Raw genomic sequence first — 72,089 nt, forward strand, 5'->3', positions numbered from 1 at the left:
TCATCTTCGATACTGCGAAACAAATCTCTTCCACTGAAAGCTCTTTGCTGTCCGTATTTTCGGAGGAGGTTGTATATATCAAAATTAGAAAAAATTGTCAACTAAACGTGTGCTCAAAAATGCTTGTCTTAAGGGCTACGAGCACTTGTTCTGTAGAATGGATGTTTCATCGTGGTGAAGATGCCCAAGTGATCACAGCTCTTGAAGTATGCATTTTAGACCCAATGTTTTCTGGATATTTTTCTCCTTTTTTGTTCAATACTATCACCTCAGAAAATATGGAAAGCAAATTGCTTGCACTAGAAGAGATTTGTTACACAGAATCGAAGACGAAAAAATGCTCATAGCTCTTAAGTTACGCATTTTAGAGCCCATGTTTATTAGACTTTTTTTGCTGAAAATAATCGTTCGTCATATGCCTGTGTATTGACCATTCCTCATGGATTCCCTGTATAATAATTAAGAAGTGGAACACGGACTATCTCAGTGCAAGGGGTCTCTCAAAATCACTTACTTTAAAGTGTGACTTCATAAGAGATTATGATCCCGATTTTTATGCCGTGGATCGTTACTCTTTTACATAAAATCCAGACCTTACGTGAATAAACGCAACTGACTCACTTTGTTTTAAGTTTCGCAGTGACAAGAAACTTCATTTAACAAAACTATAATCGCTGCTTAATGTACGTTATTTCCTCAGGTTATAAATGCATTTAACACGAATGTAGTCCGTTCCGAGAACATAGTGAATGGATGAAGGCCGGTGAAGATATGGAATACATGGAAGTTTAACGTCAACATAGACGCAGGGATGATGAAAAGAAGCTCGTGAAGATTTCAAATTTTGCTCGCGCGTAATGTTATGTAGGATAGGTAAAGGTAGGTAAAACACTGAGTTATAACCCTAGATGGGTTGCTCGTGCGCGACGTACCGCCATGTTATCCTCTGCCAATGGCGTCATCGGATGCGGTATGAAGCGGCACGTGGTCAGTACACCGCTCTCCCGGTCACTGTCGGGTTTCTTGGTGTTGGAATCGCCACTAATCGGTCACGCAGCTCCTCGGCTGGCCCCACGAGGCTGAGTGCACCGTGTACGAGTCCTCCCACCAAGGAAAGATCCCTGGCAGTGCCGGGAATCGACCACGAGTCCTCCGCGTGACAGCTACGGAGGCGGACAATACAAGATATCGTATTTCATATATAAATCCAACAGACCATGTGCTTTTGGGCTATGTTCCGGATATAACAGACAAAAGAAAATCACCACGTATTGTCATAATTATCCAGACTACTATTCGATGAGTGGAAGAGCGACGAGATAAGATAGACGAAACACTGGATGACTGAAGTAAAGACCTTACATTTCTCACGTTAAACTCTACTGTAAAACGTATCGCGGAGAGAAAACTAATGCAGTATATTCTGGAAAACCACGTACGTATAAGCACGTCATTATAGTTCAGGAGTGCGAGCCAACAACAATCTCACCATAATCCCATCAAGTGGAGCTCAAGAGTGAGTCCTTGTATAGGGGCCTCGTGAACCGATTCTGCCACCAAACTTCTCTGTTGTTTCAGTCCCGTCAGAGCTCGCCCGACTTGGTAAGATATAACTTATAGTTTCCACCCGGAGATGTGTTGCCAAGCAGACGGATAAGTGGCTGCACATCTTTGAGACAGACGAGAGCCTATCGACCTGCACGCAAGTACGCGGCATGGAAGGCCTCTCAGTGTAGTGACTTTTTAGCTGCAGTAGACGTCAGAGTCATTGAGCTTTTTGTAGCCCTGGTCTTACCCTTCTATTTTTTCTTAGTTCCTCCAGCGTCCGCTAGACTGAAAGGCAATGGTTTTCTGACGATGAAGAGCTCCTTCAGCTGTGGAACCATAATGTGCCTTGTCGCCAGCACGCAAATGGAAAAAAATAGTCGTTCTCGGCACTTGATTTCTAAACACTAAGTCATGTATCAGGTGATACGGGAATTAATTTGAAAACGTTAGACCTTATGCTGCACAACGACCTTAGTACTCCCTGAACGTACGTAAAAGTTAAGGTAATTGCACATACGTCTAAATAATGCTAAACTCTGAAATAAATAAAAACAAAACTGTAGGGACAAGGGTCAAACTGATGAAAAGAGATCAGACTAAGCAATGGAAACAGGGCGCAACCGAGAAGATAGTTTTTAGCGACTTGAGATAGCTAAACAATGTTCTTGTGTTGTCGTGACTTTCGTAATACTATGCAGTACGCTCTGCAGTGCACTTCCAAAGATTGGGTGCATAGATGAGATGTCCTCAACGTACAGGAATTGACGAATACCGAAAACAGCTGTTGGAAAGAAACTGTCGATTTACAGAAAATGTTGTTACTGCAGGGATCAGTGAACGCTTTGTATAACTTGTTCTGTAAAATCAGTCCTACAAGAATTTCCTACGTTCGCTACTGAGGTTGGAACTTCATGTTCAAACCTGGTGAATATTTGTGACACTTTAAGATGGAGTACCACACCGGGGCTGGAGTTGGAAAACTTGGGCTATAGCAGCACCTGCCTATAGTCTTCCAGTTGAGTCATCCGTGCAGTCTTCACCGATAAAGCCATGGAGGTCATGACTTCCGCTTGGCATTAGCACTTCTCAACTCTTTGTTAGTGGTTGCAGGCAAATGTGTGTGCCCGATAAATAAATAATTTGACTCTATGAGACATTTCTCATTGTTTTCGGCGACTGAGAGATCACTCGTAGAGTCTCCTTCAAATCTCTGAAAATGTCTCAGTGGTCTTTTGAGTGCTAATACACTGGTATTCTATAGGGTTGTTTACTACTGTAAATTGATAACTGTCTGGAAAGCATCAGGGCAAACAAAAATGCTGAATCCACTAACATCGAATCAAAGATCCCTTACTCCAAAACTCACCTACAGTATACAGCGCAGAGTATTCTACGCTTACATCATTTGTCCTCTTCTTCGATTCATTCAGGGAACCTACGCAGGAAACACAAGTGCAGCAAATTTTTGTATTCTCTAAACGTCCGTAATTTGACAATTTTACTTTAACTAGAAATGTATGTAGAGGGGGACTAATATACCTTTAGAAAGTTTTGTGAAGACGTGTTTTCATAATTTACTGAACAGCTGTAATTCACAAGGCCTTTATTACAAATGTCTGCTAAATGTTGCACTTGCCCCGACGGAAGACACAGTCTTATTAAATATATCAACTTAGTACCTCAGACAGATCACTAAATGTGTTGCATAAGTTTCTTGAATACGCTACGGGTATTCGACAAAATAGAGTGAATAGCACTGAAATTGTTGGCTACGTTCCCTTTTACGTTTACATTAAGTGTTCTGGTAAACCAATGTATCTGTGATAATATTCTAAGCATCCCATGGTTCCATAATTTTATACGCAGTAGGAACATTATACTGTCAATAATTATATATAATCAAGACACTTTCGATCATGGCATTTTCCCTGTCACCTTAATAAGCTGAAGGTAAAGGATACCAGTTTTTGTGATTGTGACAGTAATTCATTGGAAGATTTAAATCACAGGTTATTCTTTCGTTTTAAGAATAAATATCATACAAAAAAATAATTTGCGAACCTCAAATAGTTGAATGTATCTTTCGCCACCAAGGAGATATATGTTCTAGTAGACTCCACAAGTGAAATGTATAGATCTCTCTCCACACAATCTAACGAGTTTAATCTTCATACTGTGTTATCCGCAAAATTGGTGGCACCACAATGCACCTAATATGAAAAATGTATGTTTTTGGGGGTGTCCGGATACTTTTGATCACATAGTGTATAAACTACCTTAAGTAACTACTATCACTCACCGATCCTACTCGTAGACTACCCTTTTAATAATTATGATTATGTCCATATTTACACGGCTAACTGGTTTTTGCGAACATTGAGGTGAAACGAGTCATGTCCGTTAGTATCCATAATTGAGGGATCTGGCTGTTGTCGAACCTTTTGTCAGTTGTTAACTTCCTCTTGAGTGCCTCGAAGAACTGTAACAGCTACTTTGCGAGGATTTTCTAACATTTCAGTAGTCACAATTTGAAATTTATATGTAAATATCCTCAAAAGGAATGAAGCTGTTCGCAGTTAAGAATCCCAGTCTTTGACGATGTCAGTTTCTGACTATAAAATGCTGGTAAAATACTGAGGAGAGAAATACAAAGAAAGACCTGCACCGGAACCTGAAACGGAATGTAGCCTCTCCCAGCTGGGGACCAGTAAGCCGGTCAACAGCCACCCACCGAGTCCTCTTTGTCTGTTTTGGACGACGAAAAAAAGGGGGCAGGGGTGATTGTGTATTAAACTGGCGAGGGTGTCCGGTTGTGTGCGTGGGCCGCGGGGTGCGGCGAGCTCGGTCAAGGGCGAAGGGTTTCCCTGTGACGGCAGGGCGGCAGCGGCAGCCGCGGCCACAGCCAGAGGAAAGCTGCCGCCGCCCCCCTCTGCGGCGCGCCTCATATAAAGGCGGCCGCACGTCTCCGGCAGCCACAGCGCCTCACAGGTCCTCCGCACACACAGCCACCAGGCGTCTCAGCAGCAGCTTCCTAACAGGTACGCACCGGCTCCGTCCTAGCAGCTAGTCCTTCCATTACGGTTGCGACTTTCCGCGTAGTTTTTCCTTCACCGTTAAACCTAGTATCTTTCCTCTTTCAATTCTCTCTCCATGTACGTGTTCGCTACGATAAGCAGTATCTATACCAAAGTGCCACACAACTACAACAATTTTTGTTGTGCGCTTGAAGTACAAGCATCAACTGGTTGTTTTGTGTGTGTGTGTGTGTGTGTGTGTGTGTGTGTGTGTGTGTGTTTCTGTTTGAGGGGTATGCTAGGAAGAATTTTTTAATTTGGTTTTTCCAGTTTACAAGTCATTTGGAACATAGAAGACCTTAGTACAGTCTTAGTATGATGATGTTTTTCAGCTGATACAATTCTAACACCTGTTAAGCTGAGAGAACAAAATGGGTCTTTGTTTTTTGTAATCCTGTGAGTCCTAATCAATAGACAAAAAGAAAAATTTTTATGTCTCGAGAAACGTTTACAAATAAATTTTTAAACAAGGCATCAAAGTGAGCTGAATGTAATGCCATAAGTTAAGAGTTCTTGGGAGGTTCTCAAGCCGAAGGTTTAAGCTATCCCTTGTAGAGCAATTCAAGGACTTTGCCGCAGTGGTAACACCAGTTCCGTCAGATCACCGAAGCTAAGCGTTTCGGGCTTGGTTAGCGCTTGGTTGTGTAGCGTCCAGATCTGTCGAGCGCCGTTGGCAACTGGAGTGGGCTCAGCCCTTGTGCGGTCCATTGAGCTGCTTGATTGAGAAGTAGCGGCTCTGGACACGAAAACAGCCAACGGCTGGGAGGACGGTGTGCTGACCACATGCCCTTCGATATCCGCATCCAGTGACGTCTCTCGGCTGAGGATGGCACGGCGGTCGGTCGGCACCATTGGGCCTTCCGAGGCCAGTGTGGAGGGAGAGAGTTTTGGAGGGCAGCCTATAGTTTAAGATGGACTTCGAAAGTCTATATAACTTAAATTTTTCATATAGAAAAATCGTACCCAGAAGGGTAATACGTTTAATAGGGAACTGAGGTTTGGGCCAACGTTTTTGTTTGCAATTTCGTTTCTTTAAACAGATACACAGGAAAAATGTGTGATATATCTGTTGAAAGTTAATCTCATAACCATTGGTGTTATTTCGAAAGATTTCGATTCCATTTGCCTCGTAGAATGAAACATATATTTCTTTCTTCTTATTTTTTAAACATTATATAAAACTGACATTTTCTTGCCCCTCGTTAATTTGGCATCTCACGGAAGTGAGATTTACATTGTTGAAATTCAATGCATTGTCGTTGGTTATTGGGTTATAGTGACAACAACGTCAAACGACTATGCATAGTGTTCTTCACGTTTACAACTGTAAATATGCGTGCACACCTTTCTATGTTTCACCTGGTCAAAATCACTCTATTCATTGCGCTCGCAGTAGGAAAAAAATGACGATGCGTTGCCAGGCCAAAGGTTGTCCAATTCCAGCACCACAGCAATGTCTGTTGCTCTTATTTGTCTCTCGCCTATCTTAGACAGCTCCACCAATCATTTAGTCACGCACTTCCTGCTGTCCTAACTTGGCAGTATGGCGTAGTGGTTGAAAAAACTCCTCCATGCCAACAAGCATGGGTTTCGAAAATATAGATCATGTGAAACCCGAATCGCACTTTTCTCACATGACATCCTGAAAGCCGTGGATCAAGGCAGTCAGGTGGACAGAGTATTTCCTGATCTCTGAAAAGCATTTCACTCAGTATCACATATACTCTTTTTATCAATAGTACGATCGTATAGGGTATCAGACAGAATTCGTGACTGGATTGAGAATTTATTGGTAGGGAGAGCGCAGCATGTTACCTTCGATGGAGAGTCATCTACAGGTGTAGAAGTACCTCCGGGTGTACCCCAGGGTAATGTGTTGGGTCCCTTGCTGTTCATGTTGTATATTAACGATCTTGCGGACAACATTAATAGAATAACCTCAGACGTTTTTGCAGATGATGCAATGCAGTTATTTACAAGGAAGTATAGTCTGAAGGAAGCTGAACAAATGTTCAGTCAGACCTTGATAGGATTTCAAAGTGGTGCAAAGATTATCAATTTACTTTAAATTTCAGAAATGAAAAATAGTGCTCTTCTCAAAACGAAGAAACGTAGTATCCTGCGAATATAATATCGAGTGAGTCACAGGTGAAATCTATAAACTAATACAAATACCTTGGTGTAACACTTATATAGGCTGAATCCTACATAAAGCACGTGACAGACTTTGGTTTACTCATAGAATACTGGATTAATGCGATCGATCTACAAAGGAGATTGTAATCACGTAGGTATTCTTGGCTTGTTATATGATTATGTTCTTCACGGTATGATGCCGGATATAATCGTCTTCAATACACGATATTTCGGCGATCCATCTGACTGCCATCTTCAGGTGCGATCGATGAGGCACAATCACCTGAAGATGGCGGCCAGATGGATCGAGGAAATATCGTGTGTTGAAGACGATTATATCCGGCAGCATACCCGTGAAGAACATAATCAATACAAAGAAGATTGCTTAAAAATCACTCGTTCGACCTATCCTAGAATACTGCTCACGTGTTTGGGACTCGTACCAAATAGGACTGGGAGGGGATACTGAACGTAGGCAGAGACGGGAAGCCGAATTAATGGTCATAGGTTTGTTTGACCGGCAGGAGAGTGTCACGGAGATGATGAAAGAACTGAGCTGACAGGCTCTTGAAGATATGCAAACTATTCCAAGAAAGTTTAATAACAAAGTTTCAAGAACCGGCTTCAAATTACATACTAGGAAGATACTACTGCCCCCTTCATATCGCTCCCTTGGGGATCGTGAGGACAAGATTAGATTAATTACAGCACTCACATAAAGGTTTTAAATAATCATTCTTCTGGTGCTCCATACGTGAATGGAACGAGAAAAATCCCTAATAACTGGTATATTAGGATGTACCCTATGCCAAATACTTTGCAGTGGTTTGCAGAGCGTAGTCGTAGCTGTAGATATAGCTATAGTGGATAACGCAGAAGACACTCAAATCCCCTTTCTCCAATCCATGTTCAGGTGTATTGTGATTTCTATGAATCAATTAAGGTGAATGTTTGGATGTTCCCTGTGAAGAGGACAATATTTCCTTCCCCATCCTTGTCTAGTCTGAGCCTGTGTTCCGTCTCTAATGACCTTATCGTCGACGAGATGCTAGATCCTAATCTTTGTTTTCCTCCGGACCCAGCTCTGCACGGAACTGGCGCGTATTATTGAACAGGCGGCGAGCAGCGGTTACGGGCGCACAGGTTTTGGCCGGCCACTACCAAAAGCAGGCGGCGCCAGCAGAAGCCGCCGTGGGTGTACGGCAGCTGACGGCGCCGTGGGCGAGGACGCGCTACGCTTTCAGGCGGCCAGTGAAAGTCCTTGCTTTCTTTGGATCGGCTTTCTCCTCTCTCTCCGTGCCTTACGGCTGACCTCCCGTTGCAATCGCTCGCCCAGGGGGAACGCCCTCTCCTGCCCCGGTGTCTCCGTAAAAAGCAGGTAGCGAGAAGGTGGGCGCTTCTCGCTGTTAACACTGGCTACACGCCGACGACAGCAGAGAATAGAACTGTGAAAATAATGACATAATGAACGTTATAACTGAAATGAACTATTTTCTGTATAATCGGATTATTCACCTACATCGAAACACAACCGCTATTTCAAAGACTTGATTCAGAAAGTCACTATGCAATTTTTTCTTTGCACTTTATTAACAAAGTTGTTTCCAACGCTTAATAGTTTTGAATACTGTCTCCTTTTCTAGCTAGCGAGCAAGATGATGTGGTGGTTAAGGCCCTTGATCAGCATTCTGGAGGACTTAGATCGCATTACCGTCCAACTATCCAGATATTGGTTTTCCGTGTTTTCCTACATCGATACTGTCAGGAGAGTTCCTTTGAAGAAGATACAGTGGATTCCTTGTCCATTCTTGTCCTAGCGGAGCTGCTGCCCTCCTTCTCTAATGACTCTGTCGTCGACGTACCATTTCTTCCTTCCGCACTCTGAATTCTGGAGTGCCTCTGCACTACTGAACAACTGTCATGACTTGCTCAGGTTACGGTGCGTTTTAATAGTCCAAAAATCATTACGTTTTCCATTGTAGGTGAAGGACAGAAGACTGTTTTCAGAGTCCCTCAGACACAACGAGTACCTGCTTAGGTCAAACGAAGCCGACGAAATAGGTAAGCTTCGGCTTCAGAGTAATATCATTTCGGCAACGACTCGCATAAATTGTGGGGAAACTAAAGTGATCGCAATGTGAGAGTAGTTCACCCTGGGAATAACCCTCAAACACTTTGAATAAAACCTTCGTTATCTTCCGTGAAACACCTGTAATTTTATTAACAAATAGTACTTTAATAAGTGGACAGCGAAAAAGACCGAACCATCTAACAAGAGCGAAAAATTATTTAAGCCTATGCATGATTTGATTTTTCAGAGGTCTCGTGACCATCCGGAGTCAATGAAATTTGAATGCTCTCTCCTTTGATAGCTAACGAGCGAGGTGATGTGGTGGTTAAGGCCCTGGATCCGTAGGTGCTAGGTATGTTATTGCTTCCTATTGCTAAATTACTGTTTAAGATAATATTATTATTATTCGATTTCCAGGTCAATAAAGCTGGAGCGTTCTTTTAGTTTAGAGCAGAGCAGAGCTGTTGTCTACAATACGTTGAAGCTACGAAACAACACTTGCATAAATTCATTGTGTTAACTACGAGAAATGACTTCTGCGTAACCTAGTCACCGTGACTCAAGCCACGAATATTTTAATGGCTGAGCCACTTCATTTGTTTATGACAACTCACGACAAGCGCATCAGAGCTTTACGGCTCTGACAGGACACCACATTCGTGTGTATGGAACCCTCAGTCCGACAGCTTACTAGAGAGTTTAATGTGTTCAGTGACTCATATTCACTTAATCCGATGATGCAAGCTATAACGTGAAATAAATAAATTACTAACCCTTAGAGTGCATTAGCGTTATATTTCTCCCAAGCTTTCAGGAAAATCTGTGTTATTAATTGCTCTTCCGGTCGTTACAGTACTATCTTGAACTAATTCTTTATTACTTTACGGTCTATTCGGGGTTCTCTGCATTTCCGCGTAATTCAGAAATATATGTTCTTCGTCCTTATTCTAATGTCCCCATCCAAGTTGAGAGTTCAGTACGACTGCATCAGAGAAATAATTATAAGTAGCAGCAAAACAAGGATGCTGACGGAAATTTACGAACTCAGTGCATTAGGTGTACTTTTGGTATGCGTTTGAAACAATCTGGAATACCACTGGCAACATAAACTGGAATTTCAATCTGTTTCCGAAGAAGAATCCAGTGTTCTTCTGTTGCAACGGTTAAAAGGAACGGAGTGGCCCGATTTGTAAATGAATCAACTGTACACGGAACAAACGTATGCTACTTCTTGACAGATTGAATAAGTACGGTGACGAAAGTGAAAAGGCCGGTCTAATGCTGAATGTGAAGAAAACGAAAATTATGGCAACTACACCTACCAATTCGTGGGATATAGCAGGAGAAACCATGGAGGTAGTGACCACATTCAGTTATCTCGGTTCCCAGATCTCTGCTGACGGCGACTGCAGCCATGAAATCCGGAGACGCCTGTTGCTCGGCAGACAGGCGATGTCAAACCTTGACAAGGTTATAAGGTCCAGAGATATAACACTAGCAACAAAGATCCGTATTGTGAGGGCTATGGTCTTTCCAGTTGTGATGTATGGATGTGAGACCTGGACCATTAGAAAGGCCGAACGGCGAAGAATTGACTCCTTCGAATTGTGGTGTTGGAGGAAACTTCTTAGAGTTCCATGGACTGAAAAGAGAACCAACAGATCAATATTGGAGCAAATTAAACCAGATTTCTCCCTGACCTACTTTGGACACACAATGCGAAGGCATGCCTCGCTGGAAAAAACATTAATGCTGGGGAAGATTGAAGGAACTAGAAGAAGAGGACGTCAGAGGATGAGATGGATCGATGGCATCACAGAAGCAATGTGTTCCAACCTGGAAGGTCTACGGGAGAAAGTGCAAGACAGGAAAAAGTGGCGTGATTTGGTTCATGGGGTCACGAAGAGTCGGAACCGACTAAGCAAAGAGAGAGAGAGAGAGAGATTTCTTGACAATCAGGGAACGCCCCTTTCATGTGTAAAACAGTGACAAAGAGTGAGAACGTAATACTTACTATTGTCGCAATCACCACGGCATAGTTTCCGCTACAGGCCTTCACAGCGCTGTTGTTTGTAATCGAGTGCAAAAAAGATTCGAAACAGAAAGGATCGAAGATTAGGGTTGAACGTTCCTTCGACAGAGAGCTCATTAGTGACGGAACACAAACTCAGATTCATTAAGGAAGGGGAAGAAATCAGCCGTGCCCTTTCAGAGGAACCACCGCGGAATTTGCGTTTTGAGGAAATCACGGGAAACGAAAATGTGAATAATCAGGCGCGGATTCGAACCGACATCCTCCCGAATGCGAGTCCAATGTGGTAAAAAATGCGCCACCTCACTCGTTGTAAAGGTTCCAGGCTGGTACTCAAGACAAGCGGCATCCAGATACTGACCTCGTCATTATGATTTCAGTTGTCCTACAGGTCACTTAAAAACTACTTCAAGCGAGTGTCACGGACGTTTCACCGACAAAGTCTCGGTTTCGAACGGCGTCGTTGTCGTTAGGCCATTCTGGTCAAGCTCTTCTCCTCCTCAACAATTTTAGACATAGCGGCTATGAAATTACATATACTGATTCTTAAAAACAAGTCGTGAAACAGCCCAAATCGCTTTTTATTTATTTTAAGGTGACCGTTTCAGTTAATCCAATGCCTTCAGAGGAAAATTTGTTTGGACAATGCGTTTTGGTCTGATGACCCGGTACCAGAATTAAGAAGTTACTTGAACTATTTCAAGATAGTGTTTTCAGCCTGCTGAACACTGAACTGGACTTGTATAAACCAGTGTACCTGAACTCGAGAAACGTTAGCACTTATTAGAGGCTGCAGGACTGCAGTAAGGGTGCGGCTGCTTTCTGCGTTCACGGTTAATAGAAAGAGAGAGAAACAGAGAGAGAACCACGCCGGGTCGCCTGTCAGCAGAGGAAAGCGTGCCCCCAACTGTTGTGGACAGCTCCTCCGCCTCCGTGTAAAGACCAAACCAGGTGGTGCGCTGGTTAAGGCACTACAGAAGCGGTATTCAAATCTCCATCTGACCCTTCGCATTTATATTCCCCGTGCTATCACTAAATTGCGTATTGCGATCGCCGTGCTCATTCATTTGAAAAGGACACGACCTACTTTCCACATATCCCAAATTTGTCGTATCGGAGCTTTTACCGAATGAATGACAGCCTTCTTTGAATGTGGATAAAAATTATTCCTACAACAAACAGGAAGCTCTTCAATACTATCTAATTACAAGATAAGTGCTGAACACGTTGAACGCAACACATCGTTTAAGTCTGTAAGACACGATCACATAAAATCAGTATAAGGAAAGGCGCACGGAAGACTTTGGTCTGTTGGAAGAGATCTGGGGAAACGTAATGCATGCAGTTTTTGGAGTCATTAAACGGGCGTAACAACAGACATCGGACGAATTCAGAGACACAGTGCTAGGATTGTAAAAAATCGGTAGCGCCCAAATAAAAGTGTAACAGAAATGCTATGGAAATTTGAAGATGAATCCTTTGTAAGACACACGACGTAGTTCACTCCAAACCCTGCAGGATAAATTAACAGAACCTGTGTTCGACCATGGCTGTTCGATCATTATGCTGCCGCCAACGTATGTCTTGGGTAGTTATAATGAGAATAAGGTAAGAGAAGTTGGAGCACCTATAGAGCCATGTAGTCATTTTCCTCTCCCATTACGCTAATGGAATAGGAAAGAAAACCGATAATACGATGAGTACTCCACCATACACTGTACAGTGCATTACGGAGCATGTAAGTAGGTGTAGATCTCATCGTCGAAGACATGTTAAACCCTAATATTTTTCCTTCCTTGTGCCCTTTCTTCATTTCTGTCATTCGAAATGTAACACCGAGATGGTGGACAGACCATAATAAGATACTAATTTCAGAACAAATTCGTGTTATTAAACAATCAGAATAGAATTTTAGAGACGTACGATTGCTGGGTTGTCAATTTCGGTTGCCTTGTGTTATTGTGGACGTGACGTGACGTCAAAGATCATACTGCATGATTATACACGTCAGATGTCATTTGAACGGAGAACAACACTCTCGTATTTGGGAGAAGTACAATAAATTTAGCTACCGAAGTGACTGTGAACCTCCACCATCAGAAACAGACCTTCAATAACACCGTGTGTAAATTACTTCTATTTCTGATTTGTTGTACGTCCCACGCTGCCAGCTCTTCTAAATAACTCAGATGTTATGGCCATGGCCGTGCGGTTCTAGGCGCTGCAGTCTGGAACCACGCGACCGCTACGGTCGCAGGTTCGAATCCTGCCTCGGGCATGGATGTGTGTGTTGTCCTTAGGTTAGTTAGGTTTAACTAGTTCTAAGTTCTAGGGGACTAATGAACTCAGAAGTTGAGTCCCATAGTGCTCAGAGCCATTTGAACCATTTTGTTATGGCCATGTTTACACAGTATTGCTGCATTCAGAAAGCTGAATTAGCAACCAAATGTACAAGTCACATGGCCTCTCGTGGTAAACGACGTTGTACAATGCGTGATCACGCGAAGGTCTACCTTCCGTGAAGCGCTCTGCGACCATTGGCCTCAACCTGGTGAGATTACGAACGAAAAATATTAATCTGTGCCAATTTAATGGGAAAAGCATCCATAATTATTAAATGAATTAGAGTTTTTTAGTATCCACATTGCACTGCTATAAACATGACTATAACACGGAGACAAGCAGCAGAAAAAAGTCACAGTTATCTTGCCTCCCCATCTGTTCTTGAACTTCTGATTCAGCCCGGTAATACGTGTAAAAGCAGCCGCTAATACAATAAGCTGTTTTCATTCTGAATTTGAGTTTAAAAAGTTGAAAGAAGTTTAATTCCAGTAGATTGCCGTGCATTTCCATTTGTATCCTCAAAAGTGAACTGCAGCTACTTTTTTGACGCCAGTATAGGTACCGACGTAACAGATCTATAAAGATCACAAATGGAAGCTGAGGGAAAGGCAAATACGTTTTTGCTGCTGGTGTAATTTCTGCTTCTGTTCAGTATAAATATTATCACCATTTCAAAACAATTCGAGATTCAATACAAATAAATCGTTGCTGTCCGTAGGCAAGAAGCTACTTTCGTAGAACTCACACAGAACCATTTTGTAGTCCCTCCAAGCATGTAACCAAGTTTCACGCCTAGTCGACAAAGAAAGCTAATCACATTGGCTTCATCCCAGAATCTGTCGCTGCTGTAAGGAGTCTGGCGCAGAAAGTTGAAACGAACAGTGGGCGGTAATGGGAGGTGAGAGGTCGCTTTCTCGCCGCTGTTGCAAGTGCTGATTCCCGAGAAAAGAAGGAACGATCCGAAAGCTAAATCCGCACCTACGTCAGCGATCCGAGTGGGTGACAGACCACAAAATTTCCCTTGCCATAACGGCCTCTCGCGTGGGTGACGGTGCTGAACTTGTTGACTCCTCCTGCATAACAAGACGCGCTATACTACCCACCATCAATTAAAATTTACGAAAACTTTCTCGTCGCTCGGAAATGCCCACGGTATAGGTCCTTGCTGCCTTGCTGCAAATCATTCCACCTTTACTTATAGCACTTCACTCTTTGCTACCTTACTGAGTTAATGCCGCGCAGTAATTGTTACTGAGTACATGTCGTTGTCCAGAAGACACAGCGATAGCGAGCTGGATGACAGATTCCCAAGTATCTACCGACTGAAACAAATCGTGCAAATCATAGACTGCTGCCCTCACTCACAGATAAACATACATACACTAAGAGTACATATTTCTGTCTGGGTCATACTTGCCCAAAAACAAAACGATCACCAGTCCCTTAGTTCCGACGAAGGTTTGTGGAAGATTTCCGTTCCTTGCAAGCCAAGTGACCGTACTAGGAATCTCTTCCAATACATTCCCAATAGGGAACGCCTTTGTCCAATTACTAGTTTACCGGGATTTGACTGAAAAGAACGTAGCTGTTCAATGGATCGAATGCATGTCAGCCCACCCAAGGGGGAGGCGGGAGAGAAAAAAAAAGAGCGTATTGGCAACTTTTCATCTCCTTTTTACAGCTTACGACGGACGTGTGAGGTCTTGAGAGACACAGAGCAACGAAGTGCAATAGCTAAGACGCCGGATATGTATTCGGAAACACCTGTTTCCAATTTCCGTCCGACCATCCAGATTCAGCGTTTCGATTGTTTTCCGAAATCACGTCACATGAATGCTGGTATGGTTCCTTCTAGATGGCCTCATACGATATAATTGTGCACCATGTCGAACTGAGTTAATGCTCTGTCTGTAATCACGTCAATAATTACGAAATGCTAACTGGAAATTCTGCCTTCTCTTTCTGAGAGATACTTTCACTTACTGGCAAGTCTGAATTATTTTTTCATGGAAGTTCTACACATTTCTAGCAAATGGAAACCGAAAAGCCTGTAGGTGTCCATACTCTCCCCGAATATCAGTTACAGAAAGAAAATTTTCTAAAGAAAGTGACTAACAAATACATACTCTACCACAGAACCGAGGAAGTGAAGAAGTTCGTAAGCGGAATATTTTTGTTTAGTGGTATTTTTGTCTTTAAGTGTTAAGTCCAAGGAGAATTACATGCGTCTACAATAAGTTTATACTCTGCAACTTACGTACAATAACCTATGGAGGGAGCATCATACCAGTATTGCCTAATTTCTTCTCTATTCCATTCAATTGTATATGCCACTGTAAGTGCCCTAATTTCTTCCGAAGATTCCCGTTTAAGTTCCTCAAGTAAATCTGTTTTCGCTTTCATTTGAGATATACCGACCTGTTATGATCCTAAGTTAAAAAAATGGTTCAAATGGCTCTGAGCACTATGGGACTTAACTTCTGAGGTCATCAGTCCCCTAGAACTTAGAACTACTTAAACCTAACCTAAGGACATCACACACATCCATGCCCGAGGCAGGGTTCCAGACTGTAGCGCCTAGAACCGCTCGGCCACTCCGGCCGGCTATAATCCTAGGCATCGCGTCTCTGTTTTCTATGATTTTTGTCATGAATGGGACACAAATACAGGGACAGTACTCTAGAACTGGTCGAACTAGCGTCTTGCACGCGATTTCCTTTGCAGATACTTTTTATTTTTCCATATCTCCTCCAACAAATCCAATTATCTCATTCGCCTAACGTACTATGAATTTGAAATGTTCGTTCCATTTCGTATTTCTGCTTAATACAGTATTAGCACAAAACACTATCCTGAAGCTACGTGGAACCCTGGCCATGTCTCTTTGTTATAGTCATTAAGTATGTTGTTTCATCCTTGTAGGTAAAACATAGCATGACTGGATAATTGTCGGACTTCTCGCCACAATTATTACTGACTTCCGATTTTCGGCTCGCCGCATGTCCATTTCGCCATCCATTTGTCCGAGTTCACAACTTCCATAGATGCTCCCCAGGTTGTACTCGGTTCCTGCGGTTCATGTCACGGACATTCGAGATGCGTTAGAAGTTAGAGCCAGTGAGTGACAGTTGCTCGCACGGCACTCGGCATGTCCGTGACACGGCTGGGTGGAACGCTGGCGACATTTGCGGCCGGCAGGCTGGCATTGTCTCCGTGTGTCTCTGCTCGTCCCACGCGGCGGCATCCAGGGCAGCGGCGGGCAGGGCGGAGCGAAAGTGAAAGCAAGCCGCGCGGCGGGCGTGGGCGGCGGCGGCGGCGGCCGCGCTTCCCGCGCGCCTCCGTCCGTTTCGTCACCGCAAGAAACTCACGCACCACACGTATTTGGCAGCTCGTGCTCGAGCTGGCCGCTCGTCACCAGCCCAAGTGTCTTCCCTACTGAAGCTATAACAACAGAAACGAACTAAACATGTTTTCGGCAGCGTAATTTATTTCACAACGACTATTTTTTTAGATACTTCTAAATAATCCCAATAGCGCCTTCTTAATGTAATATTTACAAAACTTTTCATATAAAAAGAACATGCTTACTCATCGTTAATAGAGAACCTACTAGTACTCGATTAGAAGATTAATGGTCAACTTCTTGGAGTTCGTCGCAGCTTGAAAATATTTAGGTAGCTAAGAAGCCCTGTGAAATTATACAAACTTGTAAAAATCTGCTGCAGGGAAAGTAAAGGGATAATTTTGTATTGCTGAAAGAGTTCTGGGGAAACTGAACACAACGCGGTAGTACGACTGATTCTGGGTATGGAGCCGTTATCAAGTAGACATTAAATTCTTCATTTGTGTGGCCATATTGTCCGTGGTTGCTTTACAATTCTTGAGGGTTATCAAGTAGATATGACAACGGCTATCGAATGAATTTAGAGAGGCATAACAAGAATCGTAACAGGTCTGTAAAGTGAATTACTCTAAAACACGTGGCGAAGCCCACTTCGGACCATTATTAGTGGTTCCGTCGTCTGTTTTATTTGCAAATGAAGTACCGAAAAGATGATCCCGTTCTAGATTCTGTTATAATTTCCCTTTTCTTATCCTTGTCGGTCTTAGAGTGAACACACTAGAATGGTTTTTAAGTGTTTCTTGACAAAGGATGCTCCAAATACGACTAGCACTATTTCCGGGGAAAAACAACATATGGGCTGTATCTCACAACTACTGCCCCGGTATAATGTATATTATTAACTTCACGCTTCCCCTTCTTTCCTATTTGGGAAAGATCCCAAACACTCTGACGTTACGGAAGAGTATATCACATATAGCCTCTCGCACCTGATGCACCTACCAGCAATATTCCAATACAGCAGCTTCTCCTTAGAATTCATTCTCACGATTCGGTGTGGCAGGTGGATTTTAACTGAAATCTTTTTTCGGAACCTTCTACAGCTACTAGATTTTTTTTGTAGAAAAAGCAGCAGTATAATTGGAAATTTCAATTGCGATCTTCTCCAATTCTGATGCAGTGCAATATGTTTAGGCTGTTTTCGTTAGTTCATAATACAATTTTTTGCTTACCTCTACGGTGGCGCGCAGAAATTCGTAATTCTACCTACTGTTCTTGCTTTTTTCAGTCGTAAGACACGTTTAATGCACTTATCCTCTGCAAGTCTCTGCATCTCCGAATAACGCGACCTACAAGCATTCGAATCTGCTTTCGGTATTCATCCGTTATTCTCCCTCCACAATTTTTAAAGCCCCCCACACACACACTTCTGTGCATTAATAAACTGATGATTCCTTCTTGCCTGAGGCTACGTCCTATCAACCGATCCCTTCTTTTAGTCAAGTTGTGTCGTAAATATCTGTCCTTAAAAATTTTGGAATTTTGTGGTGAGGCGTATGGGACCAAACTGCTGAAGTCACCGGTCCCTAAGCATATAAACTACTTAATCTAACTTAAACTAACTTACACTAAATATAAGACACACACCCATGCCCGAGGGACGACTCGAACCACCGACACGGAAAGCCGCGCGAACCACGACAAAGTGCCCTAGACCACACGGCTACCTCGTGCTGCTGTCCTTAAAATATAACATCCCTATATTAACAAAATCAACGAGGAACTCAATCGTTTCACTCTAATTTACTTCATGGCATGTTTAGAAGTATTTTGAACAATTTGCTTCCTTATATCAGAAGAAACCATATTTAGTCGCCTGCAAAAGTAAATAAACATTTTTAGTGTTTAAATAAAAACTGTTGTGCCTTAACATCCCATTAGTTCTCTCTACAACACTTCAAATCTCAAAATGCCTTTACCTGAAGCCTGCCGGCCGGAGTGGCCGAGCGGTTCTAGGCGCTACAGTCTGGAACCGCGCGACCGCTACGGTCGCAGGTTCGAATCCTGCCTGGGGCATGGATGTGTGTGATGTCCTTGGGTTAGTTTAAGTAGTCCTAAGTTCTAGGGGACTGATGACCTGTGAAGTTAAGTCCCATAGTGCTCAGAGCCATTTGACCCATTTTTTTACCTAAAGCCTAAGACACGCCTAAGGTCTTCCTCCTTTGTTGCTAGTGAATCTTCCTGGCTACAGGGTCGTAAACCATGAAAACCTTTTGGTCCTAACTTTGTGGTCCTGGTTCCATTGAGTCTTGCCGACTGACGGGTATGATTTTGAAGATAACGTACATACCAGGTGGTTATAATTAAAGTGCAGCTACTCACAGAGGTCCAGTAATCATCGTATGGCAGTTAAAACTTGGCGGATAAGCTAATGCCTTAATGTGGAACCGATTTACACTGGAAAAAAATTAGCTCCAATTTTGGTGAGCACTGCATATCGAAACAATTCTATAAGCCTTTCTTGTATTCACAGCGCCACATTTGCCCCTGGTGGCCAAAATTGTAACTAATTTTTTTTCCAAGCATAAATCGATTCCTCGTTCAAGAATTAGAACATCTACCAAGTTTCGCTGTCATCCGGTAGTTGCAGCCCACATTGGACCTCTCTTAGTAGCTGCACTTAACCATAGTACCACGAGAAGGAGGGCATGACCAGCGGAAAAAAATCTTTGTCAAAGATAAAACTTAACTATCGAGCAGTCGTCAGTCAAAGATAAAACTTATCTATCGATTCTGCAGGGCTATAATCGCACGTAACCACGTGTGAAACGTTAGGAATAAAAAAGTTTCAAGAACCACCACAACACAACCAGAAGGTTACCAGGAACTAAGACAACTGTTCGTGCAAGCTTCCTTTTGTATGGTGTTCTTCCTTTGTCATTTGTTTCTCTTCTTTTCGTCGTAAGGTTTGCTCATTTGCATAGTTATTTTCAGAACTCAGTAACGGATAGAAAACTATTAATCTCAGCTTTTGTTATATTTTCTTGAGCCACAAGTTTCAGTAATAAGCATCTTCAGTTTATCCATAAAAACAATTATAAAAGACCAACAGTTGAAAACAGTCACTTCACGAAGTTCTTTTTTAGCGAGCTGTACAGGCAGCGAAAGCCATGTGATTTTTTTTGTGTTACGCCACTGAGAGTTATTTTGCATTTCTGCGAGCAGGACTCGGCACGTGATGAGGCTCGCGACAGCATGGCGGCTGGCAGCGCTGCTGCTGGCCACGACAGCGGCGGCCACAGCGACGGCGACGGCGGACTCTGAGGACTGGTCGTGGGGCGGCGGCCGCGACGCCAGGACGCAGCAGCTGGCGCCCTCCGCCCCCACGGCGGCCGCCTCCGCCCCCGGCGCTGGCGTCCCGCCCTCGGCCGCTGACTCAGGTGAGGCGGCGCTCATGCGCTCTGTACCTCTCCAGTAATGCTAGAGCTGGAGATCGGGTCCCCGTCCCCACTTATGAATTATAAAATATTGTAAACCGTTTTAATTTACTGGGTGACTGACTAGTGTTGGCTGGATGCTGCATGCCCTCCATGTTTTTCAAATGGTTCAAATGGCTCTGAGCACTATGGGACTCAACTGCTGAGGTCATTAGTCCCCTAGAACTTAGAACTAGTTAAACCTAACTAACCTAAGGACATCACAAACATCCATGCCCGAGGCAGGATTCGAACCTGCGACCGTAGCGGTCTTGCGGTTCCAGACTGCAGCGCCTTTAACCGCACGGCCACTTCGGCCGGCTCCATGTTTTTCTGGCGGCTAAAGGCAGTACTAACCTTCACCGACAAGTCCAAGCAGGGAAGAACCGTCATGAACACATCAGACGACACATCAGTATAGAGATTTTATTTATTTATTTATTTATTTATTTATTTATTTGGGCATGTTACTAATACACAGCGTCATTGTCTGATCCGGTCCAACTGTCTCGGTGGACAAGTAAGAGGAGACTCAAAGCAGCGTCTGAATAACAGCCGAACATAGCACTTTGAAGGTGTGGCGGTGAAACTTTACGTTCCGTGCCACCCTCCGACGGTGAAAGGACAGAGGAGGGGTGCAGCAATGCGCCAACTCTATGGTCAAGGAGAAAAGTGGCTGGACGTGAACAGGCCACTGCTAGTGGCTGTACGAAACGGGCAGAAAAACGTGGTCGTGTGGGGCCTATCGTCAGTCGTAGCCCGAATCCGAGTCCTCCAGGATGATGAGCGGAACGGGGTGTCGGTGCCAACGCCGTGGAACTGTGGTGACGATGGTTTGGAGTCCAGCGATTGTCTCACGGAGGACGTCCACTTTTCTGTACAGTTGGCGAGCCTTTTACGGTGAATGGTCGTCTTGAGTATAGAGAATACTTAACACCTCTTAACATAGGCTGGCAAACACGAGTACATTTAAGTACTTTCGCTCAAAAAACGCCGACGACGGCTCGCTCCTTCCAGAAATCTCAAACCTCCGTTTCAATGCATCGCTTAAATAGCGGACAATAACTGATGTGCTTTGTAATGAGAAGATACCGGACCGACTCATGCCGAATGTACACGATCCAATCACATTATTGTGAGCACAGCCTATGTTCGACGTCAATGTGCCATAACAACTCAGTGACAACAGGTGGCAGCACTAGCGAAGAAGATACATGGGATGTCGGGGGAGACGGAAACCACAGCACTTGCTGTCCAATGCGAAATCGAAGCAATTTTATCTGACGCCCAAAACGGCACGATCATTGGTTTTCAGGCCAACGGCGGAAGCATTTCTGATACGGCTAAGTTTCTAAACTGTTCGCGTGCCATCATGGTCAAACATACAGAGCATGGAAAAATGGCACTTTCCAAAAGAATCGACGCATCTGTGCTGCAGCACGGGTCATAGATGGCACGTGTCTCCTCAACGAAAATTCAGCGAACGTTGCTGCGTATGGACCTCCGCAGCAGGCGCCTCGTTCGTGCAGCCATGACATCCTCATTCTTCGTTTTTAGCGAAAAAACATGGTCAACTTGCTAGAAATATTCAAGGGTCTCTTAACGAAATTATCTGCGACTGTCAGTTTTCCTAACATACCTGCGTTACGAGGTATGAAACAAAACCGCAGATCTACTTTGCAGGAAGCAGACTGTCGAGTCGTAGTTGTTCAGATACATCACTAAGCCAAGTACACTTCGCAGCTCTTCTTGCGCCTGATATGAGAATGAACAGAAAGTTCTACTGTTTCTTTCGTGAAGAGATACATAGAAATGAGTATTACGGGATGGTTTTCTCGATATTCCGTATTATGTGTCACTTAATGTTTTTTTTTTTTTTTTTTTTTTTTTTTTTTTTTTTTTTTTTTTTTTTTTACATGTTGCTTCACAGCCGTTGGCAATTGATTAAATTAAGACATGTTTCTGCTGACGCTGTAATTTTATGTCGTACTTCTATTTGCTATTGGCCAGTTTCAATCTCACGGTGATCATCAAGCATTTTCATGTACATGGTCATCCGTCTACTGTTTATAGACCGTACACGAAGTCAAATACTAAAATTTTAGAAAGAATGCCGCGGCGTGTTGCACCCAACGTTGTCAAACCACGGCGTATCGACAACTGTTACTGCACGTATGTGCACCTTGCCTGGTAACAGTAGACATATGTCCATATACATGCAAATGTTGCCCGCATCTCGTGGTCGTGCGGTAGCGTTCTCGCTTCCTACGCCCGGGTTCCCGGGTTCGATTCCCGGCGGGGTCAGGGATTTTCTCTGCCTCGTGATGGCTGGGTGTTGTGTGCTGTCCTTAGGTTAGTTAGGTTTAAGTAGTTCTAAGTTCTAGGGGACTTATGACCACAGCAGTTGAGTCCCATAGTGCTCAGAGCCATGCAAATGTTTGACAATGAGGTGGAAATTTTGAAAGTAAGCGCATACTTGTCTTCATTTAGAAAACGCAGTGGTTAGAAGTGAAAACTGGTCAACGGCTAGGAGTGATCCCGGTTGCTATCAGAGCGCTCTCGTCTTGCCCGCAGGCGTGCTGCAGCAGGTGGTGGACTCGATCCTGCAGTCCGGCCGGCAGGGCCGCAACCTGGACGGCTACGACGACGTGTACAGCGACCCCAACGTGCAGCACGCGCTCACCGCCGGCAACGACACGCAGGCGCGCCACTACATCCGCGAGCGCCTCTGCAACCTGGGGCTCATGGCGGTCAGTACCACCTCTCCACAAAGCTGTGTCGCTGCGCTACAGCCAAGTACATATTCAGTGGAACACTAATGCAGGGGCAACTTCTCTGGTGCGCTTTCCATTCCGATTTTTGAAAGCGTATGGCATTACTGCTGCACTCAGCGTCAGTCATTAATTTCTCCCAATAGAGTGTGTCTACCCACTTAAATTCGAACACGATCAAAGACATTCATATCTAACATTCGTTGTCCTTCGTACCCGTATTAAACTGACAGATGATAACAATTAACTCTCTGGCTCTCCGTAGATCTTTTCACACCGCGTGGACTACAATTGACCCTGGTACTGGAGAGACTGCAGAGCATATCATTTTGTTACCGATGTCCTTCCAAACGTTCCACTCACATTCTGGAGAAGTCTGGTTCAAATTCCTCTGCCTCATCAACATTTAGATTTCCCGTGGTTACTGCTAGTGTTTTGTCTTTGACGACATGGTCGCTGAATCGTTAAGATCTAATCTTCTTTCCTCACTACAAAACGTCCAAATGAATTAAAATTCTGTCCGTCCTTACGACAAGACTAGAACTTACTTCCTTTGCTTATCCATCTTCCTCACTGACAAATACAGGTAGCCACACCAGAAAAGAAGCACAGGATGCCTAAAATGTAAAGACGAACAATTGCAATGAAACACACATAATTTCGATTATCTCAGATTTATGTTGAATAAAATTGGCTACCAGTCACAACTGGGGGTTCTTTTTTTCAATCACGACCGGTATCTGGCTTATGTCCACCTTCAGGTGACTATGCATTCAGTTTCATTCTCCCACCTTCAATGTTGCAGCTCACTGTTCAACCTAAAAGGCAAGTTACAAGCTGATGACTATGGAGACGTAAGTTAAACCACTTGAAGTGGGAAAAATGCCAATGTACTTACATATAGATGGTGTTTCGAAATCATGACAAATGTGCAATTACAGTTTGGATACATATGAAGTATACATAGCAAAAAAAAGTGCAACAATAATTTGAATTTTCCATCTATATGAAGGTACATTCTTCTCTTGTCGCTTTGCAACTTCCAAGGTTTCACTAATGTCTCCCTATTCAACATCACGCTAACTTGTCGTTTAGGTTCAACAGGGAACTGTAAAACTGAATCTCGACATAGGAAATTGAATGGATGATAATCTGAAGACGGGCAGAAGCCCGAACCACCTTCAGTTATGACTGGTAGCGTATTATATTCAACGCACCCTTTAAACGACCAGCTACGGACCTGGTTGTATCAGGTTTATTTATTTTCATCTATGCTTAGCCTTACATCCTAAACATAACATATATAACAGCCTTCACGGAGTATTATATGTTGCAAAATTTCACTTTTGATTTTACAAAATACTATGGACAGAAATCCAGATTTCTAACATGTTTCCTAGGGTCCTTTGTTACCGTCAGGATTTCTCCAAATCCGAGGGGGGTGCTGGTTGTGGGTATAGATGCACGATGTGCCGGATACGCTGTCGTTCAACATCTCATTCAGAGCTGAGAAACGGCACTGGGCTCCATTTGTGCAGTGAGTCTGCGCATCTCCTACAGTTTTCTTTTATTGCGTTCAGCGTACGCCAGTGCTTACGTTGTCCCTCAAACACTAGATCTTACACATATCCTTCGCCTACCAGTCTGATCCATCCAGTGGTCTTCTTTAAAGTCATACGCTTGCAGCATGTGGCATTAGTCTGAAGATTATCACTGGCTGATCGAAATCGGTTATGGTATTGTGAAATACCCACACGATTATGTCGTAAAAATGTGTGAAAAGAATAAAAGAATTTCGCGTGGTTTGCTGCACTGTCGGGTGTCTTCGAACGCATAATTTCTGCATTCTTGTCACACCACATAGGTCATCCATGCTTTGTCACATGACTGATTTCCAATTTTCATTTGGCTGCTCAGCTTCTGTGAGTCTTTCACACATTAGCTACAGTCTGATCCATGAACGATGGCGGTTCGTGTAGCTCGTGACACGGATGGGGATTGTATTGTTGCCGGTTCAAAGCAACTGTTGCGGTAAGCGCATACTTGTGCTCTGCGCTTGAAGAAAGCGTGTATACTGTAATTTGTCTCTCGCTTGCTTATCTAGAATTTGTCGGTTACCACTACCAGGAACTGTGGCAAATCGCAACAAATAGAATAAAAATTCACTAAATAACTCGCTACGATAACGTTTAATACTCGCATTGGCTACGATTTTAATAGCAGAGCGCTCAGAACACTAGCGAACTCTCATTGGCTGTCGGAGAATACGTGACGTGGATGAGCGGTACAAACATAAATTCGCCCGCCATCGTTCGGGACTCCAACTAAAGTGTAGTGTACGCAGCAGGAATGTAATTTCCGGTCACGCCTCCCCCACAGTGTGACGACGTGGTGCCGAAGCGGCCGTACGTGGAGCCGCACGAGCTGATCTATGCGCAGCCCGTGGCCATCAAGCCGGTGGGGCAGCCGATCCCGGCGGTGCCGGTGCGCGGGCCCCCCAAGAGGCTGCCGCCTCCGCCACCCCCGCACCACATCCCCCACATCCCCCACAGACCCCCGCGCCCCTACCCGCCCGTGCCCGGACCGATCTACGGAGCGCCTAAGCCTCTGCCGCCGCCCATCTACGAGCACGGCTTCGACGGCCCGGTGGCATCGCTGCCGCCCCTGAGGCCGCCCACCAAGGGCCCCATCGACGTGGTCGTCAACTCGCACAGCGGCGTGCAGCAGCACGTGCACCACCACTACCACCACGGCGAGGCGGGAGCCGCGATCGTGAAGCCGGTGCCGCTGCTCGACCACCAGCCGGCCACCGGGCCCGCCTCCTTCTACGAGCCGGGCCACACCTACGGAACGAGCGCGCCGGGCGGCGGCTTCACCGGGAGCTTCGCCGGGGGCAGCGGGGGCAGCTTCAGCGGCAGCTACGGCGGCAGCAGCAGCGGCAGCTTCAGCGGCGGCTACGGCGGAGTCGGCGTCGGTCCCTTCTACAAGAAGGAGCTCTCCCTCAAGGCACCTCTCAGCGGTGAGTATCTCAGCGGGGCGCCACTCTCTTCTACTCTGCGACAGCCCGTGCGAAATGGGAAATCAACATCACTTTTACTACAGAACTGATACTATCATCTTTCTATGTTGGAAATATCAGGTACCTGTGTAAAAACTCGCTGCATTTTTCCATAGTACATCCCTGGGTGTCCTAATAATCGAATAACGCTTATTTTAGGACTTTTTCTACTTCCTTGATTTCGTTCCCTTTCTTATCCGGTAATTTTCGCCACCGTAGCTCATTGGTCAGCGTGTCCGGCTGCAACGCGGAGAATCTGACTTAGTTGTTTTCTAGGGCGGGCAACCACAGCCAAACTTCGAAATTTTTCCAAAGAAAGTTCCGCACTGGCTGTATAATGATTTTTATTAAATCTGCGACCGGTTTCGCACCACTTATCGGTGCATCCTCAAGCAATATACGCTATTTATAACATGGTAACGTTGAACATTGCCCTGTAGCCACACCCCACCATTCACGTGCAATATACCGTCTTCTGGTGAAAGCAGTAGTTAAAATTTAAAATTTTTTTTTTAATTTTTAAATGATGGGAGCGGCAATGACCGTGCAAGCTGAGAGGAGCCGCGCATACCATTAATCTGTGACGCCGAGAAAACCTGGTAGGATTAATATTATTCGATACATTCCAGTCATATGTCCTTTAAAGGCAACTACTCAGCTGCTTATCACAAATGTTATTGTGGTGTCACTGCCAGACACCACACTTGCTAGGTGGTAGCTTAAATCGGCCGCGGTCCATTAGTACATGTCGGACCCGCGTGTCGCCACTGTGTGATCGCAGACCGAGCGCCACCACACGGCAGGTCTCGAGAGACGGACTAGAACTCGTCCCCAGTTGTACGACGACGTTGCTAGCGCCTATACGGACGAAGCCTTTGCTCTCATTTGCCGAGAGACAGAATAGCCTTGAGCTAAGTTAATGGCTACGACTTAGCAAGGCGCCATTAGCCTTACATAGTTTGATAGTTATCGTATGAAATGTCTCATCAAGAATGCTGTATTCACAACAAGGATAAATAAAAGTTAAGTATTAGAGGAGCTGCATACTTTTCTTATTAGAATTCACTACTTATCCTGTTCCAGAATTCACGCCCGTCTGCGTTAGATAGCGTGCATTTCGGCCTCCTCTATCTACAAGGTGTTGGCACATTCACCAACACATCAGTTATCCTGTGAATGAATATACGCAGAATGGCAGAAAGATGTGCCGTGTATGACGTTCGAATGTTACACCTAGATGCGGAATATGGGGAGAGTGTAGACATTATATGACAGGTTTCTAGTACCACTTGTCGGTACGTCGCGAGTTAACAGATTTTGAACATGCAATGATAATAAGGACAATAATCATAGCAAACCGGAGATTACACAAGAATTCGGATTCCGAGGGCAACAGTGTCTAGGGTGGACCTTTAACATCACAGAGACAATGTTCCCACACGGGTATATATTTTACGAACGGTCTTCGTACATTCTTCGTAGAACCATATAGGGCGATAGAGTTCTACTATCAGATGACAAAAGTCATCAGATAGCGATAAGCACACATACAGATGCGGGTAGAATCGCGTTCACAAGGTACAAAAGAGCATCGCATTGGCGGAGCTGTCATTTGTACTTAAGTGATTCATGTGAAAAGGTGTCGGGCGTGATTCTGGCCGCATGACGGGAATTAAGAGGCTTTCAGTGCTGAATGGTAGTTGGAGCTAGACGCATGGGATATTTCATTTCGGAAGTCGTCAGGGAATTCAACAGTGCGAGATCCATAGCATCGAGAGTGTGCGGAGGATACCACATTTCGGGGATTAGGTCTCACCATGCTCAACGCAGCGGCCGACGGCTTTCACTTAACGACCGAGAGCAGCGGCGTTTATGTAGAGTTGAGAGTGCTTACAGGCAAGCAACAATGCGAGAAATAACCGCAGAAATCAACGTGGGACGTACGGACGTACAACGAGCGTATCCGTTAAGACATTGCAGCGAAATTTGGCGTTAACGGGTTATGGCAGCAGACGACAGCGCCTCTCCTTGGCTCGTGACCACATCGGTTGTACCTTAGACGAGTGGCAAACCGCGGCCTGATCTGATGAGTCCCGATTTCAGTCGGTAAGAGCTGATGGTAGGGTTCGAGTGTGTGGCGCCAGCCTCGCGAAGCCATGGACCCAAGTTGTCAACAACGCACTGTGAAAGCTGGTGATGGCTCGTAATGGTGTGAGCTGTGTTTACGTGGTATGGACTGCGCGATTTAGTTCGGTTATTCGGAGACCAGTTGCAACCATTCATATACTTAATGTTCCCAAAAAAAGATGGAAATTTTATGGCTGACATTACGCCATGTCACCGGGCCACGGTCGTTGGCTATTGGTTTGAAGAAACTTGTGGATAATTCGAACGGATGATTTGACCACCGAGATAGCTCACCATGAAACCCATCGAACATTTATGGGACGTAATCGAGAACTCAGCTCGTGCAAAAAATGCTGCACTGACAGCACTTTCGCACTTATGGAAGGCTTTAGAGGCAGAATGGCTCAATATCTCCTCAGGGGAGTTGACTTGTTGAAACCACGCCACGTAGGGAAAAAGGAAGTCCGACACGATATTAGTAGGTATCCCATGACTTTTGTCGCCTCAGTGTACTAAGAGTCGGACCGCTCCCAATTTTAATGAGGGGCGTAGTGTACGGAGATAAATGTACTGCATAAAATTCAGCAGTCGACGACCAGCATCACATCCATTGCGTTTCTGCGACCTTTAGCCACTCAGTGTCTGTATGTGCATCATGATTGTATCACCCTCATTATTAACAAGTGTTTGAAGACAGTAAGACTGTCCTTATTTCGTCTCTACTTTCTCACGTAGCCCTCTATCATTCATTTCAAGGCAATCTGCTCTAAACAAGGCCTATAATCATGTGCCATTGTAGTACTGCCTCGATTGGGATGTTTTTCCTCATTTATTGCATATAACTGACGAAGCAAGATGGAGACTAGCAAAGGCAACGATGGAATTCTTCTCCACAAGAAGCCCACTCGCATCAAACATATACCAAGTGAGATGGCGCGGTGGTTAGCACACTGGACTCGCATTCTGCAGGACGACGGTTCAAACCCGCGTCCGGCCATCCTGATTTACATTTTCCGTGATTTCCATAAATCGCTTCAGGCAAATGCCGAGATGGTTCCTGTGAAAGGGCACGGCCGATTTCCTTCCCCATTCTTCCCTAACCTGAACTTGTGCTCCGTCTGGAATGACCTCGTTGTCGACGGTACGTTAAACACTAATCTCCTCCTCCGTATTAAACATAGGCCTTAATTTTCGCCCCATATACGCGTACATTCACTGTAACAAAACATTCATCTATTTACTGCCTACGTAAAGTGTGGTACGTTGAACGCAGGTGTGAAGTGTACGCGCATGCGCAGGTAACGGCCTGGGTTCGTCGTACGCGGGCAGCGGCGGCGGCAGCAGCGCCGCCTACGAGACGCCTCGCGCCGACGGCGGCTACTACACGCAGGACTGCGTGTGCGTGCCGCTGGAGCAGTGCCACGATTTCGGCCGCAAGGAAGACGGCCTGCTGATCGACCCGCGCAACCTGCCCTCCACGATCGAGGCCATCGACGACGGCGCCGTCTACGTCACTGACGCCAACGGCACTGTGGTGTCCGTGTCGCGGCACGCCAAGAGGGACGGAGAGGCCTCCAACGCGACTGCCGCAGACGACCAGGAGACGGCAACGAGTAGCAGGCGGCGCCGGGACGCCGCAGAGAGCAGCAACGTCCAGCCGGTAAGTGGCGCGCCGGCGCGCTCCAGCCAGGGGACGCTTCATTCCGGTCCTGAGTAGCAGTCGGCATCCCAACATCGCTCCTTCCAAACCCGTCGCAGTGCGAATAGCTCTCCGCATGGGGAACTGATTACCACAAAATATCTAATGGACAAGATGATCTCATGCACTACAATGCACATTAGGTTCTATCTGGATGTCAGTCTTGCTCTGTAGATGGCGCTGGATAGTGGGAATCGCAGCGATAAATTATTTTATTTGGAGCACACAGGCAATTTTTTATATTAATTTTCCACGCAAATTATTTCCCTTTATTTCCAATCGATTTCGAAGCCTTTTATGGCCCCATCTTCAGGCATTTAGGCACAGCTATCTAAATGAAATACACTAATAAATATACCTTTTCGCTATATGACACGTGTGGACTAAACAAAATAGTAACTTACAACTTTGAATAGGACTCTAGTTTTACCTTAGTATTTTGTCTATTTTGTATCGATAGGTGTAGTCCAGCTACAAGTTATACAATGTATGCCTAAATGCTTCAAGACGAAGCCATAAGGGGCTTTGGAATCGATTAATTGCAACTAGAGCAAACAACAAACACACATGAGTGGAAAATTAGCATGAATGTAAGCTGTGTGCTCCAAAACAAAGTTAGCCCTAAGCACAGGTAAGGGTTGTTGGGAACGAAATAGGAATCCCGCACTGCTGTCCTGGGTAAAGTCTTGGTGGTTTTGTCCCATCTCTTACCAAACATACTGTGTGTACGATTGTGATGAGCGTTTGTGCACAGTAGTGTTGTGTTTGTGTTGTTATGGTACAGCAAGCGATGCTTTCCTCAACACGAAGACTGCTTTGAGCACTGTAGTGCTTTACTAGGCCTGGTCTTATCTGAAGTGATGTGTCCTTGCTATTTTCGATTAGTCACTTGCAGAGGGATCTAAAGTTTAACACGGATTCCGAATCACGATGCAGTTTTCTCATTGAATGACTAATCATTATCAGAGTCGAAAGAGGAGACAAACGACAGGGAAAAATTTCTAGCCCCGAACGTCTGGAAGAAAGCGAAGGTTTTAGCTGTCGTCTTCCCCACTCGAGTAGCATCAAGGAGACTTCTGAACTCCAGAAAATGTACCTCTTCATTCCTTGTCGGTCAATTATGGTGACGGAAATTACTCCCACCAACAGATTCCAACCCACTAAATGAAGATCGAGCACCACAGACCTGTCTTCCTTTGGCCACCTCATCTAAGGAGCTGGGTTGTTTCTCAGTAAACTGGTCCTAGGTTTCACAACCAGCGCTAATCTCAACCACTTCAGTAGAAAAATGTGTTCTTTTCCAGAACTGAAGAACAATGCTCAGCAAAGTTGAGAGATTTCAAAGATGTAAATGGAGTATGATTTTATTGGCACGATTTGCTTTATACGGCTGCCTGAAATACGAGCAACTGTAGCCGTACCAAGTGCATTACAATTTGCCATTTCCGTAAGTGTAGCAATCATCTGATTAACATGGCCACTGTCAGGGGAAGTTAACAAAATAAGGTACAGAACGTTTCGTTGCTTTGTATCCAATTAGTCACACACCATTCTTTGTTTAGGTTGCTAGGAAGTTCTCAAAACGCGAAGAGTTAACTAAAGAAGGTGCGTTGCACCACTGATTTGGTCGTTTATAATGAAACTTAGTTTTGTAGCAATAAAGATGCTTTCACATGATAGACTGATATGGGGAGCTTGGTCAAATCAGTCTTACAACTATCACAACAACAACAATGCAACATTCATCGGAAATCAGTTGAGATGTTGTCCGTTACCAGTGAACCGGCATGGGGCGTCCGCGCTAACTTCTGCGTCGTTTGAGCATTGATCTGCTGTGCTCAGCGCATTGACTGTTTCTTATGATAATCACTAATCACTAATTTTATTGTAATAGCAGAGGCTGTCCTGTTGATAATGCTTTATAACCTTGCACTTACTGTATATAACAACTCACAAAAGCCTCGCTTGTACAGCTAAAATTTAAACCTGCTTTTTGTAGCGTGAGGTGACGGAAGACCCGGATGTGGCCAGCACATCTAACACTGAGTCCGATGCCAGTGGCGGCTCTGTAGACGCAGTAAGTTACTCACATTGCACACGCATAAGAACATATGCACATTTCCTTCAGTTGCAGTTTACGGAATTCAATAATCTGTCGATGGGGCAAGACGTCATCTTCTGTGCTGGTGCATCTGTGTTACAGGGCTCAAAAGGCCACAAATAGATTTATTTCTAGCAATTCCACAACATTTGCAATAGTCGATTAAAGTACATAAACTATCCTGCAACGTAAATATCAGTGATTACTTTTTAATCTAGCGATTTGTACGTCAATGGTTCTGTTTCTTTATTCAAACAGCACTGATCGTTCTCGTCCACCCTTTATCACTTAGTCGGATGTCAGAAATGCTGGCCCACGACTAGGTATACGGCCGTGGACATAGGTGATCGGCCAAAGACGCCGGTATATGAGAGATACGTTCTACATTGGTGAATGGACATTCATACTGTTTCACTGCATGCACCCATTTTTCCCAACACCTATCGGAACGTTGTGAAACGGTCACTTGTTTCAATCCAAGCTACGAATCACGCCTCTGAGCAATATCCTTAACCTATCCGTCACCGCTATCCTCTCCTCCCAAAGAGGCACGTGGGGTACATTCCTGGTTCAGTTGACTAAAAACATTTAGTAGTTCACATCTACTAAGAAACCTAAAAACCTAACCAAACCATCATTAGATAGAAATTTATTGCGGTAATTTTTACTAATAAAGTGTAGTTTAGAGAGGATGTAACGAATGCACGCGGGGTAGAAAGGTCGGTGTGATTCGTGTACGGGTAGTGTGACTGTGGAAAGTGGCAAGCTGGTAGTTTGGACGTAACTGTGGTGGGGTGTTCGCTTGGTAGTCCAGCGCTGTTACAGCGCGTGCCGCGCTAAGGCTGAAGGTTGCTGCCCGTGTTCACAGCGCCTGCTAGGCGAAGACAGCAACGTCAAGCTGAACCCCACGTTCGGAGTGTCGTTCGGTCTGCCTCAGGGAGGAGGGGGAGGTTATCCCTTGAACCCGTTCGGTCCCAACCCTGCCATCAACCCTTACGGCGGCTCCGTCGGTGGTCCCGGAGGCATCAACCTCGGGCTCGTCAGTGTGAACCCGCTAGTGTCCGTGCAGGTGACCAAAGACGAGTACGGAGGTAAGGTGGTGAAGCCTCTCGTCAACCTGCACGTCACGCCCAACCCGGGCCTCGTCCACAAGCTGGGCAGCCTTCTGCACGGCGGCTTCCACAAGCCCGGCTACGGCCTCTTCCACAAGCCGGGATTCCCCTCCTACGTTAAGCACGATCACGACCACCACCATCATCACGTCCACGTCCCCAAGCCCGCACCCGTCTATCACAAACCACATTACTACTACCCGCCCAAGCCCTACTACCCGTACAAACCAGCTCATTACTCGAATGGCTACTATCAGTCTGGGCCCAACTATTACGGCCAAAATTACTACGACGCCTACCGCACAAACGACGACGATGTGGAGGAAGGTAGTGACGAAAGCGCCCCTTACTACTCTGAGAGTGACGGTTACGCCCCGTCTGGAGGCTACATTGACGACGAAGAGGACGCCTATTACGGGCGCAGCGGCCGCTCCAACATCTCCGCCCTGCCCCTCTCCCATCCCCACAACCCGGTCCCTCCCGCTGGCTCCTCCCCCGAGGCAGGGCAGACCCGAGGCAGCGGCGTGGCCTTTCCCAGTGACCGACGCAGCTTCACCGAAGCCGACGACTACGACGACAAGCGCACCAAGCGACACTCTGAGCCTCCACCCCCGCAGGTGGTACACCGCCAGAAGGTGAGTAACCTCGACGTTGCCCTGGGAGCGACACAGGCCAGCCGGGCAATCGTAAAGAGAAAACATCCTCCCTTTGAACAATATCTCCAGTAGTAAGCACAATAGGATAGTTAGAAACAGTCTGAAAAGCTTGTAAGGATGTTGCGGGGTAGGTTGTTCTGAAAAATAACTGCTAAGAAAAACATTCGATACACAGCACCGTTTCTAACTAGCATTGAAGTCAGAGAATCAGGCAGCTGCGCCCCCAAATTCAAGTGGCCTGCCAGACACAATTAGTCTCTAGTATTCTAGAAACATCCCCCAGGCTGTGGCTAAGCCATGTCTCCGCAATATCCTTTCTTTCAGGAGTGCTAGTTCTGCAAGGTTCGCAGGAGAGCTTCTGTAAAGTTTGAAAGGTAGGAGACGAGGTACTGGCAGAAGTAAAGCTGTGAGGACGGGGCGTGAGTCGTGTTTGGGTAGCTCAGTTGGTAGAGCACTTGCCCGCGAAATGCAAAGGTCCCGAGTTCGAGTCTAGGTCCGGCACACAGTTTTAATCTGCCAGGAAGTTACAATTAGTCTCAATTGTTCTCACAGGGTAGATGACAGCGCACGGAACTGCTACAGCCTCTGGCTCAGGTTCGACCCTTACTATCGTCCCATGTCCGACTTTTTGTCGTTCTCTTGTTAGGTTTCAGGACACCAAAGGAAGAACACATTTGGTGACACCATCTCTGACGGGTCGCTGGAAACTGCGCATCCAACGGCCTGATTGGCTAATTGCAATGCTAGTAAACTCGAAAAGATGCAACATATCGAATTTTTACTTAACAGTTACTTATCAGCGCAACCTACTCTGCAACACCCTTACAAGCTTTCCAGACGGTCACTGACCACCTTGTGTATCATAATTTCCACATGAGTGGTTCAACCCTGCTTCTTCGGAATGAGTTTCCAGTGTCTTCACTACTATGTCATATTTTTCGACCTGTGAAACGAACGAAATGCTAAAGAAACGGCCTGAAACCTCTATAACTAGGCCTAAAATGATACCCACAGGGTTATTTAAGAGACATCGACGAGTCGCAGGAATCTGTAATAGCTTGTTCAAATAAGGGGGGCAGGGGGTTCCTAAACTTGAATATACTTTCGAGATAAATTTTTGCAACCATTAAGACTTAGCACACATGTTGTGTGCAGAAGTTGTCACTTCATGGGCTATCCTATGAGATTATCTAATACACAATATCAAAGTTGGGGGTTACCTTGGGAGTAGTAGAAGGAAGTGGTTTCTTAATCGTTTTAACGTCAAGAATAGCTGTGTATTATTTATAAAGAAATGCTGTAGAAACAAAAAAGAGGTTTATTATGAACTGCATTTATCCTCCTTCTCGTCTGCCTCTGAAATCTAGTCTACACCAAAAAGGGAATATGAAAGTATTCACAATAATTCGACATACTCCTACGTGTCCATTTCATTACCCGTATCCATAAGATGGGGACAACCTGTTATGTCCATAAACTACTCTGTCAGTACTGTTATTAACTTGTGAATCATTGGGACACTGTAATTCAACTTCCATAAGCGATCATAAAAACTTTACGTTTCCAAGACAATTATTAGATACCTTTCGAGTTGCTATGCAAAATTCCTCTGTAGGGGTCTATAAACCTTCTGACCGCTTTACCCGACGTAACTTCATAATAATGACAACGAAATGCTTACGGTGCAGAACACATTCGTAATAACCGTCAAATAAACTTTCAGATATACTTCCAGAAGCCGAAATAACTAAAGGCGCTTTCCATCGATAATTACTACCAATGATTTTAAGGTACACTTCCAAGAGTAATACCGACGTTTACTGAATGCCCTTTGCGTTCCTGAGTCTGAGGGTGTTTCTCAAGAGCTGGTTGTGTCTCGCTGCCTGTGTCGTTCCCATTCTGTTCCTGACAGATGGTTCTCAATCCTGTACTGAGTGTTCGCAGGCGACCGCCAGACGCTGAAACTGACAACCGCAAATGTGGCAAGACGGACGCTGACCAAGGATGGACTTCGGCGCCATGTCCTGGCGCCATGGACCTCTGGTAGACTCGACATGACCCATTTCTCTCTCTCTCTCTCTCTTTCTCTCTCTCCCTCTTCCTCTCTCTGTAGAATTTATGACGAACAGACTTCTCAATTAAAATTCTTACCACAGGATCAGTGTATGCTTAGTGCCATATTTCTCCTTGCTCTATAATACGAACAACCATGTCTCACCATAACACGAATAAATTTTGTTGATAGTACTCTCGTATTTCCGGGCTATAATGGCTAAATTCTCTTTAATTAGTCACTGCACGGTTTTTAAGCACGCTGATTCTCACGTTTAATGCCAGCAGCATGTTCGTACATTCTCGTGAGTAACGCAAATGCACTACCAGTTTCCTACCTCCCTGCTCGCCGCTGTCCCTCTGTGAACTTGAGTGCGGAGCTCTTCTCGGTGCTTTCACTCCGGACGCCGCGTGTAAAACATTCGTCCGGCTGTGCTGGGGACTTTCACGGGAGCCAGCCAGGAGCCGTGCACGCTTGGGGAAGCGTGATGCCTGGAGAAAGCCTCCGCTATTATTCCTCTGACACTGCCATGTCTGTTTTTCCGGTGTCACCTGGTCCTCACAAAAGTCCTTCCACTGGCTGTGCCTGTCACAGCCTCGGCTGGCATGTTCTCCTTCTCTCTGGTTTTTGATTCACCGTATTTTAAATTTGAAAAAAGCGAAATATGCGTTGCTGTACGGTCAGTTTTGTGTGTACAATTTTCCTCTGCCGTGAAAGATAAGTCGTGGTATAACACAGCTGCATAACATACGAGATGGCGTACTTTCCTAACAAGAATCCAACTCGACAGTACAGGTTTGAGTATTAAATTTTACTCTTTGATATCACAGAAAACTTTCTCCTTCGTTACAGCTTATTATAACATGCTCTCTGGTTTCAGTCAGTATTATATAGCATAACATTAATCATTTAATTCTGTATTTACATATAATAGAATTTATTGCACAGACGTTGCATCCCATACGAGGTGAAATTTGTCCTATAGCAAACATACCAACTTAATATGTTTCAAAAAGAGCAATGGATTTCTAAGAGACTATGGACTTAGCTCTAAAAGTAAGTGTTGCTTTTGAAATTGTTCCTGTAACACTGGTGCATCGGATGGTAGTTACGATTTGCTCCTTCAAAACTAAATAATATGTTTTCAATAAGTTTTTTGTTAGTTCTCTTTAATGTTGTGCATGTGTTGTAATAAAATTAGCTCATTAAGATATATCCTCATTCACTTGTTGCAATATATAAAATAGCATTGTAATTAAGACAAAAACTTCACTGAAAGATTCGCTGATTAACAAAAATCTAACCATAAAATATACTGTTCTAAGTATTTAGAGGTCAACGCAGTCATACGAGCTCCACTTGCATATAAATAAAGACAGATTTTAGCATCGTACACATTCCATAACCATCTGAAAATAATTAACAATTGAAAGTAACATTTCCCAGAATGTACGAAAATAGTAAATGACCATCTTGTAAAAGATATTTAGAAAGGAACGTGACCGCTTTCAAACTATTCAGCGACTTCTAGCCGTTGATAATTTGCCCACTGTATAAAATGTCTGAGAGACAGAAGAGATGTTTTTACATCTGTATTACATTATTTTCTCTGTAACGACTCCTTCTGTACCATAAAGGGGTTCTTGATTAGAAATAATTACTCAATTAAAAATCTGCAAGTGACCGGCATATAATACACTCCTGGAAATTGAAATAAGAACACCGTGAATTCATTGTCCCAGGAAGGGGAAACTTTATTGACACATTCCTGGGGTCAGATACATCACATGATCACACTGACAGAACCACAGGCACATAGACACAGGCAACAGAGCATGCACAATGTCGGCACTAGTACAGTGTATATCCACCTTTCGCAGCAATGCAGGCTGCTATTCTCCCATGGAGACGATCGTAGAGATGCTGGATGTAGTCCTGTGGAACGGCTTGCCATGCCATTTCCACCTGGCGCCTCAGTTGGACCAGCGTTCGTGCTGGACGTGCAGACCGCGTGAGACGACGCTTCATCCAGTCCCAAACATGCTCAATGGGGGACAGATCCGGAGATCTTGCTGGCCAGGGTAGTTGACTTACACCTTCTAGAGCACGTTGGGTGGCACGGGATACATGCGGACGTGCATTGTCCTGTTGGAACAGCAAGTTCCCTTGCCGGTCTAGGAATGGTAGAATGATGGGTTCGATGACGGTTTGGATGTACCGTGCACTATTCAGTGTCCCCTCGACGATCACCAGTGGTGTACGGCCAGTGTAGGAGATCGCTCCCCACATCATGATGCCGGGTGTTGGCCCTGTGTGCCTCGGTCGTATGCAGTCCTGATTGTGGCGCTCACCTGCACGGCGCCAAACACGCATACGACCATCATTGGCACCAAGGCAGAAGCGACTCTCATCGCTGAAGACGACACGTCTCCATTCGTCCCTCCATTCACGCCTGTCGCGACACCACTGGAGGCGGGCTGCACGATGTTGGGGCGTGAGCGGAAGACGGCCTAACGGTGTGCGGGACCGTAGCCCAGCTTCATGGAGACGGTTGCGAATGGTCCTCGCCGATACCCCAGGAGCAACAGTGTCCCTAATTTGCTGGGAAGTGGCGGTGCGGTCCCCTACGGCACTGCGTAGGATCCTACGGTCTTGGCGTGCATCCGTGCGTCGCTGCGGTCCGGTCCCAGGTCGACGGGCACGTGCACCTTCCGCCGACCACTGGCGACAACATCGATGTACTGTGGAGACCTCACGCCCCACGTGTTGAGCAATTCGGCGGTACGTCCACCCGGCCTCCCGCATGCCCACTATACGCCCTCGCTCAAAGTCCGTCAACTGCACATACGGTTCACGTCCACGCTGTCGCGGCATGCTACCAGTGTTAAAGACTGCGATGGAGCTCCGTATGCCACGACAAACTGGCTGACACTGACGGCGGCGGTGCACAAATGCTGCGCAGCTAGCGCCATTCGACGGCCAACACCGCGCTTCCTGGTGTGTCCGCTGTGCCGTGCGTGTGATCATTGCTTGTACAGCCCTCTCGCAGTGTCCGGAGCAAGTATGGTGGGTCTGACACACCGGTGTCAATGTGTTCTTTTTTCCATTTCCAGGAGTGTATATGATATGCTTCAGCAGCCTCTATCGATGGGTTTTATGCAACCCGCAACGCCTTCAAGATTTTCATATTCTCTCCCTCGCTACATACAAACTATCATTTCACAGTAAAAATGAGCACAACCTTTTTGTAGGAAATTTAATGCAGCTAAATTTTTCATTGGCATATGTTTTTGACAGAGGCTGTAGTTTCCGGATTATGCAATAAAAACGTACCAAAGGGACCTAAAATGCGTTTTTCTTGAATAACTCGAAAACTGTGGCCTCCAGCGGAAACATATCCTAGTCTAGATTTAACTACATTAAATTTCCTACAAGGAGGTCGCTTTAATTTTTTCTTTGGGGCTAATAGTTTGCACGTAGCGAGGGACAGAATATGAAAATCTCGCATGTTGTTTTTGAAGGCGTTGCAGGTTGCATAAAACCCACAGGTACGGGCAGTCGAATCAGCCTCTATACATATATTTTACACTCTTGCCGGTTTAAGACTTGCAGTTGAGTAATGTTTGTGTGGGTTGGTGGTGTAGTGGGTTAGATAACAGACTCCGGCCCCAGAGGTCCTGGTATAATCCAAGAGAAGGGCGGGGACTTTTCCTCGTTTCAATCCCTCTGGGAGAGACGTATGTCCACTCATCCTGCTACCACGTGAGTGCCGAGGATGTTTCCCGGGGGAAAAGGCGGCCGGGGTGATGGCCCCACCACCCTCCCCATCCCAGAGCCGGTGCAAAGAAAGGCTGCAATATACCTGCAGTTACGAGAATTTGATGAACAGAACACTGGAATTCTCTAAGTATAAGCTGATTTAAATATTCTTTGTTACCTGATGATGGTTGGGTGATCGAAACTGGTAGCGTATAAAGGTGTATTTCATCAGGAGCTCTTGGTTATTTTTTAAATACCGGGTGATCAAAAAGTCAGTACAAATTTGAAAACTGAATAAATCACGGAATAATGTAGATAGAGAGGTACAAATTGACACACATGCTTGGAATGACATGGTGTTTTATTAGAACCAAAAAAATACAAAAGTTCAAAAAATGTCCAACAGATGGCGCTTCATCTGATCAGAATAGCAATAATTAGCATAACAAAGTGAGACAAACCAAAGATGATATTCTTCACAGGAAATACTCAATATGTCCACCATCATTCCTCAACAATAGCTGTAGTCGAGGAATAATGTTGTGAACAGCACTGTAAAGCATGTCCGGAGTTATGGTGAGGCATTGGCGTCGGATGTTGTCTTTCGGCATCCCTAGAGATGTCGGTCGTTCACGATACACTTGCGACTTCAGGTAACCCCAAAGCCAATAATCGCACGGACTGAGGTCTGGGGACCTGGGAGGCCAAGCATGGCGAAAGTGGCGGCTGAGCACACGATCATCACCAAACGACGCGCGCAAGAGATCTTTCACGCCTCTAGCAATATGGGGTGGAGCACCATCCTGCATAAACATCGTACGCTCCAGCAGGTGTTTATCAGCCAGGCTGGGGATGATGCGATTCTGTAACATATCGGCGTACCTCTCACCCGTCACGGTAGCAATTTTGCTGTCCAGCGCCATCTGTCGGACATTTTGTGACCTTTGCTTTTTTTGGTTCTAATAAAACCCCATGTCATTCCAAGCATGTGTGTCAATTTTTACCTCTCTATCTACATTATTCCGTGGTTTATTACGTTTTCAAATTTATACTGACTTTTTGATCACCCGGTACATAAGAACTGCGGGGCACCACCTGCACGACTCGCGATACTAGTTGTGTAAATAACGCACATTTTTGTTGGTGACGCAAACAGGAGAGAACAATGAGATGGGGGCTGAGTGTCTGCCTGTGTGCTCCACAGAGACAGGCGTTTGGCGGCCGGTGCGGTCCGCGGCTGGTGTGCTGCCGCAGGCCGTCGCAGCCCGCCTACCGCCCCTCGCAGGCCGGCCAGTGCGGACGCAGGAACGCGCACGGCATCAACGGGCGCATCAAGACACCCGTCTACGTCGACGGCGAGAGCGAGTTCGGTGAGTTCGCCCCAGTCTGACTACCCGTACCTGCCTACAACATACGGCAAACAGAGTTTTACACTGTCTAAATGATAAATAAGAGTGAAATTACAATATATTTAGATTCTTAATAAAAAAGCAATACTTTTTCACTAGTAGAAACTTATTTTTCGTTTTAAAACAACTATTTAAAAGTTGTGCACAGAAACAGAACGAAAAAAAGTGCTGCAGGAGGAATCGAACTCGAGACCTCCGGCGCAAGAGTCCGAGCCCTAACCATCTTTATATATATATATATATATATTCAATGTAAATCCATCTGAGCCACCGAGGACACAGAGGGTAGCGCGACTGCAGGGATTTATCTCTGGCACGCCTTCTGCGAAACCCACATTCTCAACGTATTGTCCCGCACTACATTCGTAGTGCCCCCGCCCATTATACTCATTACTCGCGGCGCGTTGCCGATTCCCGTAAGAGTTCGGGCACTGTTTGTGCATTCGCACAGAAGAAGAAGATGGTCAAGTGGCCGGTGAGCCTTAACTATATGTATACTAAGATGGTATCTGTTCTTTCGGACATGTCCGAATTAACAGATACCATCTTAGTATATATAAATAAGAGTGACACGAAATAAATTTTACATAATACTATCTGAGTACCCGGCGTTGCCCGAGTATGTGGGACCGATAACCTCGCAGTTTCGTCCCTTCCCCCCTCTTTTAGACCGACCAACCGGGTATGTATTTATTCCAGTCTTCTATAAGCTAGTCTCCTCCTCTTCCCTTTCTCTGTCCATTTACTCCTGCCCTACTCTCTGTCCATGTCCTCCTCTCCCTCCCTGTGTTCATTTCCGCTGTGCCTCTGTCCATCTGCTCCTGCCCTTCAAATATCTATCTCCTCCTTCCCTCTCTCTATACATCGCCTCCTCCCCCCTTCTCTCGCCACGTTAGGACACGAATCTCAAAAGGACGCTGATTTTTCTTCCTCCCACAGTGTCTCTTTCCATATCGTAACTACCGTCTGTACCAAATTTATTTGAAATCGTTCCAGGGATTTGAAATGAGCTTTAGCCGTGGCTTTGTCCACATCTCTAACGTATTACACAAATATTTAAAATATTTCACACGTATTTGTACAAATATTTCATCTGTATCTCTAGCAAAGTTCGTCCTTCAGTTTCAGTTTTACGGAGCTCAATGTTTATGATGTCGTAGCTCCTCTCCTATTTGTCATACAGTGACATAATATTGCAGGTACGTCCAGTGGTATATGTCTCAACTGTCTACGAAATGTAAAGAAGGAATAAAGTAAAGCGTCGTGCCTGATGCGGTATATTTTCAAGCATCGCAGTGTTCATGGCGTCATTTCTCCTCAACTATCCCTCGTACAATGATATGTTTTTCTAGGTACATTCAGCAGCATATTTAGATACCGTCTGCGAAATGTGGTTTGAATAGAGCTAGTAGCAAAGAAGTAATAAATTTAAAGGTGTGCATGATGTCGCTGTTTTTCACGAATATTGAAGTTTCTGAAATATCTCCTGCATTATGTATCGTAGAGTGTTATAATTTTGTTTGAACTTCAGCGGTATATGTGCGTATGTCTGCAAGATGCGTCACGAATGAAACTAGTAATAAAGAGGTAATAAATTGAAACTTCATACTTCATGCAGCACTTTTTACTCCATGAACAGCGGAAATGTGGAGAGAGATAAATTTTTTAACCTTTCGTCATTTTGTGGGTGGTTGTCAGTGAGAAAATGTTTCGTGAATGTTTGAAATTATGTCCAAAGTCTGTTGCGACTCATTAAGTGCTCTCAGTCTCATATACTGGATGAATAAAGAAAGAGTATTCGCATGTCGTGGGATTCATTGCTTTTCCGCCCCACCCATTTTATAGGTAGGTGGTTCTTACCCACACAGCGAGTCTTTCCAGACGGTAAGTGATCTGTGTACCGAGTCTGATTGAAATCGGTTCAGTGGTGTAGGAAGAGATGTGGAACATGCATATATACGTATATACGTACAATCATTTCTTATAATATGTACGGATTTTTTCCAGTAACTAAAATTCTCCTCCATTACAGGCGAGTACCCATGGCAGGTGGCCATCTTGAAGAAGGATTCCCAGGAGAGCGTCTACGTGTGTGGTGGCACCGTCATCGATGAGCTGCACATCCTCACTGCCGCTCACTGTGTCAAGTCGTAAGTAGATCAACGCCTTTACGTCAGTACAAGAATTTACCTAGCTGAGTGTCTAGAGAGACTGCTACTCGTTTCCTATGCTGCAGAAAGTCAATTAGACCAATGCCCCTTTTTTTGGCATCGTGTAAAGATTGTACGTAACGATGAATCCGCTGAAAAATATCTGTTCGGCTACTGAAAGTAACACCACAGTCTCAACAGTGTCGTACCAGCAGTCTGATGTTCTTCCTTCCAGATAAGTCTCACGACGGGGAGTCTACAGAGGAAATGGAGATTAACGTGAGATCCACAACTGACGTGCTCTGGAGTGTTCTTCTGCAGCCGTAACCCGTACTTAAAACGCTACAGTTTTTATCTGTACCAATATTTTAGTAGTCGGTGTAACTAAAATGTTCCGTTTCCTGTTTCGCCCCCTTTTACTAATATCCAATTTTCACTTTCTTATCACCAACTAATTTACATGACACATAATAATATCTCCCCGACTTAGGTCTGTAACTTGGCTCCACTATCCTTCTTCCAATGAACCACGTTTTGAATCTTCTTCCCTTTTATTTCTCAGAATGCGTCTTTTATGTTAAGACGGGCTCATTTCCATTTCGTTCTCTTTTTTTTAAAAAAAGTCTGTGGTTGGCTCGTCGTCATTAGTATCAACGAGGACAATTATATTTTATGTTTTCTTTACTCGCTTGCTTAGTTACGTGTTTCGACTAATTTAATTTCGTTCTCACGGTCTTGCAATCCTGATTTAGAGTTACCATGACTTCCCCAAATCGTTCATGGAAATGCCAAGTGCCGCGCGGGATTAGCCGAGCAGTCTAAGGCGCTGGAGTTATGGACTGTGAGGCTGGTCCCGGCGGAGGTTCAAGTCCTCCCTCGGGCATGGGTGTGTGTGTTTGTCCTTAGGATAATTTAGGTTAACTAGCGTATAAGCTTAGGGACTAATGACATTGGCAGTTAAGTCCCATAAGATTTTTAAAAATGCCCAAGTGGATCCTTTAAAACACACTTTATAAATAAAATACTGTTTTATTAGTGTGTTTTAATCAATGTTTAAAAGAAATACAAAAATTTTCGTTTTGTGTTATTTTTGCCCGAGTACAGGGTAAACCTCGCTTTAGGGAGCGAGGGAAGGGGAGGGGGGGGGGAGACAATGGAAGGTTTTGAAATGTGGTGCTACAAGAGAAGGCTGAATATTAGATGGGTAGATCGAATAACTAATGGGAAGATACTGAATAGAATTGGAGATCGTAGTTATTCAGAGGCGAACAGGCTTGCACACAGTAGATCAACGTTGAGAGTTGAGTGAAGCCAGTTTTCGGACTGAAGACTAAAGCAACACCTAGCGGCTTCGTGTGCATCTGCATACGTCTACTGCGAGCGAGTATAAAGTATGTGGTCGCCATCAGGAAGCACGTTTGCGCAGAGACTGACATCTACATCTACATCCATCCTCCGCCATCCACCATACGGTGCGTGGCGGAGGGTATCTCGTACCACAACTAGCATCTTCTCTCCCTGTTCCACTCCCAAACAGAACGAGGGAAAAATGACTGCCTATATGTCTCTGTACGAGCCCTAATCTCTCTCATCTTATCTTTGTGGTCTTTCCGCGAAATGTAGGTTGGGGGTACTAAAATTGTACTGCAGTCAGTCTCAAATGCTGGTTCTCTAAATTTCCTCAGTTGCGATTCACTAAAAGAGCGCCACCTTTCTTCTAGAGACTCCCACCCGAGTTCCTGAAGCATTTCCGTAACACTCGCGTGATGATCAAACCTACCAGTAACAAATCTGGCAGCCCGCCTCTGAATTGCTTCTATGTTCTCCCTCAATCCGATCTGATAGGGATCCCAAACGCTCGAGCAGTACTCAAGAATAGGTCGTATTAGTGTTTTATAAGCGGTCTTCTTTACAGATGAACCACATCTTCCCAAAATTCTACCAATGAACCGAAGACGACTATCCGTTTTCCCCGCAACTTCCATTACATGCTTGTCCCACTTCATATCGCTCTGCAATGTTACGCCCAAATATTTAATCGACTTGACTGTGTCAAGCGCTACACTACTAATGGAGTATTCAAACATTATGGGATTCTTTTTCCCATTCATCTGCATTAATTTACATGTATCTACACTCCTGGAAATTGAAATAAGAACACCGTGAATTCATTGTCCCAGGAAGGGGAAACTTTATTGACACATTCCTGGGGTCAGATACATCACATGATCACACTGACAGAACCACAGGCACATAGACACAGGCAACAGAGCATGCACAATGTCGGCACTAGTACAGTGTATATCCACCTTTCGCAGCAATGCAGGCTGCTATTCTCCCATGGAGACGATCGTAGAGATGCTGGATGTAGTCCTGTGGAACGGCTTGCCATGCCATTTCCACCTGGCGCCTCAGTTGGACCAGCGTTCGTGCTGGACGTGCAGACCGCGTGAGACGACGCTTCATCCAGTCCCAAATATGTTCAATGGGGGACAGATCCGGAGATCTTGCTGGCCAGGGTAGTTGACTTACACCTTCTAGAGCACGTTGGGTGGCACGGGATACATGCGGACGTGCATTGTCCTGTTGGAACAGCAAGTTCCCTTGCCGGTCTAGGAATGGTAGAACGATGGGTTCGATGACGGTTTGGATGTACCGTGCACTATTCAGTGTCCCCTCGACGATCACCAGTGGTGTACGGCCAGTGTAGGAGATCGCTCCCCACACCATGATGCCGGGTGTTGGCCCTGTGTGCCTCGGTCGTATGCAGTCCTGATTGTGGCGCTCACCTGCACGGCGCCAAACACGCATACGACCATCGTTGGCACCAAGGCAGAAGCGACTCTCATCGCTGAAGACGACACGTCTCCATTCGTCCCTCCATTCACGCCTGTCGCGGCACCACTGGAGGCGGGCTGCACGATGTTGGGGCGTGAGCGGAAGACGGCCTAACGGTGTGCGGGACCGTAGCCCAGCTTCATGGAGACGGCTGCGAATGGTCCTCGCCGATACCCCAGGAGCAACAGTGTCCCTAATTTGCTGGGAAGTGGCGGTGCGGTCCCCTACGGCACTGCGTAGGATCCTACGGTCTTGGCGTGCATCCGTGCGTCGCTGCGGTCCGGTCCCAGGTCGACGGGCACGTGCACCTTCCGCCGACCACTGGCGACAACATCGATGTACTGTGGAGACCTCACGCCCCACGTGTTGAGCAATTCGGCGGTACGTCCACCCGGCCTCCCGCATGCCCACTATACGCCCTCGCTCAAAGTCCGTCAACTGCACATACGGTTCACGTCCACGCTGTCGCGGCATGCTACCAGTGTTAAAGACTGCGATGGAGCTCCGAATGCCATGGCAAACTGGCTGACACTGACGGCGGCGCTGCACAAATGCTGCGCAGCTAGCGCCATTCGACGGCCAACACCGCGGGTCCTGGTGTGTCCGCTGTGCCGTGCGTGTGATCATTGCTTGTACAGCCCTCTCGCAGTGTCCGGAGCAAGTATGGTGGGTCTGACACACCGGTGTCAATGTGTTCTTTTTTCCATTTCCAGGAGTGTATATTTAGAGTTAGCTGCCAATCTTTACACCATTCACAAATCCTGCCCAAGTCATCTTGTATCCTCCTACAGTCACTCATCGACGACACCTTCCCGTACACCACAACATCATCAGCAAACAGCCGCACATTGCTATCCACTGTATCCAAAAAATCATTTATGTAGATAGAAAACAACAGAGGACCTACCACACTTCCCTGGGGCACTCCAGATGGTACCCTCACCTCCGATGAACACTCACCATCGAAGACAACGTACTGGGTTCTATTACTTAAGAAGTGAGGTGTGCTCTCCTGCAGGTACTCGCCGTACGACCTGCGCGTGCGCGCGGGCGAGTGGGACGTGAACCACGACGTGGAGTTCTACCCGCACGTGGAGCGCGACGTGGCGCAGGTGCAGGTGCACCCCGAGTTCTACGCGGGCACGCTCTACAACGACCTGGCCGTGCTGCGCCTCGCCTCGCCGCTCGACTTCGCGCGGGCGCCGCACATCTCGCCGGCCTGCCTGCCGCCGCCGGGCGCCGACTTCTCGGGCCAGCGCTGCTGGGCCACCGGCTGGGGCAAGGACGCCTTCGGCGACTACGGAAAATACCAGAACATACTCAAGGTGCGTGCCCAACTGGCCGGTTTCAAGCAGTCGGCGTTTGACGGCTTGCGGAGTTGCACTGCTCCGCCGGCCGGAGTGGCCGAGCGGTTCTAGGCGCTTCAGTCTGGAACCGCGCGACCGCTTCGGTCGCAGGTTCGAATCCTGCCTCGGGCATGGGTGTGTGTTCTGTCCTTAGATTAGTTAGGTTTAAGTACTTCTAAAGGGGACTGATGGCCTCAGTAGTTAAGTCCCATAGTGCACAGAACCATTTTGCACTGCTCCGTACACCAGTACACCAATGGGAGACTGCCGTTCTTGACACCCCTGCTGGGCAGAGCATAGCTAGCGCCTGCCATTATTCTAGTTGAAAACTTTTCCAGAAGCAAAAACTTCGCCTGTTCGAGAAAAAAGCTTTATTCAGGCACTTATGAAAATTAACAATAGTTGACATGATTAGAGACATTACCGATATCTACACCGCAAATTAATTTCATAGATATTATATCATTTTTCTAGCACATAACGACTTTTAACAGAACACAAAAAAGTGCCGTTTCCCGAAACTTGTAGGCAGAAAGCGCAACTCTCAATGGTTCCACGCACCCTACTTGCAGTACCGCTTCTCTACAGACATTTTGTAAACTGGTTCTTTACCTAACGGTCACGGTAGAAACTCTTCAATATGGCGATTTACGTAGAGTAACGAAGCTGTGGAAGTCACAAGCTGGAGCAAAGAAACCACTGTAGCACAAGTTGTTGGAGACGGAGCCAGCAAGTAGAATGCCGATGTAGATCGCTAAAACAGCCAAAACCCAGAAACAAGGCAAGGTCGCGCACCATAGTCAGTAGTACCAAGAGAGAATTCCGAGAGTTAGTAGTCCAAGACAGTAATGAAGCCTCGATATACTGGTATTGTTATGGCGCCTGATCAGTAGCTTCATAGACAGATAGCAAGTCTCGGCTTTAAAGCCTCACGGCAGGAGTCACGCCTTCTTGGTGTCGGCATGCGCTGCGTACCCGCGCGATGGCGCCTTGTGTGGGCGTAATCTGAAGGCGCTGTCTCGCTTACAATTAAAGTTTCTGCTTCATAGTGTATATTGGCGTTGTAAGATGTTTTAGTGGGAAAAGTGGACAGAGATTCGTGAGGCACAAAACCTAGTCGGGGTCTGCTTTCAACAATGCATTTTTAATAAAGTGCTCGTCAGCACCTTACACAATGTCAGTAACATTACTAATGTATAAAAATAATTCTCATAATGATTCTCAGCATATATCATGCTCCTAGACTGTGACACGTTTCAGAACGAAGGCTCTTCGCGGCAACAATAATCCAAACGGTGCTCTACCGCAAATAGTTTAATTTCTTATTTCATCATCTCGGATCCATCGCACTTCATTGTCTTTTCATCATTCCTCGCGGTTAATTCGAAATACTTTAATATTGTCAGTGCCATCAAGTCCATCACAGGAAGTATTTGTGTTTTTGTCATCATGCCAGTTGTCTCACCGAGAGAGGATGTGCAGTAGTTAGCACACTGCACTCACATTCGGGAGGACGGCGGTTCAAACTCGCGTCCGGCCATCCTAATTTTTTCACGTGATTTTCCTAAATCACTTCAGGCAAATGCCTGGATGATTCCCCATCCTTTCTTAATCCGATGGAACCCATGACCTCCCTGTTTGCTCTCCTCCCCCAACCAACCAGCTGTGTCACGGTGTTTGCACTGTTGATAACTGATTACATCGCGACTGGGACCAGTTTTGACGGTTTCTTCTTGGGCGCCATCAAATGTACAATGAATCGCGACGTACTCCCTCCGTCTCGGTAGTTTCGTTCACCGCACTTTTACCTGGAGACACTGTCTAGCAAGCACACACAACTGAGAGAGTGAGCAAACCTCAAAATGCATTCTGCCGCTGCATCCTAAATAACGTAGCAAAACTATATGAAGGTCTGGACACTGATAAAAATTTTCTTGTCTGGCCGTCGGTACTAATTTCACCAGTCTCCCATATTTTCATCACTTACAATTTCAAACGAAGCTATATGGTACGTTTTCAAGTCTCACACATCTGCGATATATAGATGCAGACTGAAGCGACGAATGAATATTTGTACCAAGGCCAAGATTCCTATCTGGATCTCCTGCTCACAAGACAGATGCTCTAACCATTATGCCACCATAGCACGATGGTTTTGCACAACTGCACGATTCAATAAACTTCCTGGCAGATTAAAACTGTGTGCCCGACCGAGACTCGAACTCGGGACCTTTGCCTTTCGCGGGCAAGTGCTCTACCATCTGAGCTACCGAAGCACGACTCAGACCCGGTCCTCACAGCTTTACTTCTGCCAGTATCTCGTCTCCTACCTTCCAAACTTTACAGAAGCTCTCCTGCGAACCTTGCAGAACTAGCACTCCTGAAAGAAAGGATACGATTCAGTCTGAATATGTACATCATAAATGCCTGAGACTTGAAGAGATCTCTAGGACCATAGAGCTTCATTTGATTAAATCACCTATGCCTGAGTTTCAGACAGGATCCCCAGTTTCGTTCGATCCAGAGGTGCTATTCGAATACAGTTGGAGAGCCTCTGCAATACTGTTAGAGATGCGGAGGAATACCAAAGTGGGCTGAGACATGAATGGCAATTTGGATTGAAGAGGGAAGCGTGCTAGGGTAGACTCTGCAGTTATGCAAAGTCACTGAGCGAGAGTGACACAGTGGTTACAGCATCTGTCTAGTGAGCAGCAGACCCAGGTTCAAATCTCAGCCTCAGTACAAATTTTCATTCGTCGCTTCAGTCTTACGATTTCATTTTACCCAGTTTATATTAAAAAAATTTGTTGATTCGCACGTTTCCACATTTAAATCAACTTTTGTTCTCCTCTTCTCCATAAAGCATAATAAAGCTGAACTGCATACATTCCTTTTGTTACAGGGTGTGTCGTCACAATGTTGTCTACATTATTTTACTGCCCTAGGACTATAATTATTCCGAACAGCAACTGTTGTGAAATTCTTGGCTCTGTCCGTAACGCCGCAGTGTTGACGGTTTGCAGGAGGTGGAGGTGCCCATCCTGCCGTTCCACCAGTGCCAGTCGCTGCTCCAGCAGACCAGGCTCGGCTTCGACTTCCGCCTTCATAACGGATTCCTCTGTGCCGGAGGAGAAGAGGGCAAAGACGCCTGCAAGGTACGTACCAGATACATGACATCAGGAGGAAATTTCAAATTTTTACCGTAAATATTTGTTAGTGATACGAATTAAATTTAGGGTACGGACGTCTCACTATCAACAAATCACGAAAAACTGAGAAAGATGTGCTAATAAGGCTGTCATCTGATGCTATAGAAATTAAATTAGTCCGAGGGAAACAAGAATCGTAACTTACTCTGGAAATATAGTTACAACACACGCGAAAGTCTAAGTGTACATGAGGAAGGACCAAAAATATGTCAAACGGTCTAATTTCACCTGATATCCTCATTTTAGGATGGGACTGACCTAGCATGAATGCTTCTTCTACATGGTTTATCAAACTCACCTCAGCGAAGGTTGGTTGTTTTCACTTTCTGTTTCACTTACAGTGTGGACAAACAAAATGCGTGGTGCGAAATATCCTTCTGGGTCCATGTGACAGGGGCACTCTTTACCCTCCAGTAGGCAAGCTGAATTTAAAGTCACTCCAGTGACTGCCTTAGGCAAAAGCCATTGCGACGTTGCAGAAAGACTGAAAAATGTGTTAATAGTAGAATTCGCTGTCAAATTTATTCAACTCACTGCATATAATTCTCTAGCCTCTGGACGCTACTCTAGTTTCTCTTTCGAAGTGCATTCCTATTTCAGTCATGAATACTTAAAAATTTATTATTTCAGTCAAAAAAGAAGCCATGCGTACGAAGTACATATAGAAAACGGGTACATATATTTGTATAAATTTTGCTTCTAAAATCATTTAAAAAGTCATCTAAGAGTATGAGAGTATAAAAAACTTCCTTCCTCCAGGAGAAACTCAAAACTGGAAGGGTTAAGGTGCAAAATTAGGATGGATCAAAATGAGAATGATCACAGGCGCAGGGGGCTAATACCAAATCCAGATCTATTTTATGACACTGCTGATTCACAGCTCTTAAATATTTTTAAAAAATAATTATTTGGCACTGTAGCTGCATGTCACTTTATGGAAACTAACAGTTTCGGTCAAACAACAGGCCACCCTCACGAATAATAAAAAACAATAGTAAGATCTCTGACCAATTGAAAATGTCTGGTCAATGGTGGCCGAGCAACTGGCTCGTCACAATACGCCAGTCACTGCTCTTGATGAAATGTGGTATCGTGTTGAAGCTGCATGGGCAGCTGTACCTGCACACGCCATCCAAGTTCTGTTTGAGTCAATGCCCAGGCGTATCAAGGCCGTTATTACGGGCAGAGGTGGTTGTTCTGGGTGCTGATTTCTCAGGATCTATGCACCCAAATTTCGTGAAAATGTGATCACATGTCAGTCCTAGTATAATATATTTGTCCAATGAATACCCGTTTATCATCTGCATTTCTTCTTGGTGTAGCAATTTTAATGGCCAGTAGTGTAGCTTTTGCGCTAAAACATAATATTTCAAAAATTTCCAAGATTTTTCTGGCGTAATGAAAAGAGACATCACAGTTCGTTACCGTTAAGTGAGAAACAATGTCCAGAAGTGAGGCGTGTCAGTACTGTTTCGTGTGGCGCTGTGCGGGTGAACACGTGTGTGACGACGTGTTGCAGGGCGACGGCGGCGGCCCGCTGGTGTGCGAGCGCGGCGGCGTCTGGCACGTGGCCGGCGTCGTCAGCTGGGGCGTCGGCTGCGGCCAGCGGGGAGTCCCCGGCGTGTACGTGAACGTGGCGCGCTACAACGACTGGATACGGCGCGCCACCGGGAAGTACTGAGGCCGCTGCCCGCCCACCCACTCACACACCGTGTAATCGTCTGCTCACACATCGTTAATTTATTTGTTGCTTCAACACCAACTATCGTTTCTGGATTCAAGGCCGTGCCATTGGCGAGAAATAGACAGTCTCAATGCCCCGGTCTGGAATTCGGGAGCACCAAGTACTGCATGTTACATGCACTCTCTATTGTTTGTCAGTAATGTTAAGGACTAGTATGTACTCAATGTTTAAAGTAAATGTTAGCCTCTAAGTCAATTTTTATTTGTAACTTAATAAAACATTTTACAAAAAGTTACATGTTTCTTATTTCAGTAACAACCTGACATTGTTTGACATTGTGTTTTAGGTAATGAACGTTGAGGTCATCAGCGCCAATATACCACTTATAACTGACTGCTGTTGTAATAATTAAAATCTGTAATTAGTGAGCAGTCAAATAGGGTATTAAAACGCATCTGCTTGTGTCAAAACAGGCGTGCGTGCGCTCTATCTCTCTCTCTCTCTGTCTCACATACACACACACACACACACACACACACACAAATATTTTGAGAATATCAACAAAATAATTAGAAATACAGAATCTTCTAATTAAGATTAAATTTGGAAGCTTAATGTGAAGTTGCATGTGTCGTGCTAAATACGCAAAAGATAGGATGAAGCAATCACCTTGTGATATATTACACTATCATTTCCGTCCATACGCAAAAGTCCGAAGTACGTTCTAATTTGCCCCGTAACTACCGCGTTTTGCTGACATATTCAAACAAAACGGTTCAAATGGCTCTGAGCACTATGGGACTTAACTTCTGAGGTCATCATTCCCGCCGGCCGAAGTGGCCGTGCGGTTAAAGGCGCTGCAGTCTGGAACCGCAAGACCGCTACGGTCGCGGGTTCGAATCCTGCCTAGGGCATGGATGTTTGTGATGTCCTCAGGTTAGTTAGGTTTAACTAGTTCTAAGTTCTAGGGGACTAATGACCTCAGCAGTTGAGTCCCATAGTGCTCAGGCCATTTTTTTTTCATCATTCCCCTAGAACTTAGAACTACTTAAACCTAACTAACCTAAGGACATCACACACATCCATGCCCGAGGCAGGATTCGAACCTGCTACCGTAGCGGTCGCGCGGCTCCAGACTGTAGCGTCTAGAACGGCTCGGCCACTCCGGCCGGCCTGACATATTCACCTTAAAACCAAGTCCCCTCTCTTGTGTCATCATAAAAAAATACATTTGGGAAAATATTTTTCACTATAGGCACTACATCACAAGCATCGCACACAGGAAACCACGCATTAGTTGGATGGGACCAGTACATTGACTGTGTGAACAACTTCTACACAGTTACATACGCGCAACTTCTTTTCAGCCTCAGAGAATACTCACATCCAACCACATTGTATCATATTGATATTACTGGCCCCTCAATGTCATAACAGCTCGCTAAATGAAATGAAATGATCGTATGGCATTGCCGGCCGGGAGGCCCCACACAGGGAAGCTCGGCCGCCGGGTGAGAGTCTTGTTACACTCGACGCCACATTGAGCGACTCGCGGGCCGGTGATGAAGATGAAACGATGATGAGGACAACACAACACCCAGTCCAAGGAGCGGGGGAAATCTCCAACCCGACCGGGAATCGAACCCGGGCCAACTGCACGGTACGCGAGCACGTAAGCACTGAGTTAAGCAGGCGAACGAGAAGAATAAATAGAAACCTCCTGCCGCGTTAACTTTTCAGTACTTTTCCTATAAAGTGTGCCTCATTAGTAGGTAAGCATACTTCCTATATCATGATTACACGGCAACTGGGAACAACAAACTTCGACATCTTACCTAATGTGACAACAGGTTGAACGCAAACTGATGTTTGGCCTTCTGTTCACGATGCGTGCATGCATTGTCTGGTCAAAAGTACCCGGACATCCCTACGTAATGTGCAGTTGGCTACTAGATGACATGAGAGCCACCCTTGCCATTATAAAAGGGAAAGTACTGTGCTGTCAACAGAGAAGCAGTAACAGCAAAATTGGTGGTTCTGGAGAGCTCTGTGGCTTCGAAGGTGGTCTGGTCAATGGTGATGAACTGAGTGTCAGACCCATCAGGAACATATCAACCCTTCTAAAGTTGCCCAAGTTGACTGTTGGTGATGTGACTGTGAAGTGTAAACGTGAAAGGACAACCGCAGCTAAAGCAAGACCAGGTAGACATCATCTCCTGACGGACAGGGAATGCCCAGCAATTCGGAGGGTGGTTGTAAAAAATTTAAAAAAATCGATGAAAACTGCGGAACGAATCGCTTGTGAGTTCCACAGTGCTACCAGTAGCCCAGATAGCATAATGGCTTTGCATAGAGAGTTAAAAGAAATGGCGTATAATGTTCGAAAAGCTACTCATACAAGCAGTCAAAGCTAAATGACACATTAGCTGGTGCAAAGAGCAACGCCATTGGGGAGTGGATGACTGGACAGGAGTGGCAAACCGATGGAAGGATGTGGGTTTGGTGAATGCCTAGAGAATATTGCCATCCATCATGCGCAGTGCCAATAGCCAACTACGGAGGAAGTGGTGTTACAGTATTGGGGTGTTTTTCGTGGTTAGACTATAATCCCCTTACTGGCATAACCAGATGTTACATATGGAGGGATACGAAGACAATTACAGCATCATGTGCTGAGTACAGCAGAGGAACAGCTCGGAGACGATAATTTTTTAGTATCAGTATGATAATGCCATAAAGCAGCGTTTGTCAGGCGATGGCTTGTGGGCAATAACATTCATGTAACGGACTATACTGATCAGAGCCCGATCTGGACCCAACAGGAAACCTTTGCGATGAGTTAGAAGGTCGACTTCCTCCAGGCTCTAGCGTCCGTCATCACTACCCTCTCTTGATTCGGCTTTTGAGGAAGAATGGACCGTCATTCCTCCTTAGACATGCAGACACCTCTTTGAAAATGCCCCCAGCAGAGTTTAAACAGTCAAAAAGACATAGAGTGGACACACCCGAATTAACGTCCACTAATAGGTGTCTGGATACTTTTCATCAGAGAATGTGTGTACAAGGCAATAGATCTGCAACACCAAGCAATGGGCAAGAACAATTTGTCATTTCATTTAAGGCTGATCATCCTACTTGTAAAATTTGGACTATATAGCAAGCTTTTTATTTATTTATTAATTTATACAACACATAGAAGTACTCTAAATTAGTTGGAAATAAATGATGGCTTCGTAACTTAGCACTGAATAGATTATTACATCGGTAATCCTATCTTTGTTTAATAGAAAAGATTGTTAATTATAATCTGGAAAGCAAAAATGGTAGTAATCAAAGGAATTACTTCATACGTTTTTTCAAAAATTTGGAACGTACAAAAGATGTAGAAGATAAGTCTGTCACGATAGGTTCCCAGAACGTGTGACTAATGAGGAGAAACACGGTTGTTAACGAAGTCTCTTGACAGAAAGTATGACTTCACGAGATTCGTACACATAAAGAGTTATCCAATATTCTAAGGCGAAGCCTTAATCTCAACAACAGTTATCAGTAGACAAGGACATATCATCCATGCTGAAGTTTCGAAGACACTGTAACACCCCACCCGTCACTTAGCTGGTTTTGGCGTGTGTTCACCCCAACTAATTGACTAACAGATCAACAGAGAGTGCAAACTGCCGCAATATCGGATAACGCAAAAAAGTAATATGGCCCTGTGACTCCTGATTGAACTGTGATGGCAGTGTTGACATTAATTTATTCAGAATTGATCACTTTTAATTAAAAAAGGGTGCACATTGATGTTTTATTCAGCTATTGAACACCAGATGCAAATGTGGAACATAAAATTAATTAAGAAAGTGACTTGGGATTTCAACTACTTGATTAAAAACAGATGCAGTCGATTAGCACAAATTTATTTTAACTCAAGACCTTCAATCATGACATTACAAGACTCTCCTATCAGGCAGTGGTAATAAATTGCGTTTGCGTGGAGTAAAGCGCGATACTCAAAAGTAATTCCTGTCGACTGACCCAGGCATAATGCGAAGTGCGAGAAGAATTCTACAATACACGGCCCATGAAACCCTCGTGGAAACTTTGCCGACGTGATCCAACAAATTAATCATTGGCCAGAGCGGGCGCAATATCACCGAATACGGCATGGCGGAGCGGTGTCGTGTGGACGTCGGCCGACTTCGTGCTGCTGTAAGGCTGCGCTCGTCTATTCACTACTAGCTATCATGCTCAGTACATAGCTGAACCAAAACTTCCTATCTCCAAGCTCAATCGTTCCCTTTGCTAAGCCCTAAACTGCAGAGAGGCAGCTGAGGCAAGTTGAGTAAAGGACGCCACGTCCGCACTCTAGGCAAGCTGGGAACGGAAGACCGCTACAGAGACTTCTCACAGTCCGCTCTTCGCCTCGGTTTCCCCTCCAGCAAAATCACTTACGCCAATTGCAGCGCAAGTCGTGTTAATTATGCGTCGCTTCCCAGCGCCGATCAATACCTGCTCTGGGAAGTGAACAAATTCCCATAAAATTTCCCTTCCTCTCAACTTCTGCTATTTCGCTCCTCCCAGGCCACCCATCAAGGTTAGCGTCTGCACAAACACCAATTTTTCCGGAATTCTGACTCCCAGGAGAGTACTTCAAATTACTTGGTCCTACGTCCCCATCGGAGGCCGGCGTATTTCATGTTGTCGCTCTTCACCTGATTTACTTCAGGCTCTGTGGACTGTTAACTCACGGTGAAGTTGCTATAGTCACGAACATGCATATTTTGACCTCTGTTGACCGCTCCACCGTAGCTTTGCGCAGCTTTCTCGCATGTTTCACAGAAAACGAGACGACGGACATTTATCGACAGGCGTACAAGTTCTCCATCTGTTTCCCGGTACACCAGCATGGAGTCAGGGTCAACCACCCACTCACTGTCACTCATGTCGTGTGAATTACTTTAAAACCATCACCCGACATTAATTATTCCACTACATCCATACTATACCGTCTACAAGATGCATTGTGCCTTGTCAGTCATGTTGTTCAGCCCTACTGTTCGCTCAACGTGAGTTAGGTGATCTTTAATGACTTCATGTAAGGGGCATAGTTCTTGCCATCTTACAACACATATAGGAACACCTAAAAGCTAAGGAAATGTGTACATCATCCATTGTCTCTGGGACTCGTAGACTTTTTCTTTTTTTGAGTAAGTAGGCCTACGTTAAAGTGTTTCATCTACATAAATGGTCCTTTTTATGTAAGTAATATCAATTGATACCTGCAGATAGAGCGATCTTTTGATTATAAGTTTCTGTGCGCCCTGTATGCCTTATAACTGAAAAATACATTTTTGATTGATCATAGAAAATTCTAAGCTGGCCGGAGTGGCCGATCGGTTCTAGGCGCTACAGTCTGGAGCCGCGCGACCACTACGGTCGCAGGTTCGAATCCTGCCTCGGGCATGGATGTGTGTGATGTCCTTAGGTTAGTTAGGTTTAAGTAGTTCTAAGTTTTAGGGGACTGATGACCACAGCAGTTAAGTCCCATAGTCCTCTGAGCCATTTGAACCATTTTTAGAGAATTCTAAGGTACACAAATAATCTCATAAAATATTAAATATCTCCATAAAATTGCGCTTTGGGCTGTTTGTAACGCTATAGATGGTGTAAAACAGGTACCAGACGATTAAGTGACCATCCATCGCTGTCGTAAGTCGTACCAGTGAAGTGGTTTGTATGTGCCAGACTGTTCATGGAACCAGCGAGGTAAGACTGGTCCATTAGGGGACGTGGAAGAATGGCTGATAGGATCTGTGTCCACATCGGGAATTGAGTTGCCCTATTTGTTGGTGTATCATGCCGGACTATCCATTGCCACTACGAGGAGTGCTGCACCATTCGCAACCATTCAAAACGCCTTAAGAACAGTTGTCGTGGCATGAGCCTAATAGACACGGACTGGGGGAGGGTGTCACGCCTTGTCAATGAAAATCGGTTTCAAACTCGACAGAGACTTTTGCTGTCAGTGAATTTAAGTCCGTCTCAAGCATTTCCTGACAGAACAAAGCGAGTAGACTTGCATGCAATGGACATTTGGAGTCGGGCGCTCGCAATAGGCCTTTGGATCTACTCTTACGCCCACATCCACATGATTACTCTGCAATTCACAGCCGGCCGAAGTGGCCGTGCGGTTAAAGGCGCTGCAGTCTGGAACCGCAAGACCGCTACGGTCGCAGGTTCGAATCCTGCCTCGGGCATGGATGTTTGTGATGTCCTTAGGTTAGTTAGGTTTAACTAGTTCTAAGTTCTAGGGGACTAATGACCTCAGCAGTTGAGTCCCATAGTACTCAGAGCCATTTGAACCATTTTTTGCAATTCACATTTAAGTGCCTGGCAGATGGTTTCATCAAACCATCTTCAAACTATTTCTCTACCGTTCTACTCTCGAACATCGTACGGTAAAACGAACACTTAAATCTTTCCTCGCGAGCTCTGAGTTCTCTTATTTCATTACAATGATCATTTCTCCCTCTGTAGGTGGGCGGCAACAAAATATTTTCGCATTCAGAGGAAAAAGTTGGTGGTTGAAATTTCTTGAGAAGATCATGCCGCAACAAAAACACCTTTGTTTTAATGACTGCCACCCTAATTTGAATGTCATATCCGTGACACTGTCCCTTATTTCGCGATAGCAAAAAACGAGCTGCCGTCCTTTGAATTTTTCATTCCGTCCGTCAGTACTGTTTGGCAAGATTCTCATACAGCACAGCAACACTCAAGCACTGGACCAACAACCGTAGCGTAGGCAGTCTTTTTAATAGACATGTAGCATTTTCTAAACGTTCTCTCAATAAATCGGTGTCTTTGGCACGCTTGCCCCACAACATATCCATGTGATCGTTCCAATTTCAGTTAGTCGTAACTGTAGTCCCCAAGTACTTACAGCAGTTGCATTCACAGCCTTTAGATTTACGTGATTTATAGTGTACCCGAAATTTAGTGGATTCCTTTTAGTACTCATTCGAGTGACTTGACACTTATGAGAAACGGTGTCAAAAGCCTTCCAGAAATCAACAAATGAGGAATCAATTTGACATCCTCTGCCGATAGCACTCATTACTTCGCGAAAATAAAGAGATAGTTGTGTTTCACAACAACGATATTTTCTGAATTCTCGTTGGGTAATTGCCAATAGATCGTTTTCTTCGAGGAAACTAACACTGTTCGAACACAGTATATGTTTCAAAATCCTGCTGCAAATCGACGTTCGTAATTTAGCAGAGTACTCCTATTTCGTTTCTTAAGTATTTCTGTGACCTATACAACTTTCCATTCTGTAAATACAGATCTTTCGGCGAGAGAGGGGTCGCATATGATTGCTAAGCATGGAGCTGTTCTGTCAGCATACTCTGAAACGAACCTAACTGGTATACAATCTGGACCAGAGTCCTTTCCTTTATTACGCTATTTAACCGAGGCTATCTATGTCTTAAGTTACTCAAAAAAATGGTTCAAATGGCTATGAGCACTATGGAACTTAACATCTGTGGTCATCAGTCCCCTAGAACTTAGAACTACTTAAACCTAACTAACCTAAGGACAGCACACACATCCATGCCCGAGGCAGGATTCGAACCTGCGACCGTAACAGTCGCGCGGTTCCAGACTGAGCGCCTAGAACCGCGAGACCACCGCGGCCGGCTAAGTTACTCAAGTTGGCAGTTGTTCTTGATTCAAATTCAGCTACATTTACTTCTTCTTCTTTGGCGAAGGAATTTTGGAAAACCGTGTTTAGCAACTTAGTACTTTATTGTTTACACAGGAAAGCTAATTACAAAGAGAAGTGTTCATTGCGCGTATTGATACTCCAGTAGCTACGGGTTTATTTATCGACTGTCATTTTTGTTTAGTACCTCAACCTGTGAAGTTGTGCTTGAGTTTACATAATTGCTATTTTCAACTGAGATTTTGATTGTGATTCGTTGGCCAATTCTGCTTTATCGATTAAGCATTTCAATTGTATTTACAACTGAGTATATTGATACTGCTGCTTTTACAAAAGACATTACATGAGTTCAATGAAGCTATTTTGTTTAATTACTGGCCTGTAAATTAGTTGGAAGTAGTCATTTCAACATTTCTTAGTCGAATCAGCAGTGTATGTAATTAACGAAGTCCGGTATAGATTATTATTATCAGGCAAAACTAACTTTTTACATTAATGACTAACAACAATACGGTTTTGCGGAACCAAGCTCGCTACTTTTTAACGAAGACTCCTGGGCGTGAGGCTAAAATTATTTTGTGTCATAAAAAAGATTCAAGAAGGTCTATTATCTTACAAAATTTTCACTACTATGGTTTTCTTCTCTTATTAGCAATGTGACGTATCCTTCCTCTCGACAACATTTTACTATCACGAATAAGTGCAAAATAACAAAAGTCCATATCAGAGGAAAGAAGATACATTACAGTGGGTCATACCCATTCTATTCGTCAGTAGCGCCTCATTTCATACAATCTCTCTCTCTCTCTCTCTCTCTCCCTCATACAGTTTACGACAAGTTATGGAAAACTATAACATACACACATCGAGATTGCAAATCCATTGTGTAAATACTTGTAGTTATATTCAAGATGTAATGTTTCACCTTTTCCGCCCCTTATGGGTTTTGTTGTTTTAAATTTGTTCATAAAAGTAAAATATTATCGAAGGAAGGATACACTGCATTGCCGATAAGTAAATAAAACATGTTATCATAAAATTGGCAAGAATGTATTAGCTTTGTTAGTCTTTTCTTACAGCATAAAACTATTTTTACTCGTGTGAATTTACTTTCATTCTCATGCAAGAATTCGCTTCAGGTCAAGCAGTCGGCGTTGGAAAGCAACGATCTTGGAGATGAGAAACAGTGTTATCGTTCAACGATAGTACAAAGATCTAATTACGTCATTGTCCCAACATACACAGTTATGACACTGCTGTGAAAATTGTTACCGTCTGACAGTTGGAACGACACTAGCACGTCTAGCGGCGAGAAAGATTAACGTTTTCAATTATTTTTCTACTTGAGTAACGAAATATTTATCATATTTTTGCTTTCCAAGCATTAATAAATTATTGAGAGATATGAATGATCGTGATATAAACGTAGAAACGGACGAATATAACTGATTCCGGGCCACAAGCTACAACTTATTCATGAAGAAATATTTTCTGATATGTGTATAATTGCAGCTTATACCGCTGAAATCGAGAAACTATAAACACATATTTCACCCATGAGGAGCATATATTTCTGTTTTATCTGTTCTTATTATGATTGACACTTTCTTTGTCAGGTAACAATGTTCTGGATGGAGTCTAATGATTCGTAATTTCTTACACTTCACTCGACTTTTGCTTCAAAACCGAATGTGTTGAAGATTCTTACCATTTGTGGCTCAAATATAGCAACAATAGTGGAATTGGTTTCTTCTGTGTTCAGAAACAGTTTTGTTGATTTTGACATTTTACTGTCAGGTCTGTGTAATTTTTCCTTCAGCTATAGTTGTGGTGGCTTATTTGACACGTTAAATAATATAGGTACTGAAATTCCATTCATGTGTCCTATGTTTCACATTCACTGATTTAGCTGGACGTGTAGTGAACAAAACTTCACATTGTTGAGTAGAGATCCTATCTTTCTGCAAAAGGTCAGTATTATGTTGATTACCACCTGTTTTTTTGTTTTTAAAACAAAGCGACATTAATCAATATATACTTGTTGGTTACAAGAGGATAGTAAATTAACTGTTCGGTAATGTACCGTTTCATGCTTCCCAGGCTCCTTAGGAAAGTAAATAAACCAAAATCTGATACCATTTTTCAGTGATTGCCGATTTTAATGGCACTACATACGCGTCCCATTGTAAAAACTACACTGAAGAACCAAAGAAACTGGTACACCTGCCTAGTATCGTGTACGCTCCCGCGAGCACGCAGAAGTGCCGCAACACGATGTGGCATGGACTCGACTAATGTCTGAAGTAGTGCTACAGGGAATTGACACCATGAATCCTGCAGCGCTGTCCATAAATCCGTAAGAGTATGAGGGGGTGGAGATCTCTTCTGAACACCACGTTGCATGGCATCCCAGATATGCTCAATAATGTTCATGTCTGGCGAGTTTGAGGGCCAGCAGAAGTGCTTAAACTCAGAAGAGTGTTCCATCAGCCACTCTGTAGCAATTCTGGACGTATCCTGCTGGAATTGCACAGTCCGTCTGAATGCACAACGGACGTGAATTGATGCAGATGATCAGACAGGATGCTTACGTACCTGTCACAGTCGAATCTAGACGTATCAGGGGTTCCATATCGCTCAAACTGCACATGTCCTACAACATTACAGAGCCTCCACCAGCTTGAACAGACCCCTGCTGACATGCAAGGTCCCTGGGTTCATGAGGTTGTCTCCATACCCATACACGTCCATACGCTCGATGCAATTTGAAACGAGACTCTTCCGACCAGGCTACATGTTTCCAGTCATCAACAGTCCATTGTCAGTGTTGACAGGCCCAGGCAAGATGTAAAGCTTTGTGTCGTGCAGTCATCAAGGTTACATGAGTGGGCTTTCGGCACTGAAAGCCCATATCGATGATGTTTCGTTGAATGGTTTGCACGCTGACACTTGTTGATGGCCCAGCACTGAAATCTGCAGTAATATGAGGAAGGGTTGCACTTCTGTTGCGTTGAACGATTCTCTTCAGTCGTCGTTGGTTCCGATCTTGCAGGATCTTTTTCCAGCTGCAGCGATGTCAGAGATTGCATGGTGGATCGCTATTTAGAGGCGATTTGTATTGTTCATGTGAGGGGCTTGGGGCCGGGAGAGGGATGGGGGCGAGGGCGTCTTCAAAATCCAAGGCTACAATCATAGAAGAGGGAACATTACCCTGTAAGGCGAAGAGGAAGGAGGATTTATTTTCCTAACCTGCAAGGCAAAGTTGTAATGCAGCAGTAGCAGAAACTCAGTAGGTCACGTGACTAGGTATATCGACGCTCCGGTTTAAATGGCGAGCGTTAGTATTGGAGCGAGACCAGTTGTGGCGCAAAATACCGATATCCAAGATGGTGGCGAAGACGTCATTCAAGATGATGGTAATGTCGTCATCCAAGATGGCGGCGATGAGGTCATCCAAGATGGCAGCTTTTGGCAGGAAAGTGCCATGCCCCCTCCCCTCCCCTCCCCCAGAAAAATGGTAGGAAGTTCAAATTCCAACAGGATAAAGCATCACACTACAATTATCTCTACTAACCTAAGAAAATCGTGGGAAGATAGGTCACTTGAGCTATCTCCACTACCCTAAGTCACCCGACCGCCACCTCCTCCTAGGAACCGGTGCCAAGTTTGAATTTTGGCGCTAAAGAAAGGTCACTTGCGGTTTCTCTACAAACCTGAGAAAATTGCGGGAAACAAAGCTCACCTCCACTAACCTAAGTCACCCAACTGCCACCTCTTCGCCGGCCGCGGTGGCCGAGCGTTTCTAGGCACTTCAGTGCGGAACTGCACGACTGCTACAGTCTCAGGTTCGAATCCTGCCTTGGGCATGGATGTGTGTGCTGTCCTTAGGTTGGTTAGGTTTAAGTAGTTCTAAGTTCTAGGGGACTGATGACCTCAGATGTTACATCCCATAGTGCTCATAGCCATTTAAACGATTAGCCTTCTCTTCCTAGGGATTGGTGGGAAAAGGACTCAGCCTACACTGGGCTGGTGGAGAGAGGAAGGAGTGTACTTTATTTATTTTGGAACAATTTATTTAGGGATGTAGTATATTTATCACAGTGATATAGAACACACACTCAGACATGCCACACAGCATACAGACCTGCAAACTACTCCTACTTAACTTATGATTATGCTCTACACATGCGCTTGCTAATTGTAAACTGTCAAAATAACGCATTGCACAGCCTACAGACGTGCAAACCACTCGTAAATAATGCAATACATTTACGTCCAGAGAGCTAAATAACTCGTAAATTGTCAAAATAATAATCCATCTAAAAGACTCTGCAAACATGCATGCTAATCATCAACTGTCGAAATCATGCACCAATCTTTATTTAAACAATTAGAGGCAGCACCACCATCCAGTGTGTTCACCATGAGGTCCGCACTCCAACTGACCTAGTATACAGTACCACCACCAGAGTGTGCTGTTGTTTGTTTTGTGACGTAATCTAAGATTGTAGGCGGAAATGGCGGGAAAATGACTATGCCTGTGCTGGGCATGAGTCTTTATTTTGCAGGCAGTTTCTCCATCATGTGATCTAGACTCCAACTGACCTAGTACACAGTACTGCCACCAGAGGATGCTCACATCCATCCTGTGACATACTCCGAGATGGTGGTCTGGAGGGAAAAAAATGGCGCGAAAATGACTCAGCCTGTGCTGAGGTGCTGGGGAGAGTGAGGAAGGAGTGTACTCCATTTATTTTGTAACATTTTATTTAGGGGTGGAGTATATTTATCAAACTGATGCAAAACACTCGCCCTGATGTGCTTGGGGTCACAACATCCAGTCTTCAGACCTGTAAACTACTTCTAAATAACACTGTCCAGACACGCAAACAATTCCTGATTTACCAAAATAATTTCAGACCTGCAAACTGTTCCTAAATAAATCAGTACACAGATGTGCAGACATGAAATCAACTCATAAACTGTCCAAATAGCGCATAGCACAGCCTACAGGCCTGCTCGCAAAATAATGCAACAGACATGTAATAAACACACGCAAGCACCACCACCCCCCCACCCCACCCCCTGTCCTGTAGAGTGCACTGGAGGGTAGCAACAGCCCCTGCGAAGTGATGCAACCATCAGCTGTCCAACCACACACAGACTCTACATCTACATCTACATCTACATTCATACTCCGCAAGCCACCCAACGGTGTGTGGCGGAGGGCACCTTACGTGCCACTGTCATTACCTCCCATTCCTGTTCCAGTCGCGTATGGTTCGCGGGAAGAACGACTGTCTGAAAGCCTCTGTGCGCGCTCTAATCTCTCTAATTTTACATTCGTGATCTCCTCGGGAGGTATAAGTAGGGGGAAGCAATATACTCGATACCTCATCCAGAAACGCACCCTCTCAAAACCTGGCGAAATAGCTACACCGCGATGCAGAGCACCTCTCTTGCAGAGTCTGCCACTTGAGTTTATTAAACATCTCCGTAACGCTATCACGGTTACCAAATAACCCTGTGACGAAACGCGCCGCTCTTCTTTGGATCTTCTCTATCTCCTCCGTCAACCCAATCTGGTACGGATCCCACACTGATGAGCAATACTCAAGTATAGGTCGAATGAGTGTTTTGTAAGCCACCTCCTTTGTTGCTGGACTACATTTTCTAAGCACTCTCCCAATGAATCTCAACCTGGTACCCGCCTTACCAACAATTAATTTTATATGATCATTCCACTTCAAATCGTTCCGCACGCTTACTCCCAGATATTTTACAGAAGTAACTGCTACCAGTGTTTGTTCCGCTATCATATAATCATACAATAAAGGATCCTTCTTTCTATGTATTCGCAATACATTACATTTGTCTATGTTAAGGGACAGTTGCCACTCCCTGCACCAAGTGCCTATCCGCTGCAGATCTTCCTGCATTTCGCTACAATTTTCTAATGCTGCAACTTCTCTGTATACTACAGCATCATCCGCGAAAAGCCGCATGGAACTTCCGACACTATCTACTAGGTCATTTATATATATTGTGAAAATCAATGGTCCCATAACACTCCCCTGTGGCACGCCAGAGGTTACCTTAACGTCTGTAGACGTCTCTCCATTGATAACAACATGCTGTGTTCTGTTTGCTAAAAACTCTTCAATCCAGCCACACAGCTGGTCTGATATTCCGTAGGCTCTTACTTTGTTTATCAGGCGACAGTGCGGAGCGGTATCGAACGCCTTCCGGAAGTCAAGAAAAATAGCATCTACCTGGGAGCCTGTATCTAATATTTTCTGGGTCTCATGAACAAATAACGCGAGTTGGGTCTCACACGATCGCTGTTTCCGGAATCCATGTTGATTCCTACATAGTAGATTCTGGGTTTCCAAAAACGACATGATACTCGAGCAAAAAACATGTCCTAAAATTCTACAACAGATCGACGTCAGAGATATAGGTCTATAGTTTTGCGCATCTGCTCGACGACCCTTCTTGAAGACTGGGACTACCTGTGCTCTTTTCCAATCATTTGGAACCCTCCGTTCCTCTAGAGACTTGCGGTACACGGCTGTTAGCAGGGGGGCAAGTTCTTTCGCGTACTCTGTGTAGAATCGAATTGGTATCCCGTCAGGTCCAGTGGACATTCCTCTGTTGAGTGATTCCAGTTGCTTTTCTATTCCTTGGACACTTATTTCGATGTCAGCCATTTTTCGTTTGTGCGAGGATTTAGAGAAGGAACTGCAGTGCGGTCTTCCTCTGTGAAACAGCTTTGGAAAAAGGTGTTTAGTATTTCAGCTTTACGCGTGTCATCCTCTGTTTCAATGCCATCATCATCCCGGAGTGTCTGGATATGCTGTTTCGAGCCACTTACTGATTTAACGTAAGACCAGAACTTCCTAGGATTTTCTGTCAAGTCTGTACATAGAATTTTACTTTCGAATTCACTGAACGCTTCTCGCATAGCCCTCCTTGCGCTAACTTTGACATCGCTTAGCTTCTGTTTGTCTGAGAGGTTTTGGCTGCGTTTAAACTTGGAGTGAAGCTCTCTTTGCTTTCGCAGTAGTTTCTTAACTTTGTTGTTGTACCACGGTGGGTTTTTCCCGTCCCTCACAGTTTTACTCGGCACCTACCTATCTAAAACGCATTTTACGATTGCCTTGAACTTTTTCCATAAACACTCAACATTGTCAGTGTCGGAACAGAAATTTTCGTTTTGATCTGTTAGGTAGTCTGAAATCTGCCTTCTATTACTCTTGCTAAACAGATAAACCTTCCTCCCTTTTTTTATATTCCTATTAACTTCCATATTCAGGGATGCTACAACGGCCTTATGATCACTGATTCCCTGTTCTGCACTTACAGAGTCGAAAAGTTCGGGTCTGTTTGTTATCAGTAGGTCCAAGATGTTATCTCCATGAGTCGGTTCTCTGTTTAATTGCTCGAGGTAATTTTCGGATAGTGCACTCAGTATAATGTCACTCGATGCTCTGTCCCTACCACCCGTCCTAAACATCTGAGTGTCCCAGTCTATATCTGCTAAATTGAAATCTCCACCTAAGACTATAACATGCTGAGGAAATTTATGTGAAATGTATTCCAAATTTTCTCTCAGTTGTTCTGCCACTAACGCTGCTGAGTCGGGAGGTCGGTAAAAGGAGCCAATTATTAACCCAGCTCGGTTGTTGAGTGTAACCTCCACCCATAATAATTCACAGGAACTATCCACTTCTACTTCACTACAGGATAAACTACTACTAACAGCGACGAACACTCCACCACCGGTTGCATGCAATATATCCTTCCTAAACACCGTCTGTACCTTTGTAAAAATTTCCTGTTATGGTCCCACACCCATGAGGCAGCGGCATCCCTTTCATACTTGACACCTGAGTAATTGCTATCAAAATACGTGTTCACCTAGACACCGTTGCTGATGTGACTGGGCAGGAGCACAGTCGCGCCAGGGGCGAACCGTCACAGCCACGAGGCACCACTGGATGTAGGTGAAAGTTGCCTCAATTTTCGCGTATACAGTCACTGTTATACTGACGTCACAAAACTCCAAGGCGCGATCTTGCAGACCCCATACGCGAGACACCGCCGGGCAGCACGTGTCCTTGCCGTTTATGAAAGAGTAGCACAGGGTGCATTGTTCCTAGCGTGACATGAGACACGCATCGAAATCTGCTTAACCACCCAGCGTGACTGACGCAACACTGCAAAGTGCATGCGCGTAGCTACAAACCTTCACAAGTGCATCTAACAACGTTCTCAATCTTATACTGATGTCACATGACTATGTCAGAAATAAGAACCAAGTCGACCTCGTGGATATTGTATTGTGTCCCATAAATAGTTAACACTTGCTTTCTTGATGCCCCAGCTTGTACGCACGAAAATTCTCGCCCTAACAGAAGCTGTTTACGAAGACAATGCAGAATAACATTGAATGCAGTCTTCCTCACAGACCTAATGTGGTACCCAATCCATCACGTGTTACCCTTCCTGCTTTCAACACACACACAAACGTTCCGTCTACTATGTAGAGGCTCCTATTTCCCAGCACATAGGATGTGAATGAATTGAGCATTACAATTGGCTCTTGTCGAATTTACCCGGCCTGTGGCACTTTCCCTGCTACCGATCTTTCTCTCACTTACCCTCCCTTTCTTCCTTCCTTACACTTGTTGTCACACAGTGACCTCTGGGATAGTGACTTATTTTGATTCTCTCATTGTCTTCTCACCTCCCAATGGACAGGTTACCCCACTGGGCTTTCCAGCTTTCCATCGTACTGATTGGCCTCCGTATACCTCCCAGATCGTGTTTACACCTTCTTTGTCAGTCTATACTGATGAAATCGTTCGTAATGTATCTGATAAGATAATTCGCGCCACTAACATTGCTGTTCCCCATTCAACAGGTCCCGTTCATCACCAGCCAGTTCCATGATGGAGCATGGCCACTGCCACCGCCATCCTTGATTGTCATCGCACCTTGAAACGTCTTATGAGGCACCCGTCCTCTGCTGGTCTTCTTACCTTTAAATGTCCTCTCATCAAAGGTCATTATTTAATCAAAGAGAGCAATTGGACACCCACTTGTTAGGAATGCTTTGGCTCCTCCCTAGGTTCTTCGGTCACTTTGTTATAGATGTGGGATACCCTCTGCACCCTCAAAGGTTGTCAGTGGCAGTCTTCCTTTCCAGGACTTTGTACAGGTCCGTTAGTTCTCACATAATGCATCATGACCCATTTTGCGACAGTGTCAGCATCAGCCTCCTATCCAGCCACCTTCTTTCTCCAGAGAGAGTAGGCTAAAGCTCCCCATTTATGTTTTACCTCTTGTTAGGCAGAATCCTACAATGAACCTTTAACGGAATGTGAACTTCTTCTGGCCCTCTCTTCTTCCCACAATTCAGCCCCTGTCCCTGATTCCATCCATAACCAACTGCTTCAACATCTCAGTCCTCCACAACAACAATGTCTCCTCCAGGTGTGTAATCATGTGTGGCTCCAAGGCATTCTCCTTAAGCTGACAAGGATCCATCATCCCTCAACATGTACCAACCAGGCAGTATGACCAACGTCCCCTGTAAAGTTTCTTGAATAGATGGTGGCTCGTCAGCTCAATTGGGTCCTCAAATCTCAGGACCTTTTTTCTCCTTACCAAAGCAGATTTTGAGATGAACGATCTCTGATCGATCAACTGCTTTAGTTGGAAACCACAGTTTGGCAGGACTTTTCTCAGCACTGCTATCTTGTTGTAGTTTTCTCCAATCTTCATAAGGGCTACAACACATCTTAGCGTCATCAATCCTGCCTACGCTCCATTAGTGCGGTCTTCAGGGCCCCATGACGAAATTTATTCGCCAGTCCCTGTCCCACCATTCATTCAGAGTTCAGGTTGGCACTGTTCTCAGCTCTCCACCAACCCACGACAATGCAATTCCAAAGTGTTCCATATTAGATCTCTTTCTCATCCCTATTAATGGACTTGGGACCTCTGCTGGCCAATTGGTCACCCCTGCTCTGTATGTGGATCATGTCTGTATTTGGGCTAGCTCCCCTTGGTGGCCTCTGCAGAGTGTCAGGTCTAGTCTGCCACCCAACCCACTTCTGCGTGGACACTTTTGTATACTTTCAATTCTCTTCCCTTAAGTCGAGTGTGGTACATCCCTGTCATCATAGTATGGTTCATTCTGATGGGGAGTTGTACCTTGACGACCAACACCTGACCATGGTCCCCCAGTTCCTTTTGGTCTTCTTTTTGACAGCAAGCGTACTTGGATGGCCCAAATCCACCTTCTGAAGACTGGTTGTTTTCATAAATTCAACATCCTTTGCTTTCTTGTCCACACATCTTGGGGCATGGCTCATTCGACTCTTCCCCACCTTTATCGGGCATTAGTTCTGTCTCATTTTGACTACGATTGTCAAGGAACAGCAGCCCCTTCCACACTGCTCCTCTTGGCCTGCTTTACCATCATGGTATCCATATGGCCAACGGTGCCTTTCACACTACCCTTGTAGATAGTCTTCTGGTTGACACTGGGATTCCCCTTTTGGGTTGATGGTTCCAGCTCCTGGTTTCCTATGTCATCACTATCCACTCTTCCTCTGCTCACACTTCCTATTCTTTTGTTTTTGTTGCTCTGGGACGTTGCCTGCCCGCTGCCTGCCCTCAGGCAGCGGGCGCCAACGTCCCAAAGCCCCACCTCACTTCTATTTGCAGCAATTTTCACCTCCCTTCCTTGTCCTCATCCTCTATGTTCTCTCCCAACCAGCTCCACTTGGTTAGTTCCTCAGACCCGGATTTGGATGGATCTCTTCTGGAGTCCAAAAGTCGCTATTGCTTGAATGAAGTTCCATTCTTTGTTCCACCCACTCTTATGGAAGTTTCAGGATGTAACTGTCTTTTACAACTGAGGCTCTAAATATGCTGATCACATGGGATAAGTCTTCACATCTTCTGTTTGCATGGAACACCAACATGTGCCTGCCATGTGTGGGGTGCTTACTGTGGAACTGAGTGCCATCTATTGGATCCTCTGCTTTATTAAATGGTCCTCCCTCACCAAAGTTTTGTTATGTATGGCCTCCATGAGTGGCGTTCAGGTTATTGCTCAGTGTTTTTTCCTCCACCCGTTGGTCTCTGCCATCTGCACCCTTCTCGTCAGTCTTTGCGATGCTACTTGTTTAACTGATTTTCTTTGGTTTCCCAGGCAAGTGGGTATACCAGATAATGAATTTGCCAATCACTTACTTGGATAGTGGGGCTGTTACCACCCCTCATTCTCTGTGACCCCTCCAGGTGTAGATTCGTGACTTTACATCAAATCCCTTTTTGCTCAGTCATTGCCGACCCTTGGGAGCTAACCCCCTGTCTAATGAAGAGAGACTCCCACCACGTGGCATTCTTCCCTCTGCCTCTGCTGGTGGGGATCTACCATCATTGTATCAGTCATAATAAGTTTACCCATGGTTTTTTACTCCACAGTGAGCCACCCACTCCCTCCCCCCCGCCTTTGTAGTTGCAGGGCCCCCCTCACAGTGATCCATATTTTGCTAGCCTGTCCCAATCTTTTGCCCCTTCACACTAAATATGCCCTCACACCTTCCTTTTCCTGGGTGTTACAGGTGAACTTCACATAGTTACCTCTGTCCATGGTTTTCTGTGCAAAAGTGGTTTGTCCTCCCAGGTTTAGGTACCCTAATTTTCCTCTGGAATCTGAGTCCCTCTGTTAGCTTTGGCGTTGGTTATGGAGGTCTTCGCCTTGCCTCCACACCGGCCAGGTTCTTCCCCCCCCCCCCCCCCCATCCTTTCCCTACGTTTCATCTGGTCTTTTGTGGCGTTTTGTTTCCCCTTCTCTTGTGTCCTCTTCCCCCAGTATAGACCCTCTTGTATTGCGATTATCATGTGGTATTGGGAAGGGTAGGCGGTGATGCTTGTGTGCCAATGCACGTAGCATCTCTGGAGCACACCTGCCACGCCTTCCCCCTACCATTGTTTACCCTTCCTGCTGGCCCAACGTTCCTTTTATCTCTTTGTTTGCCTGTTTTCCTTTCCCCTTAACTGGACTGTGCTGTTTGTGTTGTTCCTCCCTTGGCTTCTCCCAACTTAGATCACGTGATCGATAACGTCACTGGTCCCCTTTCCCAAATCAACCAACCAAACATACGGCGCGTAATAATGAAGGTTCAGTCTTATACCAGAATGTAAACAAACGGTGTCATACATACGTCTGAATTAGACTGTACGGATCCTGTTCAGAAGTACCATGGATTTTGTACCTGCGTCTCGTAGGCATCTTAACAATTTGCAATCGCTATTTGGAATAAACTTGCGTTAAATAAAATGTAAAT

At 45.1% G+C, this 72,089-nt stretch overlaps 1 protein-coding gene across 1 annotated transcript; it reads left to right on the plus strand.

Annotated features, from left to right (window-relative positions):
* Positions 1-14,095: 14,095 nt before the first annotated feature.
* Positions 14,096-52,182, plus strand: LOC126252389 (uncharacterized). Its single transcript, XM_049953279.1, has 13 exons — positions 14,096-14,102; positions 16,403-16,544; positions 19,773-19,987; positions 22,598-22,773; positions 25,174-25,813; positions 29,278-29,639; positions 32,648-33,334; positions 33,392-33,471; positions 40,566-40,729; positions 42,801-42,918; positions 46,775-47,081; positions 50,126-50,257; positions 51,831-52,182. Exons 1-13 carry the CDS (start codon positions 14,096-14,098, stop codon positions 51,990-51,992), a joined length of 3,192 nt encoding a protein of 1,063 aa, XP_049809236.1. The 3' UTR covers positions 51,993-52,182.
* The last annotated feature ends 19,907 nt before the right edge of the window (positions 52,183-72,089 follow it).

Source organism: Schistocerca nitens, chromosome 4, assembly GCF_023898315.1.
Source record: "Schistocerca nitens isolate TAMUIC-IGC-003100 chromosome 4, iqSchNite1.1, whole genome shotgun sequence".
Classification (NCBI taxonomy): domain Eukaryota; kingdom Metazoa; phylum Arthropoda; class Insecta; order Orthoptera; family Acrididae; genus Schistocerca; species Schistocerca nitens.

Excerpts from the sequence above, each read along its gene's own strand:
- LOC126252389 (XM_049953279.1), top strand. Across the intron at positions 33,335-33,391 it reads GCGGCCGCTCCAACATCTCC|GCAGGGCAGACCCGAGGCAG; the intron begins GCCCTGCCCCTC and ends TCCTCCCCCGAG. Across the intron at positions 42,919-46,774 it reads GCCGCTCACTGTGTCAAGTC|GTACTCGCCGTACGACCTGC; the intron begins GTAAGTAGATCA and ends GCTCTCCTGCAG.